The 71,857-nt window shown below is 41.3% G+C and overlaps 3 protein-coding genes, 1 long non-coding RNA gene and 2 other non-coding genes across 7 annotated transcripts; 4 read left to right on the forward strand and 2 right to left on the reverse strand.

Moving 5' to 3' along the window:
• The first annotated feature begins 1,508 nt into the window (after window positions 1-1,508).
• Window positions 1,509-10,552, forward strand: tmem106bb (transmembrane protein 106Bb). 2 transcript variants are annotated; one of them, XR_006845832.1, is made up of 9 exons: window positions 1,509-1,619; window positions 2,585-2,788; window positions 2,941-3,004; window positions 3,503-3,662; window positions 5,098-5,238; window positions 5,328-5,377; window positions 6,959-7,012; window positions 7,106-7,332; window positions 7,363-10,552. XR_006845832.1 is itself a non-coding variant. In XM_046417053.1 (8 exons), exons 2-8 carry the CDS (start codon window positions 2,593-2,595, stop codon window positions 7,242-7,244), a joined length of 804 nt encoding a protein of 267 aa, XP_046273009.1. In that variant the 5' UTR covers window positions 1,509-1,619; window positions 2,585-2,592; the 3' UTR covers window positions 7,245-10,552. The 2 variants fall into 2 exon arrangements, 1 of the variants encoding a protein (XP_046273009.1); XM_046417053.1 differs by having other exon boundaries at window positions 7,106-10,552.
• Window positions 10,553-20,374: 9,822 nt separating this feature from the next.
• scin (scinderin) lies at window positions 20,375-40,125 on the forward strand. The gene is made up of 16 exons (XM_046417656.1): window positions 20,375-20,678; window positions 26,255-26,409; window positions 26,740-26,901; window positions 27,004-27,153; window positions 27,596-27,688; window positions 31,289-31,421; window positions 31,527-31,615; window positions 31,885-32,100; window positions 32,858-32,979; window positions 33,358-33,448; window positions 34,913-35,083; window positions 35,187-35,364; window positions 36,937-37,058; window positions 38,410-38,487; window positions 38,567-38,627; window positions 39,479-40,125. The coding sequence occupies exons 1-16, from the start codon at window positions 20,486-20,488 to the stop codon at window positions 39,640-39,642; spliced, it is 2,178 nt and encodes a 725-aa protein (XP_046273612.1). The 5' UTR covers window positions 20,375-20,485; the 3' UTR covers window positions 39,643-40,125.
• LOC124074589 lies at window positions 25,235-25,877 on the reverse strand. The gene is made up of 2 exons (XR_006845877.1): window positions 25,583-25,877; window positions 25,235-25,486 (listed from the first exon to the last, which is right to left on the reverse strand). It is a non-coding gene; the product is annotated as an uncharacterized LOC124074589 (long non-coding RNA).
• trnan-guu lies at window positions 30,661-30,734 on the reverse strand. Its single transcript has one exon. It is a non-coding gene; the product is annotated as a tRNA-Asn (tRNA).
• A 2,311-nt stretch (window positions 40,126-42,436) lies between the features above and the next one.
• On the forward strand, window positions 42,437-42,509 carry trnav-aac. The gene has a single exon. It is a non-coding gene; the product is annotated as a tRNA-Val (tRNA).
• Window positions 42,510-43,596: 1,087 nt separating this feature from the next.
• arl4ab (ADP-ribosylation factor-like 4ab) lies at window positions 43,597-48,120 on the forward strand. Its single transcript, XM_046418080.1, has 2 exons — window positions 43,597-43,751; window positions 44,943-48,120. Exon 2 carries the CDS (start codon window positions 45,029-45,031, stop codon window positions 45,632-45,634), a length of 606 nt encoding a protein of 201 aa, XP_046274036.1. The 5' UTR covers window positions 43,597-43,751; window positions 44,943-45,028; the 3' UTR covers window positions 45,635-48,120.
• Window positions 48,121-71,857: the final 23,737 nt, after the last annotated feature.

Consider the following 71,857-nt stretch of genomic DNA (forward strand, 5'->3'; position numbering starts at 1 on the left):
GTAGAGAAGTTGGATCGACACTGCCACCAAGTGGATGACCTCTGAAGCTGCAATAACCTTTAAATTGAAGACTTATCTCTGTAAAGTCTGTTCCACGATTAGATAAATCTAATTACATTGCAATAAGGACAAAATATGTAGCACATGTTAAACCTTGCAAATGAGTGTGCAATAATACTAAAAATTAATGATAAGACTTCATGATGTCAGAACATCAACCCAGTTTTAGTTTCTTTCAGAGTAGATTTGAAAATGGCCTTGCTTCACTGTACCTTTCAGAAACGCTGGCCTTTCACAACCCTAACAGAGTGTTGAGATCATTGAATCAGCTCCTGCTTGAAGTCCCGAGAACCAGATACAAGCACCGGGGTGATCGGGCCTTCTCTGTCGCCGGCCCCAGACTGCGGAACACATTGCCCCCCGACATGCGACCTGGATCTCTTTAAACCCAGGCTCAAAACTTATTTATTCAGACTAGCTTTTAACACCTAGCAATGATAAGTATTGCTATGCATTTTATTATATCTTATGAAATTTCATTGTCTGTTAGCTGCTTTATTGTTTTATTTGATTTTATTGGAAAGCATTTTGATCACTTTTGTGTTGTAAAGGGCTCTATAAATAAATGTTGATTGATTGTTGACTGGCTTTAAGAAGGTTGAACAGCAATACATGAAAGCAGAACGAGGTAGCGGAAAAAAACTGTGATTGGCTAATGTTATTTAAGACTCATTTATGGTGACATGATTGTACCCTGTAGGGAAAATTCAGAAAAATAGAAAATGTTAATTTAATCAGTGTAAACCACAAAACAAGGTCATATGTGTTGTAAAACATGCCAGGCTACATAGGTACAGTAACTGTAGCAGAGTAGTACAGTATCTCGTTCTCTCATAGCCCAGTTAACAACGTCAAGGTTTTGGTAGGTTAACTCTCATTTAAAATATAGTTGTGTGCGTTTTCTTTCTTTTTCTTTCAGTTCTAATGTTGTAAAGGTGTTTTACCTGTTTTTTCCAACTAGAAAAGAGCTTAGCATGCAGGCTAACTAAGTAATCAGTTTCTATAAATTGCGACTGCTGTACAGTATTTCTTTTTAGTCTTTACAGAAGATTTCCACCACAAACCTGTTAAGAGTTGTGTTCACAAATAGGAACAAAACGTGAAAAAAATAGAAATCTCTATGTCTTTGTGTCTATTATAGTTATTTTTTTAATCCCTGTCTTATTATTATTACTGTACGTTAGCCTTTTAGCACATCCTCCCATTTCACTGCACATTGGCCTGTGGTAAAGTACATATTCAAAGATTTGTTTGGAATGGTCAGCCTATGATTTAATAGAACCTTTACCGCACCTGACTTAAATATCTTCAAGGTTTGATATTAAAAAAACTCTAGATTAAGAAATAGCTTAAAAGGCAAGCGAATTTATTATTCATCTCCAAACTGTTCCCTAATGTCATGCTTACTGAACTGAAATTAAGAGTATTTCTAAATTTGAGGCCGCCCTTTCCTGTGGCTTTGAATGTGTCATATCCGCGCATGTCTGTTTTCCCGAAATAAACAAAACTGCCTGACCCAGCAGCCGAAGTAGGGCTGTGAAAGAAATAGTCACATTAAGGTAATGTAATTATCTCTTATCCTTTTGCATTCACGTTATGTATCATTAGAGCATTTCGAACATTAAATTCTAATGGTTAGGCTGTGTTTGATATTTAATAAACTAGGTAAGTATTGGCACTGCGTAGCATATATTCGTTCTGGACAGTTTGTTAGCTGTCAGCTAGTAAGCTAGCAGGCTAACTGTCTATCTGGTGGGGTTTTGGTTAAAGGACGCATTTTGACAACTTTTTTGTTCATTTCGGTTTATTGTATGATGCTATGATGTTACCTAACCAGCATCTTTGCCAGTGTATTATTAATGTTAACTGCCTTCGTGGCTTGTGAGGCCCCGAGCTCCAAGTTGCAGTTTACAAGCCAAGCTAAACTAAACCAGTGTTAGCGGTATTAACGTCGGCGTTGACTTGATAAATACTGCACTGAAGTTAGTGGATCGGCCTCCCTTAATTTCAGCTCGTCTCGGGGAATTCCTGTGTATTATTGCACATCGTGCTGTGGAACTTTGTTGGGAAACCAGAGCCTGTCAGTAGGAAGACATGTCTGGCAGAAGCTGGCTGTGTGTCTCATATGATCTCTGCCCACAAGTCAGCTGTGAAACATCAGACTTTACCAGGTTGACCGTTTTAGTAGAAACTGTGCAAGCAAAGCCAAGAGAAGCTCAGGAAACTGGCATTAAAACTGCATCTAATGGTTGTTGTCATTATCACTTAATGTGCCTCTTCTTTTGTCGATTAATTGTTTGCTCTATTAAACATAAGAAGATAATGGAAAGCCATTTCATAATATCCAAGAAGACGAGGTGATTATTAACCATCTTATTTGTCTGACCAAAATTTCAACATACTATAATCTAAGTAAAAAAAAAAGAAAAAAAAAGAAGGAAGTTGTCACAATTTGAGGACCGGAACTAGAGGACTATGCACATACAGACAGCTGACAGTGACAGACTGTTCTTGTGTTCTCCAGGTGTGACTATGGGGAAGTCTTTTTCCCATCTCACGAAGCTGACAGGCCAGGATGAGGGACAGGACAGCCTCACCTCTCCTTTGGAGGACAGTCAGACTGAGGATGGGAAGGGTGGAGATGTTTCCCAGTTCCCTTATGTGGAGTTCACCGGACGAGACAGTGTGACATGTCCCACATGTCAGGGCACTGGGAGAATCCCCAGAGGTAACACCAGTCAGAGTGGGGGTAGTGTAACTGTTAGACAAGCTGTCTGTCTTCCACAGCCACATGATTTTTGCAATATCCAAACCAGCAGGGTAATAGAAAATAGGCTTCAGCTGACAGTGATTCATCATTGAGTATTGCCTTTGTTTCAGGACAAGAAAATCAACTGGTGGCATTGATCCCATACAGTGACCAAAGACTGCGACCCAGGAGGACGTAAGTACTTTTGTCTTTGTTTGTAGTTTGGAAGCACTTTGGACCAAGGTCTTACCATATCTCAGTATTTCCACAGATAAACTGAATATCTTTAGGTTGTTCAAGACTTTTCTGGTGGGGTTGTTACCTTGGGGGTGGTCATGAGGGTCGTTGACTCTTCGTACTATCATGTGAGTCATTATGACAGGTTTGACTCATTAGTGAATCGTTGTCCCAAAGATATTCGGTTGCCTCCGCTTCTACCACTTCAACTACCGTGACCCGGATGACTGAGAACCTACATCATCATATTTGCTCAGATGTGGGAATTTGGATTAAAAGTGTGTATTACCCAATCAGATGCAAATACAATTTCCTGGTAGATCTGATAGTCCGTGCCTGGATGCTTCAATAACGTCTGCAAGACGTCAGCAGTGAGAAGAGCTTTTCTGTGGCATTGTGTGTTATTGTTATAAAAGTGAAGATACAAATGTGAAATTAAAACTGTTTCCTCTTCAGGAAGTTATATGTATCAGCATCAGTGGTGGTCTGCCTCCTGCTGTCCAGCCTGGCTGTCTTCTTCCTGTTCCCTCGCACCATTGATGTCTCCTATGTCGGGGTGAAGTCTGTTTTTGTCAGCTATGATCAAGAAAAGCGCAGTGTCTATCTCAACATCACGGTGAGCTTTGGTTCTCCAACCTGAAACTATTGGAACCTAGGGTATGATTTAAATGCTTTTTTTGTCTCTGTCAAAGCAAAAACAAAACAACACCACACAAAACAAGAGATGGTCTTGTTTAGGAAAAAGAGTAAGCTGAATTTGTCATGCAACTCTGACTTTTGTGATTCATGTGAGAATGAGATGAATACAGTAACAAAAATCCCTCTGGAATGTCCGTTATTAAAAAAAATCCTCCCAGCTTAAGGGCATGATCAAAGTTGTCTTTGCTGCCCCCTTGTGGATAAATTGTTATGTTCAGACAGGCACAGAGAAACAGATTAAATTTACTTTTGATATTTATTTCCAGTGATTTCATTCACCATAGATGGACAAAAGTGGCCCAAATCTGACTTACTATTTACTATTTTACTATTTATTTTAATTTATTAATTACTTTGCTCATATGTGACTCAGATCTGTTTTTCATGACAGTGTGAACAGCACAAATCACATGGAATTTTAACAGTTGTGATTTAGGCCACTTTAATTTGTGGTGACGTTGTGACGGCTGTGTGGCTGGTCACATTGGGATTTATGTTATTTTTCTCCCACTGAGCATGCTCACATTACTGTTGTATCATTATTCATCAACTGTCAGCAGTAGTGGACAAAGAGAAATGTGGAGGACCATAGCAGCGACAACTGTGAGATTGAATAAGTCAAATTTAATAATTATATGGTGTGATGTTTTAATCAAAGTCATTTTTTTTCCTTAGCCCTCAGCATCAAAGCATGACTCAGCATGACTGTCACCACGCTGCTGTTACCACAGCAAATAAGTCAAGAAATGAATGCTGACTGATTTTGATGACAGAATGTCAAACCAGTGATGTTTTATGTTGTTCAGCAGCATGTGTGTTGTAAATATGGGGTCATGGTACAGATCTGTTCACACTTACGTGAGATATGAGTCACAAAGTTGAGTGTGAACCATCAAGGCAAAAAGATCCAATCTGAGAAAAAAAATAAGAACTGAATCACTTTCATCCACAGTGCAAACATTCTAGTTTCTTTGTTTTTGTATAAATATTGCTATATTTCCTGTACATATTTACCCAGCAAACTTTAAAGCCACAGTTAAAGGGAAGCTGTTTGTATTTTTTGTAGTGCGACAAATAATATGCTGGCAGGTTATAGTTATCAGAGGGATTTCAATCAATCCTCAAGATTTGATTGCATCACTGAAAAATATGTGTGGCCTAGCAAATACAGCTCTGATATTGGAGCTGTACACTACACCCACAAACACTCACTCATGGTATAACATATTGAACCCTGTGCTTTTGTGGTGTTATGGGATAGAGAAACATGTGTCCACTGCAAGAAGTATGCAACTTAACTCATACATATATCTATATAAATATATATTAACTCTCCCTATGCTGTTCTTCAGAACACTCTTAATATCACCAACAACAACTACTACTCAGTGGAGGTGGCCAACATCACAGCTCAGGTGCAGTTTGCCAAGACGGTGATTGGTAAATCTCGCATCAGTAACATCACTGCCATCAGCCCTCTGGACATGAAACAGGTAGAGCTCAGAGTCTGTTTGCCGTTTAACCATTCCTCTGTGTGGGTACAACTCTGACTATATGTCATCGTCTCCATTGTTGTTTTCAGATTGATTATATGGTCCCCACCACCCTCGCAGATGAGATGAACTACATGTAGTAAGTACTGCGTTTGTTAAAGAAGAATCACTTTATTGACAGTATATATATTTTTACACACACTGAATTTGTCTTCTGCATTTGACCCATCCTTAGTTGAACACACACATGCAACACCCGGCAAATTACATGCAGTGAAACACACACAGGAGCAGTGGGCAGCATCAAGCGCCCGGGGAGCATATTGGGGGGTTAAGTGCCTTGCTCAAGGGCACATCAGCCGGCTAATGGAGGGGGGGAGCATTTGTTGCATTAATCACTCCACCACACGGAAATTTTTCCTGCCCGTCCGGTGGGGGAATCGAGTCGGTGACCCTCCGATCACAAGCCGCTTCTCCAACCTCTAGGCCACGGCTGCCCCGAGCTAAACTCGAGTGTGGGCCATTGGCTATGTTTACGTGATTTAATCCAGCCATACACATCTGTCAAAGATTTCATCAAGTTGAGCTGCTTAGACCACCACTTACTGTTTTCACCTCACCAGAGGCTGTCAGACTGTGTCAGGTCAAGCCTCCGCTGTTACAATCTAAACTGTTTCATCATTCGTTCTTCATTGAAAAGGCAGCAGTGTATGTTGACACTGCTACAAAAATGGTTATTTTATCCCACACAGATGACCAGACCAGAACTTCATGTGACCCTCAGGTCACTTTGGCTGCCCTGAAAGACACAATGCCATTATTTTACATGACTTTGAAGATACCAACACTACCTTGAACTGACTTGAAATATAATTAAACCTTTAACATCTGCTGACCAATTTTCTTTTGATCAACTAATCAGTTACTCAACTAATCATTACACTCCCCACACTTTGCAAACAATCTACAGTTCCCAAATCCCACTCACACCATAGTAACAAATCTAAAGGGTCCTTGTCAAAAATGCTTGTTACAGCCGATTTGTAAACAAGGAAACAAAGGAAAAATCAAAAATGGCCAGTGGATATTGTTATCAGTGCATTCATTAAAAGAATTTCATGTGATTATAACCTGTTGTGTGAGTGTAACTAATCATGACTGCTTGCCAGTTAAGCTTGCATTGGTTGCACTGGTGCGCCTTTTTTTTCTTTTTCGTTTGAGTTAGGCAACTCGCCAACTAAATTTTAAAACACACACAACTTAGAGCAGCGAACAGAACCCCAGCCAATGAGAGGCAAAGACCCGCCCGAGCTCTGTCTCTTATTGGTTTAGACCACAATATGATCCTACCATCGCTGGGGAACACAGAGAGATGATGCACTTGCGAAATAAATTGATGTTTTCACCCGAGCAGCGTCAGGTGCACCAGTGCGATGTAGAAAAAATATTAGTCGCACTCTTAAAAATTTTGGTCGCACTCTGGAGCCCTTCTATCCATTATTCAGCACCAGAGCAGAAGGGCAGATTGTGACCATGTTTCGCATTCGGTCAGATACTGAATTGGTAACACTAATCTTGGGTGTTCACCTTGAAACTATTGATTTGTCAGAGACAGGTTTTAGAATTTATAGGTTCTTTGCATCAATGTCCATATTTGAAGTATTGTAGTCCTCTAAGTGGTAGTTTGTCCATATTTACTCTCACTTGTTTTATTTTCCAGTGACTACTGCACTCTACAAACCATCAAGGTCCACAACATCGTGGTCATGATGCAGTAAGTCGTGTTGACCCTCTGTCGGTTATTCTAATCTGAATGTAAACGTGTGTGTTTATGGCCTCACCTGGTCTCTTTCTCCACCCTCTGCAGAGTCACCGTCACCACGACCTACTTTGGTCATGCGGAGCAGGTGTCTCAGGAGATGTACCAGTATGTGGACTGCGGAGGGAACACCACCTCTACCAGAGGGATGAGCAAGGCATTCAGCGTCCCGCATCCTGCTGAGTAACCACACCACACTGTCCTCCTCCCCAGCCCTGACACAGGCCATGGAAGTTAGCCTTTCCCTTCTCCTCCACCTGCAGTCTCTAACAAAATACTGTTGTCACGATATCTTGATGTTTATTTCAATATCAATTCTTGAAAAAAAAAAAAATTCACTCACTAGGGAAATTTTGGTGTATCTTATGGAAGCACTCAAAAAAAAAAAACTGAAGAAATGGAGATGGTATCTTGTAATTATGACTTCATGTCCTAATTTTCAGATGTTACACATATCATCATAAGGTCATATGTACATTTCATAATTATAACCCCGATTCCAAAACGTTTTCACGCTGTGTAAAACAGTATGTGATATTTTGCTAACCCTTTTTCCACGTATACTATAGTGGAAAACTGTGCAAAGAGAATATATTTGATAAGAAGGTAGGATAGGCCTTTATTAGTGTTGATGTAATGTATTCAATGTTTTATCTCATCAAAGTGTAGTTGAAGTGTAGTTATGGTAACCTGCACAAATCAAACATTTAATGAGTGGAAAAACTAATAGTGTTCCACAATATTATTTTACTGCAATATAGATAACATTGTGCATGTAGTGATTTAAGCACACACCTAACCCGAAGAGGCTTTAACTCCCACCACTCCAGTACAACACCAGATGCTTGGCTCGTCGGGCTTTTTATACCCAATGATAAGCACAAACGTTTAAGCTCTCATTTCAAAGTGCCAGTGCGTTGTTTATCCTCTTGATTTCAGTTAGCAGCAGCAAAAGCTGTTTGTTGCTCACATCCTGAACTTGTAGCTGCTCCGACTACATCGCACAGGCGCAACAAAAGACTGAGAAAGTTGTGCACTGTTCAAAAAAAAAAAAATGCCTGTTTGGAGCATTCCAAAGGTTCACTGATAATACAGGTGATAATATCATGACTGTGTATGAAAGGGGTATCCTTTATTTTATTGTGAAATACATTACCTTGTATTTACAAGAAAACTCATCATGTATTTAGGAGATGGTTTTTGTGTGATTTAGATAAAATGATCTTGCGATTATAAAACAGGTTTTGCGTAATAATGCGGTACAGGTCTTGTAATCATGTGGTTGTAGTGTTTTATGCTGTTCGCTTGGTCAGCTGCAGTTCTGACTTTTCAGTTCATTTCTTATCTCGCCGTAACACACTGCTACAGCGTCACTGAATTGTGTGGTTTTGTCGAGACAGCTAATGATGTTTTGCTTTTCCTCAAATTTATTTCTCTTCTGAATTCTCAATTTTGAAGTTGTGCCCCACAGATAATGAAAGTGTCACTGATATAATTTAGTATGGGATTTGATTTGTTTTTTCCAACAATATTGAAGTGGCATCATAATTTCAGTTCTTGTGAGAACACTATAATTAACATATTCTGTATTTCTTTGTGTTATGAACCATAGCTTATGATTTGCACTCTGTGCTCCTAAACACAGGGAAGGAACAACAAACTTGATAGAGGTATTTGACTACCTACCGAATAATAATGCACTTTATGAGTCTACTTAAAATGTACACTTGATGAGCAGTCCCGAGTTGTTTGAAGCCAATTCCTCCACCACAGTGTGTGAGGCTCTATGACAAATTGATCAACAGGAAGTGCTGTCATTACATGCTTAAAGTATTCAGATACTGCTGTGTATGATTCTGAGATAAGCTCATGCTGTTCATAGTGTTTCTCTGTCTGCACTGTTGACTATGAATTGTACAGTCTGCTGTATTACCTGCTGAAGGCATACCTGGTAGGTTGCAGTTTAAACCTCTGTGTTACTGTGCTGTAACTGATTAGTTTTTCCATATATTGTTTGTTTTTTGATGACTTTGTAGACTGACTCTTCAATGGAATCCTCACAGTTATTGGATTTGCTTATGGGAAAGTCCAACTTTGATGAACTTGAACATATGCTTTTGCACAGTTTCATAATATATAGAATAATATAAATAATGTAGAAATGGAGAGCTATATATTTTCATACAACCCTAGTGAGTTAAAGACTGCTCCACAAAACGGGCATGTTTGTGGGACAAGTGTGAACTCCATTCCATATCGCAACCAAGTTATTCGAGGTACAGGAGTTGTTGTGACCAAGTCCCCAGTGGCCAAACCATGTAATTACAGTGTTCCTTAAAGCATGCTAGCCCTAAAAGAAATTTTCTCTTTAGCTTACATTATGAAGGAACTGGCTGTTCAACAGTGGGTTATTATTATTATTTTTATTCTTATTGTAACTGTCACAGCCCCAACAAAATTGCTAATTTTCATTTCTTAATTTCTTAATATCAAAATTTGATGGATTCGATTTCCCACTTGATAATAACTCCTTGGATTACGGTAGGCCCTCACACTGACGGGTGACCAGGCGCTAATTAGTCTGTCAGTGTTTGATGTTTGTGCTTAGTTTTTCTGTTATCCAAATTTTCAAAATTAATTTTCTGAAACATTTCATCCCTTCCCCTTTAAAATATTATGAATATCTGTGCACTAGGTTTTCAATATTTTCTAATGCTGCATTACATACTACATAAACAAATTTCAATGTTTACTTCCAACCAGCCGTAGATTAATCATGAAGGTTTTTTTTTCCCTGTTATTTTTGTTTTTTATTAGTTGTAACAGTTTTTTGGTTTTTTTTGCTTATTGTTGTCAGTTGTGTAGTAAAAATTTCCAAATTTCTCTTTTTTTTGAAGGGGTCATTAAATTCTTCCCACCCTGTCCTGCTGACAAGTGTTGTATTTTGAGGTATCTTGTGATTTAATAGCAATAATGTTGGTTTGCATGTTATACATACTAATCACGACCTCGTTCTGGTACCAGTGCTGGTCTGCTAGAAATGCCATTCCACTTTTCTACCTTAAAAATACTAATAGGACTAGGAATATTTTGTCTAACATTACACCAAATTTATTTTCTTGATGAAACTCCAAAAACTTGTATTTTGAAATTCATCGAGTTGCATATCAAACATATTTTTAATTTGAAAAACATCTGGCATATGCAGAATTGTGTATGATGTATGTCAACATCCTGTAAATACTTACAGATTGTGTTTGTAATATCTTCATATAAACTTTGATAAGCTACAGCTGAAACATTTGTACTGAGTGAAATTTGAAGAAAAGAACATGATTTGTTTAATTATCACAATTCTGACACCCTTGTTATTAGTTTAAGTTAACATTTTACATTTGAAAAGCTATTTTAGACTCCTATCTCTGTCATTTTAAACATGTAATTATTCATTGTGACTGTTGTGGGAGCATGAAATAAATAAAGTTTTTGAACATGGTTATCTGTGGTTTGAGTTATACATATATAGCTTCAAAAAAATGGAATGACACAGAATGAAACTTCAGCACCACCTTTTGCATTTGATGAGTCGGTTAATATCCGACTCATATCGGTTAATTCAGTTTAATTTATTTATATAGCACCTTATACAATCAAAATTGTCTCTAGGTGCTTTACAGAGACCCAGAGCCTGAACCCCCGAGCAAGCAGACAGTGGCAAGGAAAAACTCCCTTTTAACAGGAAGAAACCTTTAGCAGGGCCCCGCTCACAAGGGAGAACCATCCTGCTGATAGTCGGCTGGGTGAAGGAGAAAAAGAGGTAGACAGGATAGAGAGGATGAAAGACAGAGAGAGAGAGAAACATACATGCAATTAACATTATGCATTACAAAGGACAAACATGGCAGGTTGTTATAATTGGAATTCTGAAGACTATGTATTGTATGTATTTGTTTTTTAGCTGATATGTTGTTTAAGTTAGTTATAATATCACTACATAGAATGTTGTATGCGATGTAAGTGAGTCAGTCCAAAGCCAGCATTCCTACGTTATGAAGAGATGAGTAACACCCTTGTCAATGTATGAGCAGGCCAAAAAAATAATACTGAGTACAATATTCAATATATTTCTACCAGTGCAGAAATGTATTCACTGTTTCACCATGGAAGACAGTAGTACAGTGTGCAGTAAAGCTCACAGGGAAGGCATTTGTTGTGCTTTATGATAGCATTACATTCATTTGAGTGTTGTCATTCAGAATTATGAATGCATGAGCACACTATAAATGCCACCATAACACACTACGCATGTGGAATGTTGCCGCCCCCCGCCCTCAAATGTTTTAATGGAGTGAAGCCTCAAAGCAAGTCTGAGCTCAGTTTGTGTGAAAATGATGGGTGAACGAATGAATATCACAATGCAGTAATATGCACAATGATTTACATCCAGTGATTGAAGCTCTCTTTTTAAAGCGCCTGTTTGTTGTTCTTTGACTGCTGCTTGTTCGTATTCCAATGTTGCAGCTGCTTCGCCTACATCCAGCATCTGGCTCTGACTGAGCGCTTCTCCTGCAGGGACATTCTTACTGTCACACCCTGCTCTGTCTGTTGTCACCGTGAACATCTCTCAGGTCATCGTCACAGGAAGTGAGCAAGTCTTAACACGGCAAATATGAGCTGAGATCCTACAACATACCATCAGACCATGAGCCAGCCACCCCCTCATGCCCGACCCCACAAACACTCCACTGCATGAATGAGCAAAACCCTTTTCCCCATATTGCTGTGACACCACATGTGTTGTTTTTCCTTGACCCACTGAACTAAATGCTGCTTTAATGTTACACAGATGTCCCTTTACTCCAGGGTCTTAAACTACCTAGCTAATCCAGAAATTCAAGTTTTCTAACAGCTGGTTGGAGGGCGAGAAGTTTGACTTATGGCTGAGGCTTGACCCGGCAACCGTGAGGCGTTTTCCTCTGTTTGTCGAACAGAGAAGCATAGCCTCAATGCTAAGTGCAAGCCACCAAGCGGTCATAGATATATGACCACAGATGGTCTTCCTCAGGTTAGTGAGCAAACACCTGTTTTTACTTAGTATGAAATAACAAATCACCTTATTTGTAGATAACCTGCCACATATGAACAGGAAAACTATAATTCTCTTATCTTCCGCAATATTGCAATAATTAGGCACATTCTGAGTCAGAAAGACGCAGAAAAATTAGTCCATTTATTAGGTTGCCCCAATAAACCTATAAAGACTCTCCAGCTAATCCAGAACATTGAAGCAAGATTACTGACAAGAACCAGCATGAGAGATCATATTTCTCCTGTTCTGGCTTCTCTACATTGGCTACCTGTTAAATTCAGGAAAGACTTTAAAATTCTCCTCCTCACATACATGTTCCAGTTTCGGTCCGGGAGGCGGACACCCTCTCTATATTTAAGAGGAGACTAAAAACTTTCCTCTTTGATAAAGCTTATAGTTAGGGCTGGCCTAGGCCGGCCCCTAGTTATGCTGCTATAGGCTTAGACTGCCAGGGGATCTTCCCTGGAGTCCTTGTGCTTTCTCGTCTCGCAGGTTCCCATGGATCGTGGTTGGACCTCCTGCTGCGGTCCTGCTCGAAACTTACTGCGATTACTACTGTTTAGTCATAATCTATTTTAATTCTATTAGACAAGACAAGACAACTTTATTTGTATAGCCCATTTTTACAAGCAGTTTGTCTCAAAGGACTTAACATAACATCAGCAACATCCTCTGCCCTTCGACCCTCACATCGACTAAGGAAAAACTCCCAGAAAAACCTTTAACAGGAAAAAATGGAAGAAACCTCAGGGTGAGCAACAGAGGAGGGATCCCTCACCCAGGACGGGCAGACGTGCAATGGATGTTGTACAGGCAATAATGGTAGCTGCAGCTGCTACCATTATTATTGCTATTAATACTGCTATCATAATCACCATAATACCTTCTGTATACTTCATTGTCATTATCATTATCTACAGTTCCAATACTTCTGGTATTATTACTGCTTCTATGCATCTCTGCTTGTGTGCTCCCTCTCTTATGCCCCACCCCCTCTCCCTCTCTCTCCCTCTCTCTCCCTCTCTCTCTCTCTCTCTCTCTCAACCCAACTGGTCAAGGCAGATGGCCGCCCATCTTGAGCCGGGGTCTGCTCCGAGGTTTCTGCCTTCTAAAAGGCAGTTTTTCCTCTCCACTGTCGCCAAGTGCTTGCTCAAGGGGGAATGTTGGGTTCTGTATTACAGTTTAATTTAAGAGTTTGGTTTAGACCTGCTCTGATTGGAAAGTGTCATGAGATAACTTTTGGTGTGAATTGGCACTTATAAATGAGCTGAATTAAAACTGAATTGTATTATCTTTGTTGCTTGTGTCTTTCTGAAAAATCTCTATTATCAGATCAGATGACTGACTCAGGCTGATCAGAAGCTAATGCTCCACTGTTTCATCACTTCTTCACTTGTATATTACATTTTATCAGTCATGAAATAAAAGTAGCTTGTCTTCTTTGAGTGTATAATTTTGGTCTCCACTTTCCTGTCTCTCCTCATCAGGACACAGCAGTGAGCATCACACACACCGTTAGATTAAAACAGGAACAGTAAACTCTTCGTCTCAGCTCATCTCAACAACACCAAAAAAAACTTCAGTGGAGGAAACGAAGACGAAAAGATAGCGTGAGAGAATGCGTGTGTGGTGAAAGATGTGTGTCGAGTACGTGAGTCTCATGTTCAGCTGCTGAGTCTTGGTAGCCCTGCAAACCATTGTGGACAAGTGCTCATGCTTATAGGAACATCTGTTAATCAAGCGCTTGCCAAAGAGAAGAAAGGCAAATCAGAAAAATATGTAACTGAACCGACTGTGCTCTGACCTGTAAAGCATCATCTCAGTAAACATCAGAAGGCTCATAACACAACAAACGCTACGAACCAGTGTGGAGCCATTATAGTTTTCATTCTAATAGCAAGGTTGCTTGTATACCAACGGGCTCAGAGGAAATCATGAAAGCCAAAAAATAATTGAATAAAAGCGTGAGTTTACAAAACAAATATCCACACATAACATTTAGAAACCATTAAGTCCAGACCACTGTGTGGTCTGAATCATCAATTTTTTATTTAATATTAATGGACTAAGTTATGGCTTGAGACAGTGCTTAGCAGATTGGATCAGTTTAACTGAAACAAACACATTCTCAGTTCTGATAACTCTTTGTCTGATAAATGCTGTAGCATAGCAGATTAAGTATCACAGTGACAGATATATAATTGCAGTTTTTTTGTTTTGTTTTTTGTTTTATTTTGGTTTCATGACAACCTCCAGGGAGATGCTACAGCCCCTATGTTAAAGTCTCTAAAGCTGCTGCATCTGGTGATTATTTTTATTATCAACCCATTTACCATTTATTTTCACAATTAATAATAATCAATAATTAAAAATAATTAATCATTGCTTCTTTTGTCCAACCAAAAGTCCAAAACCCCAAGGTTCTCTATTTACTATTAGAAATGCCAAATAAATGCAGCAACTCTTTGCATTTAAGACGCTGTTCGCTTTAAAAAAAAACAAAAAAAAAAACACTTGAGCAGTAAGTGAATTAACAGCCAGCAACTAATTTTCTTTCAGTCTCCATTAAGCGACTCATTGTTCATTCTCATTATTCATCCAGCACAATATCACCAACTTTGAGCCACTTTTAGCTTATTATTTTGGCTTTACAACCAGCAAACTCTGCTCTAGTGAACGTTGATATTTCAACATCAATGTTGCTGCACCCAAGTGGACAAAAACATCATGCAGCTTTAATCATAAATGTCTTCTCTTGTATCCAAATCACATCACTGCTTGTTTAGAAATGATCTTTACGTATATATTATAAAACACTAAACAATCCATTTATGGTTTTAATGGTTTTGAGTTACGTATGTATTTCGAGAAATAATTCTTTTCATTTACTTCTTTCTTTTTTTTCCTAACATCACCAAAAAATCCTGCCTGTGTCTATATATATATATATATATGCTAAAGAGCTCTATTCATGCATGTGTATTTGAGGATGCTGGTGTGTGTGTGTATGTTGGCAGCATCTGGACACACCCAATATGTGCTTAAGGGCTAGAAAAAGCAGAAGTGGAAAGATTACCACTACACACTGTCAGGGTCAGACAGACAACAGGACCCACAGAGCAGACCAGAGACTGACAGGTGTAGAGAGGCGGTTTATTAACAGTCCGGATTCGGTACACAAAAAGGCAGTCAGCGGGGCAAAAGTACAAAATCACGAGGCAAAAACGGGTCGAGGAAACAAACAGGGTAGGTGCACGAGGAAACAATACAGAAAACGCCAGAGAGTTACTTACAGGGAAGAAGACAATCTAACAAAGACACACTGGGAGAGACTGGCTTAAATACACATGAGGGGAGGAGCAAACGAGACACAGGTGAAAACAATAAGTAATCATAGGGAGTAAAGAAACCAAGAATGAACACGAAAAGGAAGTGAGGGCAACCAAAATAAAACAGGAAGTCTGTCCACAAACTAAAAGCCTGACAGTACCCCCCCCTCAACGGCCGGCTCCAGAAGGCCCAGGATCATGCGGGTGGTCACGTTCAAACTCCCGTATGAGGTCTGGGTCCAAGATGTTCCGGGAGGAGACCCAAGACCTCTCCTCTGGTCCGTAACCCTCCCAGTCCACGAGGTACTGACGACCCCTCCCCCGGGGGCGAAAAGCCAACAGCTTCCGAACCGTGTAGACTGGGCCCCCATCGACGATCCGGGCGGGAGGAGGGGGTCTGGTAGGTGGGACCAACGGGCTGGTCCTGACAGGCTGGACCTCACTAACATGAAATGTGGGGTTCACACGAAGAGACCTGGGAAGTTTGAGTCTCACAGACACAGGGTTAATAACTTCTGACACAGGGAATGGTCCAACAAAACGAGGGGCCAACTTACGGGACTCCACCTTAAGAGGTAGGTGTTTAGTGGATAACCACACCCGTTGTCCGGCTTGATAAGCTGGTGCACATCTCCTCCTCCTGTCCGCAAACTTTTTGTGGCTCTGGGAAGCCCGGAGGAGGTTCAGACGAGCCTGAGCCCAAATCCGACGGCAACGGCGGACCAAGGCAAGAGCAGAAGGAACAGAGACCTCCCTCTCCAGTGCAGGAAACAGAGGCGGCTGGTACCCAAAAACACACTGGAACGGAGACATGCCCACGGAAGTGCTGGGGAGTGTATTGTGAGCATATTCCACCCACATGACGTACTTGCTCCAAGATGTGGGATTCTGGGAAGCCAGGCAGCGGAGCCCTTTCTCCAGCTCCTGGTTTAACCGCTCCGTCTGCCCATTGGTTTGAGGATGGTGGCCTGAGGTCAGACTAACTGTGGCACCCAGGAGTTGGCAGAACGCCCTCCAGAACTGAGCCACAAACTGCGGGCCCCGGTCAGACAGGACATTCCTGGGAAATCCAAAAACTCGACAGACATGAGACATTAGCACCTCTGCCGTTTCTTTGGCAGAAGGAATGCTAGGTAATGGTATGAACCGGACCATCTTGGAAAAACGGTCTACCACTGTGAGTACAATAGTGTTACCCTCAGAGGGTGGTAGGCCGGTCACAAAGTCCAGGGAAATGTCCGACCAGGGCCGCTGAGGCACAGGGAGGGGCTGGAGAAGTCCAGCACTGGGGGCGTTCTTGCTTTTGTTCTGCTCACAGGTTGTGCAGGCTGCCACATAGTCGCGTACATCATTCCTCATACCAGGCCACCAAAACCTCTCTCGCACCCGGGTCAGAGTTCTGCGGAAACCAGGATGACAAGATATCAGAGATGTATGAGCCCAAGTAATCACAGGGCCCCGCAGTTCGGGGGTGACAAATAATTTGTTGGGTGGTACCTCCGGAGGAACCTGAATCCCTTGATTGGCCCTGTTGACCCGCTCCTCAATCTCCCAGGTGATGCTACCTACAACCAACGTCTCAGGGATTATTGTCTCCGTTTCCTTGGGAACGCTTTCACCCTTAAATAGTCTAGACAGGGCATCGGGTTTAATGTTCTTAGAGCCAGGGCGATATGAAATAGAGAAATTAAATCGGGAGAAGAAAAGGGCCCACCTGGCTTGTCGAGGGTTAAGTCTTTTGGCTGTCCTGATGTACTCAATGTTCTTGTGGTCCGTCCAGACCAGGAAAGGATGCTCGGCCCCCTCCAGCCAATGCCTCCACTCCTCCAAAGCCAGCTTAATGGCCAGCAGTTCACGGTCTCCGACATCATAGTTCCTCTCCGAAGGCGAAAACCTGCGGGACAAAAAGGCACAAGGGTGGAGCTTGTCGTCCTGTTCGGACCGCTGAGAGAGCACCGCCCCTGCACCCAAATCAGAGGCGTCCACCTCCACCACGAACTGCCGTTTAGGGTCAGGAAGAATCAACACAGGGGCGACGATAAAGCTGCTCTTGAGTCTTTGAAAGGCTGACTCTGCCTGGAGGGACCAGCGAAACTGCACCTTGGAGGAGGTTAAAGCATGCAGCGGGGAAGCAACCAGACTGAAGTTCCGAATAAACTTTCTATAAAAGTTTGCAAACCCCAAAAACCGTTGGACCTCTCTTCTGGATGTGGGTGTGGGCCAATCTTGTACTGCCTGTACCTTCATGGGATCCATGCTGACCCTCCCCTCAGACACCACAAACCCCAAAAAAGACACAGTAGGCACATGAAATTCACATTTCTCAGCTTTGACAAACAGTTGATTACATAATAGCTGTTGCAGCACCTGCCGGACATGATTCTCGTGAGTCTCCATATCAGGAGAGAAGATCAGGATGTCATCTAAATAGACAAAAACAAACTTATTCAAATACTCACGAAGAACATCATTCACCAGTGCCTGAAACACAGCAGGGGCATTGGTGAGTCCAAAAGGCATTACCAGATACTCATAATGTCCTGTGGGAGTGTTAAAAGCAGTCTTCCACTCATCCCCCTCCCTGATGCGGACCAGGTGGTAAGCATTGCGTAGATCCAATTTAGTAAATACCTTGGCTCCCTGAAGGAGTTCAAATCCAGAGGAAATGAGTGGAAGGGGATACCTGTTCTTTACGGTAATGTCGTTGAGTCCACGATAGTCAATGCAGGGTCGGAGGGTCTTGTCCTTCTTCCCCACAAAGAAAAACCCTGCTCCAGCAGGAGATGAAGAAGGCCGGATAATCCCGGCCTTAAGAGCAGCTCCGATGTACTCCTCCATGGCTTTATGCTCTGGTCCCGACAGTGAGTACAAGCGGCCACGGGGGGGCGAGGTACCAGGAAGTAAGTCTATGGAACAATCATAAGGTCGGTGAGGGGGAAGTGTAGTGGCTTTAGTTTTGTTAAATACCTGCTTAAGGTCCAGGTAGCAGGATGGAACTGAGGACAAATCAGGAAACTCCTCTTCGTCCACCTCCTCGGGTGAGGTGAAAACCCCCTCCAGACTGGAAATGGGAGGACCTGCAAAACACTGCGTCTTACAGTTACCTCCCCATGACAGAACCTTGCCAGAGACCCAGTCAATGTGGGGGTTGTGCAGAGTTAGCCAAGGAAAACCTAGCACAAGTGGATGTTGCGGTGCCTCAAAAAGGTGGAAAGTTATCTGTTCTGTGTGAGAGTCGGGAAAAATCAGTGTCACAGGAGAAGTGCAGTGGGTAACCAGATACATCACATGGCCATCTAGGGCAGTGGCAGGCACGGGGGTGTCTAGAGGGACAAACGAGAGGTTAAGTTTCCTAGCCAAGTCTACATCGATGAGACTAGCATCAGCACCAGAGTCAATGAGAACAGTAAGGGGGAGAGACAGAGATTCAGAGGAGAGTGTGACGTGAGAGAACTGTCGGCAAGATCTGTTCTTACTAGGGGAGGCACATACCAGCACAGATGTTGGACGGGAGGAAGTGCTGCGGCGAATGGGACAATTCTCCAGGAAGTGACCCATCTGAGCGCAGTAGATGCATCGACCCTCGTTGCGTCTTCGTAGGCGTTCTTCAGGAGTAAGCCGAGTGCGTCCAATCTGCATAGGTTCCTCCGTGTCAGTTCTGGTGTTGGTCGTGAGCTCTGGAGCCGGAATGCGTCCGGGTGAGGACCTCCAAGAAGGGTAGTTCCTGGACCGGTCACGCTCCCGTAATCTCTTGTCGATCTTAGAAGCTAGGGACACTAGCGCATCAAGCTCAGAAGGCAGGTCAAGAGGAGTCAGAAAGTCTTTAACCTGCTCTGAAAGCCCATTAAAAAAGGCATCCACCAAAGCTGGTTGGTTCCATCCACTCTCTGCTGCTAATGTTCTGAAGGAAATGGCATAGTCCATAACACTCCGCCTGCCTTGGCGCATGGAAACCAAGGCCTTGGCGGCCTCTCGACCCGGAGCAACAGTCTGAAAAATCAGTGTAAGAGTCTTTAAAAATAGTGGCAGGGAAGTACAGATGGCCGAACGGCGGTTCCATTCCGCTGTAGCCCAGGCCTTGGCTCGACCCGACATGAAAGAAATCATGTAGGCTATCTTGCTGCGATCAGAGGGAAAAGCTGCTGCATGAAACTCAAAATGTAGCTCGCACTGGGTAATAAACGGCCTGCAGTCACCAGACTCACCAGAAAACCTCTCAGGTCTAGACAGCTGTAAATGAGTCATTTCAGGAGATGCAGCCGCATGCTCGCTGGAGGGTGTTGTAGATTCTCCTAGATGCTGGTCGACCTTCAGCTGGCTTAGCTGGGCAGATAACATGGTAAATGCCGCCTCCTGGCGCTTGCTTGACTCGGTTACTTCCTGTCTCAAAGAAGCCATTTGTTCTTCATGCATACGAAGCCACTGGCCCTGATTTCTCAGTGCTTCGCAGACAGCCTCTGAATCTGCGGGGTCCATGGTTTGGTTAGATTGTACTGTCAGGGTCAGACAGACAACAGGACCCACAGAGCAGACCAGAGACTGACAGGTGTAGAGAGGCGGTTTATTAACAGTCCGGATTCGGTACACAAAAAGGCAGTCAGCGGGGCAAAAGTACAAAATCACGAGGCAAAAACGGGTCGAGGAAACAAACAGGGTAGGTGCACGAGGAAACAATACAGAAAACGCCAGAGAGTTACTTACAGGGAAGAAGACAATCTAACAAAGACACACTGGGAGAGACTGGCTTAAATACACATGAGGGGAGGAGCAAACGAGACACAGGTGAAAACAATAAGTAATCATAGGGAGTAAAGAAACCAAGAATGAACACGAAAAGGAAGTGAGGGCAACCAAAATAAAACAGGAAGTCTGTCCACAAACTAAAAGCCTGACACACACACACACACTCAGTCAGTCAGTCAGTGCTCAGGAACACAGCAGCAGTGTATTCCTGCTCTCAGACACCTCACCATACACTCACCTCGCCTGACAGCAGCAGCAGCAGCAGACATGGTGCTTCACCATAAAGAGTTCGCCAATGCTGGCAAAGCAGCGGGCTTACAGATTTGGAGGATCGAGAATCTGGAGCTGGTCCCTGTGCCAGAGAGCTTTCACGGGAGCTTTTACACTGGAGATGCTTACGTGATTCTTTTCACTGTCAAACAGAAGGAAAGCTTTTTCTACCACTTACACTACTGGCTGGGTAAGTGAGTAAAGCCCTGGAACTTCTTAAACTGGGGCTTTCTTTTGTTTTCTCTCTCACACTCACTCGAAATACAGGAATAGGTATGAATTGGATGTAGTAACATTCAGAATCATCAGGAAAGCTGTGCAGAAAGTCCTCCAGTGTAAGAGACATACATATTATCATATCAGATTCTAAAGAAACACTCAGGGCCTTCCTCAGACCCCTTCCTCAGGTGCATTCTCGGGAAGTCAATTAAGATTGATTGAGATAGTGTAACTAAGAAGAGATGATTTTCATGCTAAAGTCAAACTGCACCATTTGTCACCATAATTGGTGTCGAGGTTTAAATAGCAACAGCATTTTTACCTGGAGAGATTCAGTCAGCGCAGAAGCTTTTAGTGTCAATTTTTCCAGTTTGACTACTCACAGCCAATGATGTTTGGTATGCAGCAAGACGGTGACATAACAAAGTCACTTCACTTGTTTCACCTCTGCATCGACATCACAATGTTCCCATGAGCAGATGCAAAATGTGTGTTTCAGTTTTTTTTTTTTTTAAAAAAAAAAAAAAGTTGATTAACTGTGGGTTTGCAAATGATCAGATACACTCTGCATGTATCTGATGACATTTCCTGCATTTTTTCATATCACAATATATATTGCAGAAAGAAAAGATATCACAATGTCAGTTTTTTTTCATCCACAGGCATCATTTCCATCACTGATGCCTAAACTTAACTTAAGTGTTAAGCGCATGTTAGAAAAGTGTTGTGGCAGGACCGCCTTGTGTGGCAGATGCGAAAGGGAAATGGTGCACTTGTACTTTAAAAAACTACTTTAACGACTGAAATCGACACCAATGTCTCTGTTTGGTCTTATATCATGCCATCTTGAATCACACAACAAACAGATCTTAATCACATCAAATACTGGAATATGCTAAATCTGTCATGTGTGTGACCTCAATCCCTGTTGGGATTTTCTGGCTTTGTAAACTGTATTGCGTTATGCAGCAGTTCCAGTCGATCTCCTATTGTTGTCTAGGCTGCTAGGTCTAAAGGCTAGCACTTTAGGCTCTTACATCTCCCATCTGTTGGAAAAAAAATGAACATCATGAGAATGAAACACCAGGAAAACTGCCCCTTTTCCATGTGAATAAACCCATTCTGTCAGCCTACAGTTCAGTTCTTCAGTTTAATCCAGGAATATGGACACATCTCAAAACCTTGACACATAAAGCTGAAAGCTGTCTATCATTAATACATACCAGTAGAGGAAATTGAGCAAATATAATTTTTGTCTAAAATTTATTTGAACCAAACTTTTAACTTCAAGTCTCATTACTGCTATGCGAGCCCAGAAATATATCTGTATATGCACTGTGTGTATTTTGGCTCTTCAGAAATGCTTAAATTCTCATTAAAAGTGGCCAAAGCACAGAAACATAAATGAGTTGCCATTCCTCATTAACAATCTTTAGATAGTATGTGAGCTGCCACTTGTTCTACATGCCATGAAGACTGTGAAGGGAAAGCCACAGCCCATTCATTAAAGCAGTGTGCCAAGGTGGTTTTTGCCTGTGACACTAACGGTAAAGTAAGCCTGCAAGCTCTTCTTTGTTTCATTTCATGACATGTCCTTGGTCTTTTTTATATATACCTGTAGTTATGAAGTAGCACTCAGGCTGGTATGTGCTCTCTCTGTAGTCTTCTAATAGTGAAAGATGAGAGAGATCTGAGAGAGGTTTTCTCTCTAATTGTTGTTAGTGTTGGACAGACTGGAGAGGTAATGTGCTTCTGGTGAAGAGGAAGTGATTAATTTTGAATGACTTGTGTGCATGCTGTAATCTGTGTGTGGCCCCAGAGCAGAGTGCACGAGAAAAGTAGCATTATGAGAACAATTCTGCTAAGGAAATGAGAAGTGGTTGCACAGCCAGTAAAATGCCAAAGGGACTCATTGGGGAAATGATTGAGATTTTTTTTGCAGCATGTGTCAGCACAAACATTTTTACCAAAGCTTTCTTCTGCTTACGAGACAACACAAGTGTTGTGTTTAGCGTTTCATCTGTAAGCACAATCATTTCCTGTTGAGGGAAAAAAAATACATCATTTGAGTGAAAATTGTCATATCATATGAACGCAAATATGGCTGCGTTCTTCTCATCGTTTTTGCAGACAATATTTAGCATTGAGTTAAGAGTTAACCAAGGAAATATCTATGAATATATAGAAAAATGGGTCAAAAATGTTACATTTTGTTATTGAACAAAAGAAAGCTTTTTGAACATTCTAGCAAGTTACATAGGCCTGTTATGTGGGAACTGGTTATCTGGCTCTCCATATTAATAAAACAAAATAATTACTAAAAGAGAAATGCATAAAAATAGCAGTATTTGTAGATGCAGTGTATATGTAAATACTGTGCTTCTTTACTTTAGTAACATGCGTTACTTTACATTATTATGCATTATTATTCACTGCTTCTTGTGTGAATGCCTAATTAATACATGAAAGGGACCTAGATGAAAATATTAGTGTTAAGTGTTATCTCTGGATTTTGGCAGCGGGAACAGAACAAAGATTCTGCTGAAAGATAATTTAGAGACCACATAAAACTGAAATTATGAAAGAAAGGACGACTGTTGTTGGCATATAAAGTGTATCCTCAGTTATCAGTTACCAGTGATAAGAATGGATAACCCTGGGTGGGGGAACAGACTGGACTTGAGTGCTTGGCGGCGGGTTGAGGTGTAAATACCAAGTCCATTAGCAGGTTTCTGCCCTGGTGCCATGAGAGCACTGAATGCCCATAAGGGACTTGCAGTAAAACAACTAATGGAAGAATGCAACAGCTATTTGGAAGACGTGTATGCACTTCCTGTCCTGCCCTCCCTCTGCTATCTATCTTGCTCCATGAAAGATCAGATGAGTTTCTTTAAAGACTCACCATTCAAAGAAAAACTTATGATATAATAGAATATTTGACTGATTGATTGATTTGATTGATTGTATATTTTGCGCTGTTGACTAAACTTCTTTCCTGTCTTGAATTGAGGAGTTGCTGGCATTCATTTACTTGTTGTGTCTTAACATAAGAAAACATTCGGATGTGAGTTAATATGACAAAAAAATGATTAAAGCTCTCTCCTCGCCATGCCTCCAAACGTTTTTCTATATGAATTCAAGTATAATCAATGTAGTACCCTAATCCATGCATATTGTGCATCAATATTTACCAAAGATTGATGCAAATGTAGTTTCTACTTTATTTAGCAACATGAACCACATGAACCAACATGAACCAGGAACATGCCCAACCACTTCCTGTGGAAACTGTGCTAATTTTTTTTCTTCTCTATGCATAGATAATTCTACTGATGAGCCAACACATACATATTGTACAGGCAAACTGTTGTGATCTGGGAGTGTACTTCCTTCCTGCAGTTCTGAAACTTGTTTTATTTTTAGAATAGAAAGTCAATATGACTAAGATGTTTACTTCCTATCATCATTAATTATTAACCATCATACATACAAATGGACATCTTGCACACTCCCTTTGTGCGTGATGAAACTTCAAATAAATGATGTGAATTTCACACAAATCACAGATTTTACTAATTAAATTAGAGAAGCTTGGATGGTGAAAGGCTGATGCTAAACTGCATTGCTGGCATTAAAAGTTGAATAACATCAATAATGTATTGGGAAAGGTGGAGTAAGGTTTTTTGGGGGGGAAGCTGATGCTAAACTGAACTGATTTACTTTCATTTGTATAAGGAGCAGCTGTGGGAGTATGAAAAGCTGAAAAGGTGGAGAAAATTGTCATTGTGGTGAATAAAATTTAAAAGATAGAATAAAACTCATAACATATGAAAGATGTGGACCATTTTAAGGTTTGAATGGTGTTTCAGGCTTAAAGTATGAATTTGGATAAAATCTGAAGGACATAAATAGCAGGTGGGAAGAGGGAAAGGGTGCAAAATATAATGTAAACTTAACTGCATTGCTTCAATAATATCTGAGAGCTAAATGGCATTGCTGGCTTTAGAGGGAGTAGTTTTAGCCTTGCATGTGTGCATACTTTCTATCAGTTGATCATGAAGCATTCGCTCCTCCATGTCACCAAACCGAACTCACATGCTGGAGGTAAGTCCTGTGGAAGCGCTAGAAACCCCTAGGTTTCTGTGCTAACTGGTGAAATCTGTGGCGTTCCTCAACCACATTAGCTTTGTGAACAAAGCGCTTTTTCAGTCCTCCCACAACACTTATTAACCAAGCTGGGAAGGAAATAACTGGTTTGTCTGAGAAAGACACAAACAGTGTAAGTAAAGGGACGAACAGCATCCTAGTTACCAAAATGTGCTGTGTTGGACTTATTAAAAAAAATGCAGTAACTGGAGAGCTGGAGAAACGTACACTCTCCATTACTTCATCTTTTATCCTTCTTTTTCCACATTAACACTACTGTGTCATTTAGTGCCCTCTATCTGTTTCTCACTGCCATAACTGTTTTATGGTTTTAGTTTTTAGTTTCAAAGAGGACTCCAAAAAGCAGACGAAAGACTCAGGTGAACGGTTAAATAAGATCTTTAGTAAATATATAAAGAAAACTGTACAAAACACACAATGGCTATAATGCAGAGGAACAGGGAACAAAACAGTTAGAATCCAGGCAGCAGGTGAGTGCAAGAGTCTTAATCCAGATCCAAATTCTTAATCCAATCCAGAACGCAAAGACAAACTCCAAAGGCTGGGGGATTTCAAGTCCAATCCAAGACAGAGCTGAGTAGGGTGGACTGGAGCATGGAGGTGAACCTGAACCTGAACAAACAAATGAGTGAAATCAAAATCATGAGCCTGACAAAACACAACAGTATCATTTGGTGAGAGTGGACAGGTAGAGCTGGTCTTAAATACCCACAGGATGTACTGAGTAATTGGAGGCAGATGAGGAACAGGTGTGCAGCTAGGTGGCTGATTGGACACAGGAACGACTCCACCCAACTCCGCCCCGGATTGGAGAAGCAACAGGGAAACCAGACGAATCACGAAAACAAACAGAACAGGAAACAAAGACACAAAATCCACCACAAGATGGTAACCCTAACCCAAACCCTAACTCTATGCTAGCCCTATTCAACATACTGCCTGAACTGATTATCAGTAATGATGATGATGTGATGATGTTTTGTTTACGCTCATTTAAAGATAGAGAGGGAGGGAGTGAGGGAGGGAGCGATGCAGGCACCGGAAGATACCACCCTTCACATTATGTATCTTTCATGTGTGTTGCATGTGAGACAGGTTCTACAGCTATAAGCAGTGAAACTGTTGTAAAAGGTGTTACGGTGACGCATGCAGGCTGTGTATAAGCAAGAGCTTCCACGAAACACACCCACAAAGTGCAACCCAGCTTTTTTTTTTGTACAAAGTTTAAGGTTTCCATGGAAACTTAAAATTAACTCAATTACTTGAGAACATGTACATGCAGTGAATGGACATAGTGACTCAAAGAACATGGCTGCCATCACATCCTTAATTTTCCAGTGTCATTTGAGGTTCATTTGAGCCTTTGCTTGTTCTTTAAAGGAAATGAGTGCAGCCAGGACGAGAGCACCGCTGCAGCCATCTTTACTGTGCAGCTGGATGACTACCTGGGTGGAAAGCCGGTCCAGTACAGAGAACTGCAGGGGGTCGAGTCAACAGCCTTCACCAGCTACTTCAAGGGAGGAATTACTTACAAAGTACGAATCAAGTTCTTTACTGGTCTCAAAATTAAAATTAAAATACAGTTCAATAAAACTAATGAACACTTCACAAGCAGCCCATAGAGGCTGTAATGATCGTTACACAAGTGTGTACACAGCATGCATGGGAATAGGTGGTAAAATTAGAATTGTTTTTTTGTACTACAGTTTGAATCCTGACACGAATCACTGCTGTGTTTTCCATAAATCCTCTTGCAGCATTATACTTGACCACAGGGAACAGTGACTCATGGGACAGAAGAAGAAGCTGAAGTCTAAAGTAAACAGAAGAATGTAAGAAAGTTGACAGTGTTCTCTGTCCGACAGACAGGAGGTGTGGCCTCGGGTTTCCACCATGTGGTCACCAATGACCTTTCAGCACAGAGACTGCTCCACATCAAGGGCCGGCGGGTTGTCAGGGCCACCCAGGTCCCTTTCAGCTGGTCCAGCTTCAACAGCGGAGACTGCTTCATCGTTGACCTTGGAGATGTAAGAACACATTTTTATGTGTGCAGAGGGTGGGTTAATGAAAGCAGAGTATCATATGTTGGCAGTCATTCCGTGTGTGTCTCTGTTTTAACCAATGCCTAGATGATCTATCAGTGGTGTGGGAGCAAGTGTAACAAGTTTGAGAGACTGAAGGCAGCACAAGTGGCCAGAGGTATCCGTGACAACGAGAGAAATGCTCGCGCTGAACTGGTGGTTGTAGAGGAAGGAAGTGAACCATGCAGGTTAACTGACGTGAGTCTGAACTCATTCTATCATGAATTATTTGCAGTTCTGTATCACAGTTGTTGTTTCATATGATATGTCAGAATCAGATTCTGATAATTGTTTTTGTTTTTCTATATTTTCAGTGTGAATATTAACACTCATCAATAACACATCACGTCACACAAATATATGCTAAAATTCACTACAATTGAAATGGTTGGAAGTTATGTCTGTATGAACCAATGAACTAATCGACTTTGCCATTTTAAGTTGCTTGCAAGAAATAAATGGCTATCTCTAATTAGTAATAACAGAAATTAATTCCTGATAAAAACAAACACTTTGCTTTTTTCCGTGAGTGAGATGTTTAGACTGATATGCAAACTGTATGTAACTGTGGTTTATTTTGTTGTTGCCTGAATTACTGTGTGTACTGTACTATGTGCTGTATCATATTTCACACTGACAGGTTCTTGGAGTGAAGCCGGACTTATCAGAGGGACATGATGATGATGATATGGAAGCAGACATTTCAAATAGGAAAATGGCCAAGCTATATATGGTACAGACTGCACACAAAACAACACTGATTCCATTCAACGTTTGTCTGAGTAAAAATGAAAGTGAAACAGACACAACATAATTATACTCTCCAGGGATGATTTATTGATTCACGGTATCACATCAAATGAGACAGAGGTATCTCGTGCATTTTCTTGCACAGGGTGCAGTTCTGTGTATATGGACAGCTAAGTTAGCTTGATGTTATTGGTGATGATTTGACACAAGTCACATTTCTTGTTAGCTGAGCTGCTAACAGAACAATGATTCCACTCGGAAGTCATATTTGTACCAGTGTCTTTTCAAGAGTCTTTATTGTCATTATGCAAGCATAACGAAATTTTGTGCTGATTCTTGGCTTAAAAACACACTTAAATAGTCAGCAGAAAATTAAAATTGCGCGCTTAAGAAAAAATATAAAAATATAAAATACAAAATGAGTTCGATAAAAAAGTGCACTTAGTGCCAGTCTATGGTATGCTGTATGTGTATATGCAGATAGACGGGGGAGGGTGTATGTGTGAGGTCCTGTAGGGGGGGTGGGACGTGAGTGTTTCACTGCAGGGGGGTTATTGCTTTTACAGCTCTGGGGAAGAAACTGTCCCTGAGTCTGTTGGTGCTGGTTTTAATGTTCCTGTACCGCTTTCCTGATGGAAGCGGTACAAACAGTTCGTTTCCCGGGTGGGTGGGGTCTGTGGCAATGCGTCTTGCCTTCTTCTGGACTCGGGCAGTGTAAACTGAGTCCAGATCTGGTAGACTGCAGCCCCTGTGCTGTTCTCACCACCCGGGCTAAGTCCTTCCTGTCCTGTGCTGTGCAACTGCCATACCACACAGTCACACTGAGACACAGGATGCTTTCGATTGTGGTTCTGTAAAAGTTCACAAGCAGCTGAGTAGACAGTCCAGTCCGCTTCAACTTCCTGAGAAAGAAGAGCCGTTGTTGGGCCTTTTTCACCAGGTGTGAGGTGTTCACTGACCAGGAGAGGTCAGAGGAAATGTGGATGCCCAGGAACTTAATGCTGTCCACCTGCTCAACCGCCTCCCCAAGTATACAGACGGGAGCGTGATCAGTCTTCCTGGACCTCCTGTAGTCCATTATGACCTCCTTGGTTTTGCTGATGTTCAGGATGAGGTTGTTCCTGGAACACCACTGTGTCAAGTTCTGGACCTCGTCTCTGTAGTGGGTCTCATCATTGTTAGATATGAGACCCACCACAGTGGTGTCGTCCGCAGACTTAACGACCATGTTTGTGTGGTGGATAGCAGAGCAGTCGTGTGTGTACAGTGTGAATAAGGCAGGGCTGAGTACACAACCCTGCGGCGTGCCAGTGTTGAGGATCAGTGGGGCTGATGTAGACTCCCCTATCCTCACCACCTGGGGCCTGTTGGTGAGGAAGTCCCTGATCCAGGAGCAGAGTGAGTCTGACAAACCCAGGTTGTGGAGTTTCAGGGCCAACATGTCCGGGGGGACAGTGTTAAAAGCCGAGCTGAAGTCCATAAATAGCATCCTAACATAGGTGTTAGGATGCTGCAGGTGAGTCCGGGCCGTGTGAAGTGCTAGCGAGACAGCATCCTCTGTGGAACGGTTCTCCCTGTAGGCGAACTGCAGACTGTCCAGGCCAACGGGGATGGCATCCTTGATGTATCTCAGGAGGATCCTCTCGAAGCACTTCATAATAACCGGGGTCAGAGCGACAGGTCGGTAGTCGTTGAGGCAGGTGATGGTTGATTTCTTGGGCACAGGCACAATGATGGAGGACTTCAGGCACACAGGGACCGTGGACAGCTGTATGGACAGGTTGAAGATGTCCAGGAAGACTTCTGCCAGTTGGTCAGCACATGACTTCAGTGTGCGTCCTGACACCTTATCTGGACCTGCAGCCTTGTTGACATTGATCCTCCTCAAAGCGGAGGTCACTTGGTGCAGCTGCAGGACGAGAGGCTGCTGCTGCACATCTGGCTGAGGAAGGTGTGCAGTTAGAGAGTCAAAGCGTGTGAAGAAGCTGTTTAAGGTGTCAGGTAGGGTCGAGTCATGGCTGACCTGCTGGTCATTCCGCTTATAGTCTGTGATGGTCCTGATGCCTTTCCACATGTTACGTGGATCGTTGTCATTGAAGTGCTCCTCAATGCACTGCTTGCACCTGTGTTTAGCCAGCTGGATGCCCTTTTTCAGTTCTTTCCGGGCCCTGCTGTAAGCCAGCCTCTCTCCTGACCTATAGGCTGCATCCTGGGCTTTTAGCAGGGGCCACACTGTGCCGTCCACCCATGACTTTTGATTAGGAAAAACCGTGATTGTCTTTGTGGGTAGGACAGCATCAGTACAGAAGTGAACATAGGACAACACAGTTGACGTGTATTCCTCCAGGTCTGCTTTGAACACTCCCCAGTCTGTGTGCTCAAAGCAGTCCTGTAGGGCTGAGGAAGCCTTCTCAGTCCAAACCCGGATGGTTCAGGTGGTGGGTTTGGTCCTGCAAATCAGAGGTCTGTAGGCAGGGATCAGCTCCACGGAGATGTGATCTGACATGCCCAAGTGAGGAGCTGCTACAGCCTTGTATGCCCCTGGAATGTTACAGTAGACCTGATCCAGTATGTTGCAGTCTCTGGTCGGAAAGGTGATGGATTTGTGGAATTTGGGGAAAACAGCCTTTAATTCCACATGGTTAAAGTCCCCAGCCACGATCACAGCCGCCTCTGGATTAGCGTCCATTTGGCTGCTAATCAGGCAGTATAGCTCCTCTAGCGCTAGCTTAGCGTTAGCCCTCGGTGGTATGTAGGTCGCTATGATCATGACCGAGCTGAGTTCTCTAAACAGTTTAAACGGTCTGCACTTCACTGCCAGATATTCCAAGTAGGGGGAGCAGAAAGTTCCTATTATGTTCGTTGCTGTACAACACGAGTTGTGAATGTACAGCGCCAAACCTCCACCTTTGGACTTGCCTGAAGCTGCAGTCCTGTCGTCATGGAAAAACTTATCGTCCCTGGGTGGGCTCGAACCACCAACCTTTCGGTTAACAGCCGAACGCGCTAACCGATTGCGCCACAGAGACTTGTCACAGAACCGCCTGCCAACCTTTTTTCTGTGGAGCAGTTAATTCTCTGGATGTTGAAGCACAGTTAATCAACTACAATAGCTTCCTCCATATTGTACTTTGCGGTTCTCTGTTCCCTCAAATTTCAGCACCGTCAAGATGATCAGTGGTTCAGACTTAGGGGTCCACATCTGCAAAAACTGAACTTGATGCAAAACAAATTGCACACAGATCCCTCTGTGAATGAATCCACAATTGTGGCAATTCCTTTGGAAATTATTCAGCAGCTAAATACGGCATTATAATTCAGTGAAGTCAGTGAAGAAAGGCAGATTACCTGTACAATTATTTGTGCATGACTTGCACAACATGCCTGGACCACTCCTTTTTCATCTATTCTACTCTGTTGATAACTAGTACAAAAATTGGCCAAGTGACAAGCTTTTTAAATTGCTTGGCACTTAAAACCAAATGTTTTACACATTTTTGGACTACGTATTTCTCGCTTGAGGCCAGTTACATATATCGCCTTTGTTACAGATGCCAGCTTAATTGTGTGCTTATGTTATCAGGTGTCTGATGCTTCAGGATCCATGAAAGTGACCATTGTGAAAGAGGAAAACCCATTCGTTCAAACTGATTTGCTCTCGGATGAGTGCTTCATCCTGGATCACGGCAAAAACAACATGATATTCGTATGGAAAGGTAATCAGACAGACATCTCTACTGAATAATATATACTAATTGTCTTTGTGATTATGTGTGGGTTTTTCATATCAACGCTGATCTCATCACATTTATCTCCAACAGGACATAAAGCCAACCCCAGTGAAAGAAAGGAGGCCATGAAAACTGCTGAGGGATTCATCAAACAGATGGGATACCATGAAAAAACACAGGTTTACTTTTGTCTTCACTTTTCTACTGTGTATTTATTCTTACACTAGGACTACAGTTCAAATCTTTTGAGGGGGGAAGCTTTTAAACTGTCATCAAATACTGTATATATACTCGGCTCTATGGTCTCAATGTATTTTTGCGTTAGTATATATTTCAAAGAATGAAAAAATATGTTTTAATATGACTTCATTTTATTTTTTTAAGTGAGCAAAAAATATGTGAGTCAATGGAAGCAATAGTGATAGCGTTGCTGCTGATGGTCCTGCAGATCCAGGTGCTGCCAGAGGGAGGAGAGACTCCCATGTTCAAGCAGTTCTTCCTGGGCTGGAAGGACAAAGACCAGAGTGAGGGATTCGGGAAGGTGTTTGTCACTGAGAGTATTGCCAGAATCCAGCAGGTGAAGTTTGATGCCTCCAAGCTCCATGAGTCCAGCCACATGGCAGCCCAGTACAACATGGTGGATGATGGTAGTGGAGACACACAGGTGACTGAATAAACAAGTAGTCTGCATATGAAAGCATTCCAATACCGTGTTGTGGGCAAAGTCACATTTAATGACATATTAATGTCTTAGGTTACCTAGGTTTGACTCCATTTCTGCATACGACACTGTAGCTTTATGTCACAAAGTAAGTGAAATAATGTAAACACATTTATTGTGTGGAATATAATCAAAGCAAAATATGGACTGATCATATACAACATACCCAGCCAGAATTTTGGTGGTGGTATCAACAGGGGAAATCTGACACTCAGATATAAATCCAAACCTTCAAACCATTCTTTGCTTTAAATATAAACTCGGGTTTATACATCCATGCATGGAGACCAAAGCAGGGATAAAACAACAGTTAAAAATTGGACTTGATAAGATGGACACATCCAGTGGGATGATAGTGTTGCCAACTATTTGCTAACACAGCTTATGTAGCACTTATTTTTCCTGAGCTAGAACTTCATCCATAATCATTATTACTTGTATGCTATGACTTTATGTGATGAAACAGTATGTCTTACTTAAACGTTCTATTTATTGGTACATCACTGTATTATATTATACTATATAACAGTACCAAATGGTTGGCATTTGGAAGATAAGGGAAGTAAATGTAATCCAATAAGAAAGCAGTTACACATCTTGCAGTAGTGTTGTGTTGTGTTGTGTTAGTAATGTTTTGAAAATTCTCCCTTTGACGTTGTCCTTACATATGGCCCTTAAAGTGCTGCCTCTCATCTTTTAGATCTGGAGGGTGGAAAGCTGTGGCAGAGTTCCTATTGACCCAAAGAACTACGGTCAGTTCTACGGAGGGGACTGTTACATCATCCTCTACACTTACGGGAGGAGGCAGATCATTTACACCTGGTATGATTCTAGATTCTGTTCATTTCCTGAGCTGGTTTTACACAGGCAACAAAGAGCTATGACTTCCACTGTGATAAAGCATTTAAATTGTCATCTATCAATCTATCTATTAAGTTTACTTTTGCAGGCTTAAAGAAGTATCAACTGACATTTGACATATTACCTTATAAAGTTGATGCACGGCTGATATATTAGCACATCCGGCAGCCACAGAACAACAATAGTACAGTATTTATCTGGAGTCTTGTTTGTGTCCACCTGTTGAAGCTAAGATCAATATTCACTCTCACTTTTTTAGGTTCAACTTTAAGATTTATTGTCGTGTCACCTTAATGCACCCAGTCCTAATCATTGTGTGTTTCTCCTTCCGGCCTGCAGGCAAGGGGCCAGCTGTTCTTTGGATGAGCTAACAGCCTCAGCTTTCCTGACTGTAGAACTGGATCGTTCACTAGGAGGGAATGCAGTTCAGGTACAGCCAGTATGAAGTAAACAATGAACGGCACATGCAAAGGATCCATGGAACTGCTCATAAATCTATCTTGCTGTCTAATGAAAGAATGAGGTTTGCAATGCTTTGTCACACTACACAGTAATTCACTATATGGTGATGAATCTCAATTGGGGTATAATTTCTTTAAAGATTATTCTGGTTTATCACAACTTGTAGTTAATATAACCATTCTGACTATTGTTGCTTTTCATAGTAATTACATTGTACTCACTCAAGTGAACTGCTAATCTGAGAATGTGGGAACACCACAAAAAAAGGAGTGTGACCGATCAAGTACGATGAGCAGTCAGCCAATCAGACAGTCAGCATTGTCAGTTTCTTGGGCTTCAGCTACAAATGGTTTTCTGACTAACCCCAAATCTTTCTGAAGATGAGGAAAAAATAAAATCTATACTCATCACAAAATGTAAATAATTTGTATACAAGCTCAGTCAGTTCATTTGCAGCCATGGTGTATGGATGCATGGTGTGTAATGCTTGTTCTGCTTGGCTAACAGTACAACATCCGAGAGGTAAGGCAGAAGCAAAATCCCCACTAGCAACCGTACCCTGGATTCTTCACTCAGTTCACATCAAAGCATGTATCAGTTTATGCCTTCTGAAACATTAAAAACCCAGTTAGTTATTATTTTGTTATATTTGATTTATATTTCGCTAGATTTTGTACAGAGCCTTTGCACAGAGCCAGGCTAAAATAGCAATCACACATACAATGCAATGACAATGCAAAGATGGAGAAAAAACGAAAACAACATCAAACACAAAAGACAGTAGCAAAAAATCAGAAATAATGACCTTAAAGAATATCTTCAGGGGCCCTTAATGTAGTACAAATAGGCTTCCTATTTCATATATATTGTTACTGCAATTCTGTAACAGAGATGCTTTCTGGAGAAACAGACAAGGTGTGTTTGACACCATTAAATACATCTGCATGTAATGCCAGTTTTCTTGTTTTTAAATAAATTAGACTTACCTTGATCACTTTAAAGCTTTCCCATTACCAGTATGTCCCGACAGCCCCTCCCTCCAAGAAAATGAAGGTTTACCAATAAACCCTAACCCTAACCCTAACAGTTAAAACAGTAAAATCTGACTACAACAGTCAGACCTTTTTCACTCACACAAATTTGATTCTTTTTTGAATGCTCCTTGATGGATAACATTTCAAAGACAAATGTTATAAATTATACATACATTTTAGATAAGATAAGATAAAATAGGCCTTTATTAGTCCTGCAGAGGTAAGCTAAGCTAAGTTTCTGATTTTTCGAAGTTAGAGGAGTTAAGGAAATATTCCCCACTGAATCTTGAACATTTCAAAATGATGCATAATGGATAAGTCACTTCTCTGCCTACAAATTCATATTCACAGTTTTATTTTGCTTAGACAGGAGGTTTTTCTTCTCTGTGTGTCATCAGGTCAGAGTGTGCCAGGGTAAAGAAACCCCACATCTGTTGAGTCTCTTCAAATCTAAACCTCTCATTGTATATAAGAGTGGTACATCCCGCTGTGGAAGTCAGCCCCCCCCACCTCCAACCAGACTCTTTCAGGTCCGACGGAACCTGGGCCCCATCACCAGGATAGCTGAGGTGAGGATTTTCCTCCTGAATGGACTCACAACAGGGAACGCAGTTTGATGATGCCCATTTGTTTGTGTGTATTGGAAGATGTTGAATGTCACGTATTTTTCAGGTTGATGCCAGTTCAGCCTGTCTGAACTCTAATGATGCTTTCCTGCTGAAGATGGCTGATGGGAGGGGCTATCTGTGGATTGGCAAAGGGGCCAGTGAGGAAGAACAAAAAGGAGCTGAGTACATGAGTAAAGAGTTGAACTGCAACAGCAAACTCATCATGGAAGGAAATGAATCAGGTCTTCAACTATATGTGACTTGCATAAAATCATATGCTGTTCAGTTAATTGTCCTGGTGGAGTTTGGATGATGCTAGAATTAAAATTCAAATCAAACAGTACAGCACGAGTGACAGCTGTGAAACTTGCAATGAAACTGGTACCAAAATAAACCTCTGAGGTTAGCCATTGGTTATGCATGGCTAGAAGCACAGCATACAGAAGCAGGATGTAATAACTAAACATAGAATGTGTGTCAGACAGCTGGACTAGTCCTGTCTGGTCTTAGACTGATCATTGGAGCATAACTGAGCTACTTTTTTAAGCAGGAAGGAAGTATGTAAATAATGTATAATATTGCAGTACAATATATGAGTTCTAGTGAAGGAAAACTATAAAGTAGCAAAAAATGGAAATACTCAAATAAAGTACAAGTACCTCAAAAATGTATTTAAGTACAGTGCTTAAGTAAAAGTAATTACTGTCCACAACTACATGTATGCAGACCTTAGTTTAACCCAATAAGAGGTGCTTGCACAAGTGATGGCTCATTTCAAAGATTTAGCACTGTCACTAAGGTGGCGAGTTTACGTAATTAGTCAACAAATTGACCACACGGTCAAATGATAAAGTGACTTTATGAATAGTTTCATCATGTTGAGAATGTCATGCAGCTGTATTGTATTAGGTGTAAGTTGTATTAGGTGATATTATGAATATTTCATTACCTTGTAATATATGATTAGGGTAGAACTAAGTAATGTAAGCAAATGAACACAAGTAGGTTCTTTTTTTGAAAGATTTCATCTGCTTACTTGTGGCGAGCAAATGAAACTACTTTTGAAACATGCGTTCTGAAAAAAGTCGCAGTGCAGGAAGAGAAGGGACTCATCTCAAAGGCTAGTCTGTGAAAATTGCTAAGTTGCTAAGATTTTATTAGCTTTTACTATTTTATTAACTTTTATTTCCTGTAGACACTGTGGATGCAGCACACGTTGGTCAACTTTAACAGGTTGGGTTCAAGTGCATCACAAATAAAGAATTTTACAGAGGAGAGAAAGAGGAATGAAAGGATGTTGTGCTGCATTTTCATTTTTACCTGTTAATGTTAGCTAGTTACAAAGGGAGAAAAAATCCTTTAACTCACAGTGCTGCTCAAATGTTATCAGCAGGTAGATCCAATTATCTTTCCAGTGCTGAAAAATGTATCTAAATAAACTGTATTATGCAACATCAATATTCCATTTCTTCACAAGGACCAAAAAGTGATGCAGCATGTATGCGCTCATGTAGCTATGCAAGTGCATGCTCATGACATGTAGACTACAGCTTATATACAAGCAGGGGGAGATCACTGCCAAAACCTTTGATTAGACTTTATTTTCTGTCATTTCCAACAATTCAGAAGTTTGAAGTGTTTGAAGTCTGACAAAGAGCCTCACTTTTACAACTTAAGTCTCACTCGAGCCCAGTTCTAATAAACCGTCCTGAACCTGTCTCCATGGTTATTGCTGGAAACACAAGTTTCCACGCTGCACAAGTTCACCTCTGTTTGTATTCTTCTAAAATTACTGAGTATGTTTTCTGTTGCAGCTGACTTCTGGGAAGCATTAGGGGGGAAGACAGAGTACCAGACCTCGGAAAGACTGGAGAGTCAAACCATGACTCATCCCATTCGTCTGTTTGGATGTTCCAATAAGACTGGCAGGTTCATAGTAAGCATTTAATCCACATTGTGTTCCTAACTTGTTTTATTAATATCAGATTTTTGTTTCTGTGTTTGAGCCAGCTGTACATGAGGGGGGAGCTCCTGTTAGTCACAAATTATGGGTGTTTCCACACCTGCAGTTTGCTTCACTTAGTCCAGACTGTTGGCTTCTTCGAGGCAGGACCTTCAGCATGCGCTGGGGAGGTTTGCAGCCGATTGCGAAGCGGCTGGGATCAGAATCAGCACCTCCAAATCCGAGGCCATGATTTTCACCCGGAAAAAGGTGGTCTGCGTCCTCCAGGTTGGAGGAGAGTTCCTGCCTCAAATGGAGAAGTTCTTCATCTTGGGGTCTTGTTCACAAGTGAGGGAAGATTGGATTGTGAGCTTGACAGGCGGATCGGTGCAGCAACAGCGGCAATGCAGTCATTGTATCGATCCGTTGTGGTAAAGAGGAAGCCAAAACAGTGTTGCAGAATGAAGCCAAAACAGTGTTGCAGAATTCTAAACAACTGAAAGAGCTATATTATCTCTAAGTTGCTTCCGTAACAGGTTTTATGATCAGCAGATGATATATAATCATTTAGTTTTTGGTATTATATAAATAGTGGTCGTGGTAAAGAGAGAGCTGAGCCATAAGGTGAACATCTCAATTTACCAGTCAGTCTACGTTCCTACCCTCACCTATGGTCATGAACTTTGGGTCATGACCGAAAGAACGAGATCGCGGGTACAAGCGGCTGAAATGAGCTTCCTCCGCAGGGTGGCGGGGCGCTCCCTTAGGGATAGGGGGAGGGGCTCGGAGTAGAGCTGTTGCTCCTCCACATTGAGAGGAGCCACTTGAGGTGGCTCGGGCATCTGTTTTGGATGCCCCCTAGATGCCTTCCTGGGGAGGTGTTCCAGGCATGCCCCACCGGGAGGAGGCCCCGAGGAAGACCCAGGACACACTGGAGGGACTATGTCACTGGGCTGGCCTGGGAACGCCTTGGGGTCTGCCCGGAAGAGCTGGAGGAAGTGTCTCTTTGCTTTTGCTCCACAAACCAACCACAAAGCAAGCCGAGACCTTTGGAGATCTAAGCTCACTTGTGTGATTTCATATATGCCAAAACAAACCAATCTTTGAGGGGAAACGGTCCCAGTAAGACATATCTATTTTAATTTTAAAAAATTGAAAGTCAGCCCTTCTATTATCACTCCCTAAACTAAACTATCTTTGAAACACATTTCTCCACCGCACTTCAGCTGCTTGTTATATTCCTCGTGTGATCAATGGAATCCCAGTCTCATCTATGAGATATCCAGCAGTGTGTTGAATGGGATGTGGTGGAGCAATATTCTAAGCAGTGCTGTCGTATGTGCAGATTGAGGAGGTTCCAGGAGAGTTCACACAGGACGACCTGGCTGAAGATGATGTGATGCTGCTGGATGTGTGGGATCAGGTACATAGCTGTAGCAGATGTTAGCTCATCTCTTCACAAACTAAATGGCCATTCTAATAAACGCATTCTTCTTCTGCAGGTGTTTGTCTGGATTGGAAAGGATGCCAACGAGGTGGAGAGGACCGAATCCGTCAAATCTGGTGAGCTAGTGTTGTTGTTTTTGTAGATCATTTTCTACAATTTTAGCTTGAACTGGCACTCTTTTCATTACGTCGTCTCTGTGCGTCCGCTTCTTCTGCAGTGCTTGAGTGGAACCCATCTGGAGAATTAGCTCGATCAGCTGTTTATGATGTGCCCAACCACTGATATTCACTAAAAATATCAACAGTAGTGGACTTAAACACAAATTCATTTGCATTTTCAAATTCAGTTAAAATTTGCAGTGCATTTGGTTAAAAACTACTGACTGGAAACACTTGAAGATGAGATGTGTTCACTTTTTCTAAATCTAACCAAACCACAATATTTCTTGAACTTTAATCAAATGTTTTAATAGCTTAAATCTAATAACACCTCAAATGTACACACTGTATAGAAATACCACAAAAAATGTTGCCATTGAATGTAACTTGACAATGGCATTTCCTCCAAAGCATATCTGTTGAAGCAAATGAGGAGTATATAAATGTATATTGTAGGTGAAAGGGAGACCCTGAAAACCACTGAGCCATCATGCTGACTGCACTCATTGGTTCAATATACTGCATTACAGTCATTTGTCAGATACATGGGTTTTCTAAGCCCTGGTCTGTGGGAATGTACAAGTTTAAGCTGTGTCCCTGGGTCCACAAAAAGCTCCCATAAGCAATGTTAAATCTTTATTCTCTCTCTTCCCTTCTGTGTCTTTTATTAAACATCACAACACACGTATGAAGCAGTTACCTCTAAGTGCCTCATGAGGTCGCCACCGACATGACAAACTGATTTCTGGGGAACAAAACCCAGATGCAGCTGTCATAGCTCTAACAATGACTCTTTGCCTCCTCCGCAGCCAAACAATACATAGAGACTGACCCGAGTGGTCGGGACAAGGAGACTCCTGTGGTGGTGGTGAAACAGGGCCATGAACCCCCCACCTTCACAGGCTGGTTCCTGGCCTGGGACCCCTCCCACTGGGACACTGTCACCAGGAGCATGAAGGCCATGCATATTTAGACTGAGGTTATACAGATGTATTCCTGGTTGAGGAAAAACTGAAGTCTCAAGCTCATTTATATAATCAGCGTTGTTAGGAACTGCAAGTTTATTTCCCTTCGCCTACATGAAGAGACAAGAGGTTATGGTTCAGTACAGTGTTGGTAGTACTCCCCTTTTACAGATGGAGGCATGGGCAGAGGCCTGTTTACCATATTTCTTTTGAATAGTCTTCAGTCCAGGTTGAAGTGAAAAGAATGATGAAGTACATGTTTTGCTAATCATTGTTTGATATAGTCATGCTACTTTGATTTCCTAATATTTAACATAGTTTAAATGCTGGATGTATAATTCGTTTGGGCAAGATATCAATGTTTGCTTCTTTTTTGTTTGAGACATCAGTCTCATTATTCTAAATAAATAAACTGATGGTGGTTTGTGGTTCCAGTTAGACCTTACTACCTTTTAAGTGTGACTTAATAAATAAATTCAATATCCTTTACATATGCATTTTCTGTCTCATTTTATTGGAAATTGTGCTTGTACTTTTCTTTTACCACACAGTCAACCCACATGTAGACACAACTTCACAATGACTTGGAACAAGCCTCCCCTTTTCTGTTTGTTTTGTATCTGAAATACTGTATCCATTGACTGTGGTTTGTGAACTCTTAACCCAATAAGGGGATGACAGAAAAGCCTTTGGAAGCCACTGGTCTGTCATTAATACTGTTGCTAATTTGTAATTATTCCTGTAAACTTCTCTCTAAAAATAAATTAAGAATGGCAATACTGTTCTTATGTCACTGCTGAAAAGAAGGCAAATAATCATATTACCCAATATGTTGAGCTGCCCTTTTAGAATGTTCTTTCAGTCATTTCTCAATAACACTTTATTTCCTTTCTTAGACTAACAGTACTGGAGCATGTTTGCCAGTGTAAGCTCCTGTTTGTGTGACACCTTCCTTTAACCCATGTTGTATTCAACAGCACTTAATAAATGGTTTATGATAAAGCTCCCGGTCTGGGCCCTTCTATGTGGAGTTTGCATGTTCTCCCTGTGCCTGCGTGGGTTTTCTCCAGGTACTCCGGCTTCCTCCCACAATACCAAAAACATGCACATTAGGTTAACTGGCTACTCTACATTGCTCCTAGGTGTGAGTGTGAGAGTGTGTGGTTGTCTGTCTTTGTGTGTTGGCCCTGCGATTGACTGGCGACCAGTCCAGGGTGTACCCCGCCTCTCGCCCGTAGTCAGCTGGGATAGGCTCCAGCTCCCCCGCGACCCTGACGGATAAGCGGTATAGAAAATGGATGGATGGATAAAGCTGCTTTGTTGTCTAGTGGTACTGAAGCAGATACTGAGATCTGCTGCCAGACAGCATGTTGAACAGGCTGCATCTGGGGTGGGTGTTGTGTTTTAGTATCTTTGGGTTCTATGCCGACACCTCACCTCACTGTTATCACAGAGGCTCTGTGAATGGGTAACAGTGATGCTCTGGGCAGTTTTAATCACCGTCTGCAGAGTCTTCCTGTCCTGTAAGGGCAGTTCAAGTGATTAAAACCTGTACTGAACAATGGCAAAACTCTTGATGTTTTTAAACACAAAATAAAAGCCGCTGATTCTTTCTCGTGCACTGAAGCATTATTTTGAGCTTGTAAAATAATGTTCACACATAATGTATCACACTGTAGCTCTGCATGACAAATTAAACTTTGTGAATATTGTATAAAAGATTTGTAGTTGTAAGAAAAAGTATTCATATCTTAAGACTGGTGCGTTAATTATTTCATCTGTGAGGTCACACAAGAACTCCACAACTGCTTTTGTGAAGCTCAGAAAACTGCTTTCACAGAAAACTGGAGAAACTCAGACTTCTGCATTAATTTCCTGGAGACTTACCCCAATTATAACCATAACTGCTACTTTCCTAACCCTTACCCTAACCTCAGTCTAAACCTAACCTTAACCACTGACCCAAAAATTAGCTGTTTTACAATTGGGGACACAGTTTTTGCCTCCAATTTCACCAGCCAAGTCCAATTAACTGGCCTTTAGTCTGAAATGTGTCCCTGAAAGCTGCCTTTGTCATACTATATGTTCCCCGTGACAAGTACTTATATGCACTAGTGGATCTGTAGGACAAGGGAAGTTAGAAAGACAGGCAGAAGTTGCTGCAAAAACACTGATTGCTGTAGAATTCACATTAAAGAGTTCACACCCTAAATGTTTCAATCAGGCGCCTGAATATTTTAGCAGCTCACATGCTAAGGGCTGTGCTGGCTTTACAGATGTGTATGCGTAGATAAAAATATGTTAATTTAGAAATATTTCTTTTTCTTCTATTTCATTAGGTCATAATGCGACAAAATACCCATTCTGTGTTTGGAGAACGGGTATTCTGCGGCTTCTTATTCATGCGACTGTCTGTCTGACACTTCTGTCTGGGTAACAGCCAAGTTCCTGTATTGGTGCCACATAGACATCTGTTTTAAAAATAGGTACCATACATTGGTAGTCTATGGGAAAATTCCGGTATGTACTACAGGTAATAATTTTCTGTTATACCGTGAGTGACAACTGAGCAAAACTGGACTCACAGCTGACCATTGTATCCAGGTCTAAATAGTACATGCATGACCACAAGCCACAAATGCTATTAGCTATTTTCATTATATTAAAGAGAATGTCTACATCAGATTTCTGCAAAACTGGAAAAATCAAACCAAAACGATCTAAATAGATAAATATCACTACAAGAGGTAAAATATGTATTTGTGGTTTAGGGGTGGCTACTACTACAGCTACAGGTACCTGGTTTCCGTAGTGTAGTGGTTATCACGTTCGCCTAACACGCGAAAGGTCCCCGGTTCGAGACCGGGCGGAAACATTGTTGTTATTTGCGCAGCAATGCTTTAAATATAGTTTTCATCCCTGACATCGTTTATATTTTTTATTCTGGTAGTTTTTATATTTACATAGGGCTATATTTATAGTAGTTACGTATTGGTTATTGGGCTTATACCGGGACCAGGGAAACTAATTTCGTTCCACGTCATGTTTCTACATGTGTGAAATGACAATAAAGCTCCTTGAATCCTTGAATCCTTGAAATGTTAATTTAAGACACAAAAATGAAACTGATATCCATCCTCTCTTCCCATAATCTCGTTAGACTGAGTTTTAAGCCTTGTGGTTAAACATTTTATCAAGTAAATTATGTTTTGTGTATTGACCAAAGTGAAGAAAAATATTCATAAACAATGTTAAGTCAGAATAAGAGGGTGGGCCTTCTATTACAGAAATAAATGAGAAACTGAAATCACGAAAGAATAAATTTGGCTTGTGGCCTCAATACAGTCCAGTACGTTCTGGTTGCCTGTTTGAGTGACAGAAGCAGGTGACGTGCGTACGCGTGTGATTGTGCGCATTCGTGTGTGCGCGTGACCGCGGCAGGCGTTGTTCACCGCCAATCAGACTGTGAAATGAGACTGCGTCAAGTCAGCAGTGTTGTACAAAACAGATCAGGAAAAGTCATCATCAAACTTTCGCAATAAAAGTGCTAAGTGAGTGCTGAAGTGAATTTTCTTGTCTACCACAGGAAAATGTGGACAATACTATGGACTATGCAAAATATATGAAAAATATGAACATTATTAAAAACATGAAATATATTGAAAATATGAAATTAAACTTTAGGTAACAGCTGGGGTGAATAGTTTAAGAAGAGAATAAAATAGAGAAATGATACTAGAGAAGTATTTTCAGGTATATTCCAGAGGCAGAACAAAAGTAGGAAATATCGTGTTTTGGAACTACACCTATTTGATGTCTTTAAGGAAAAAAAACACCTTTGAAACCACGACTACAACAATGGGAGAAAATCTTGTTCGTAATCTGAACAAAAATAATTACATGTAGCTACTCAATAACCCTACACGTGCTTTAATTTGAAGGTCTTACCGGAAATCGCATTGTTTACTTTTTCTTCCTTGGCGCAGTTGAGGACTAGATAGGGAGTCCTTTCGGCTGTATGTTTCAATGGGTCTGAGGACATGATCGGAGCGAGAAGCGAGGACGGCGCTCAGGGAATATGCTGTCGGGCTGTAATGGAGTGAAACTGTATGTTAAGGTAAGTTTCTCAGGGTGGTAATGTGAATGTTGCTTTTTAGTGTAGAACACGCCACGATGGCTGCCGTCAAATTACATTTAATATTAAAAGCGGCTAAATTTAACCATTCATCTGTGTTGTCACGTAGCTTAGTAAACACTACGTTTCATCAGCGTTACATGTGAAAGTGCAGGCCTGTGTCAGTCAGACTAGGTTCAATTAAGGCAATTAAACTTTTATTAATTTTTCACACTTGTTGGCATCATAGCCTCTAGCCAAGCCAGGTCTGATCTGGCATAGCGCTCCACACCAGACTCCATTTGAAAAATCTGGTAAATTAACGCGATTGACTGTCCTCCGATATAAAGCTAGCCTTAAATGTCGTATTCGTTATAAATAGATAAGCCCCCCCTACTTAACAGTGACTACTGTTAAATACGAAATTAAATTCAAATTGTACCACTGGATATCAATTAAATGTCCACTGTAACAATTCACCTGTTTACCATATCCTCAGTCTGTCTGACCCAATATGCGGTGAGCATGGCGGGAGCGGGCCAATTATTGAGGTGGCCATTCGATTCCATTTAGCACTTAAATGCTTGACTATATGTGTGCCGAATTTAGCAGAACATCTTTGTTAATGGATACAAGTGTTGAATTATGTTTTGCGATTTGTGCGTGTTTGCACATGAATACGGTTTATGAATTTACAGATTTTGAAAATAGAAATTCGCCTTGTCCTTTCAGCAAAAGTCTGTGTTGCCGAGCAACACCTTAAAAAGAAAAAAAAAACAACAAAAAACCCCATATCTCCTTATCAGTCTGCTTTGGTGTTAAAATAACCCTGCTCTGGTCTCGTCCAGCCACTGAACACCGGATAATCGGTTGAATGCCGGATTTGGTTAAAATTTAAAAGCCTTCACCCTGTTGTTTACTGATTCACGCGCTGAATAGGAATTAGCGTATGAAATCCCTGTTGGCTGCTGTGGCGCTACATGTGCAAATGAGCTGCCATCCACCCTGCTGTTTTATTTCTCATTCATCTCTCTTTGCCAGGATAATGTGGGGATGTGTAATCCAAAGAGAAAGTGGGATATATTCACTTGTTGGGTGTTTGGTCTTTTGTAAAGCAATGGAGTGCTGAGTGTTTGTGTGCTTTGACTCATTATGCATACTGTGTTGACCCCCCCCCCCCCCTCTTGCCTCCAGGCTCCTGCCGCAGTCCCTGTGGAATAAAAGCAGCCTGGTCAATATTTTGTGACCATTCCTGGCATCTTCCTGCTGTGTATACCAAGATGGGGAACGGATTGTCAGATCATCACTCCCTCTTCCCCTGCCTGCCGTCCTTCCAAGCTCTCCACATTGTCATTCTGGGACTGGACTGCGCAGGCAAGACCACTGTGCTGTACCGCCTGCGTTTCAATGAGTTTGTGAACACTGTTCCAACTAAGGGCTTTAACACGGAGAAGATCAAAGTGTCTCTCGGAGGTAGCCGACGGACCGCGTCCTTCCATTTCTGGGATGTAGGTGGTCAGGAGAAGCTGCGGCCTCTGTGGCGCTCCTACACACGCTGTGCTGATGGTATTGTGTTTGTGGTGGACTCAGTGGACGCTGAACGCATTGAGGAGGCCAAGACGGAGCTGCACAAGATCACACGGCTGGCAGAGAATCAGGGCGTGCCAGTTCTGGTGGTGGCCAACAAACAGGACCTGAGGAACTCACTCACTCTGACTGAGATGGAGAGTATGTTGGCGCTGGGTGAGCTCAGCACCGCCACTCCCTGGCACCTTCAGCCTGCCTGTGCTATAATCGGCGAGGGGCTACAGGAAGGTCTGGAGAAGCTGCACGCCATGATCATGAAGAGGAGGAAGATGCTGCGGCAACAGAAGAAGAAGAGATGACGTGCTGTCAGGGGGAATTCTAAAATGTGAGCTGGATCTAAAGCTTCATTCGAACTACTGCGAGCAGCGTACAATCTGCTGGTCCTTTGTGACAAGTCATTCGGCTGCCCGTTGAAGCCTCACCGGTTGAGTTCGATCCCTCCAGTGAAACAGTTTGTTCAGGTCAGCCAGTGTTTCGCTGCCACAGAGGACGGTGGAATCGACTTCTGCCCCGTGGATTTTGGATTCCGAAAGTCCTGTCTGCAACCAGTCATTCCACAGGAAGTCCAGTATTATGCTGTACAGCAGCAAGCTATGAAGTTTACACTGAACTCTTTAAAGTGGACAATGAGCTCTGACTTGTCTGTTTTATGTTATTTGTTCAAATATGTGCTGCCTATCTGTTGAAAAACAATCAGTCTTTATATTTGTACTCTACCAAAGCTTGTGTTGAGATCGGAGACAGGACCGTATTATAGCAAACAGATCTAAGATGCGTTTATCAGTTTTAGTGACAAGTATTTTATATCCATGTTGCACAAGAAGAGTTTGGTCCAGAAGTTTACAAGAGGTGTAATGATTCAATAAGAGCAGGACCCACAATGGCCCTTAAACATGTTAACACTATTTAAAATAATGCTGTTAATGTTAACGATGGAGGCGATTGCTTAGCAGTTTGGTGTACCCGCCTTCCTAAGAATTTGACCTACAAAATTCTGAGCGCAGCCACACTGTCAGAATTAATCTGTCTAATCTGAAGGAAAAAGGGCAAGTGTTTCAGAGTCCCTTTATACGAACATGAAGTCAACAGCAGGATGCGGGAGATTCAGTTTCCCCTCTGACAGTATTTTTAAAAAGGAGCAGAATGCAGTGCCTGAGGACAGGACATGGCTGATGGCTGGGATTGGGACCTTTGTCACAGTAATTAATGCCTTACCTCAGTTACACATGTACCACTTAAACTTGTTTTTAAAGATCATACAACAGCTAATAATTACAAGTGACAGTAAAGTCAAATTTTAGATTATTGTTTAGTGATAGACCAATAAATCCTTGTGGCCAATGATATATCAGCCTATATAAGCTAATTGCTAATATACCAATATCAGTTTATTTGTCAGCTGTTAGGTAACAAGCGCTGTCACTACATAAAAGACAAATATATGATTTAAATAATTTAAAGAAAACTTAAAATGTCTGTTTGTGTTAAAAATCACCTGATGTGCTGTTAGTGGATTGTTTTTTTTGTACTCAGCCAATGTTTTTGTACAAAACTAATGATTTTATCTCCCTCCAGTATCCATTCAGCATTATTAATTTTAGCTCTGCAGTAAATATTTAAGCTACCATTACTTAAGAAATGTTTACCAGCTTGTAGGGCTGGGTGACCTGTTTTGTTTTTTTGTTTTTTGTTTTATACTAGTGCTGGGACAGTTAGAACTTAATCAAAATTATAATTTGATCAACATTTTTCTACAAAACCTTTTCATTTCCAGAAAACGCAGAAGCGCTCGATTTTTAAACGTTCAAAAAACAAGCAGCTTTTCAGGGCCTCAATAAAATGTTAAAACTAACAAACTTATGATTTTAATCAGAGACAGTCTGATCACAGAATAAGTAAACGGGATTTCAAATCTGACCAGACGGGTCTGCGGAAACGTTTCAGTGGTTGGATGGCATTGAGATTCTTTGCTCGCCGGCGTTACACTTTGTACTTGGAATGTCAGTAATTACTTTGCTGGCCCTAACAGTGAGATAGAATTTCATAGCTATCATTAGTGAGCTCACTCGCTAATATTGGAATAAGCTGCCCCTACTGAATACATGATTTGGCTACCGTACTTGGTAGTCAACTATAATTGTCGTTTAGTCTTGTCAAGCTAATTTAATGGCATTTTCTAATATTCTTTGATTCAGTGGTTCAGCATTAAGTGTCATACAAGTAATGCATTATTAACTGTGATAAAAGGCTCCGCAGCTGGTCACCCAGCATAATCACATAGGAGCAAATGGGGAGAAAGTTCATCACAAAGCTGATTGTTTCAGCTTTAGCCCAAGACCCATCTGTTGTCTCTGTGTGGCTGGGAGAAGCTGTGACTTCAGAACCAGCACAGCTCCCTGTAGACGTGTTCTGTTGATTGACAGCAGGTAATATTCCTCGGGCGTCTGTCCCAGAGAGATGGACTGGTGTCCGAGCCAGCCTCACCTATATCTGACCACACATTCACATATTCTGCAGAGTCGGCATCTGAATGCACTTTAATGGTCCTTTAACTGACCTTCGAAAGGACACTGACAGAATTCTGGATGATTCTGAAACTGAAAGAAGTGAAGTATTGCTTCAAAAGAAGCGTTTTACATATATATATATATATATATATATATATAAAAATATGTTGGATACTATTGCCAAGTTTCGCTCTTCCGCTGTTTGGCAGAGTGTTCATATTTATGTGTTTGATCCACTTTGTTCACTTGGAATAAAGCAACAAAAGGACAGTGATGCAGTCAGTGTTTGCTTCGTTTATCTTATCAGTGTAGCTGCTGATCAGTTCAGAGCAGCAGGCAGCAGGTTTGTTCTCAGCTCATTGGTTTATGTGTAATGGACAAACTGTTCACAGCAAAAAGAGATAAAAGGCTACGTTTGGGCCTCTTTCTCTGGAAATCACAGAGGAGAAAGTTCACACTAGAGACACTAGAGACCTTGCGGGTACTGCAGCTGACGTATGCAGTCACCTTTTTCTGCCCTGTGTATCAGTTTATCCTGTCATATATATCATTATATCATTATGAAAATTCAAATGAAAGATAATGGAGTAGAAACACATACTGCTTAAAATACTAATGTTCTGCATTGAGCCTTGGTTACTGATAGTTTTGAAGAATTTGATGAAAACCACAAGATAAGGGTAAAAGTTCCAAAAACGTTGGAAATGGACCTTTGAGCTCACACATACCTTTTGCAAAAGTTGAGGTTAAATTTTCATGCTCAAAAAGTTAAGAAGAGTTGGTTGTATATGTTCATTCTTGACGCTGAGAACAGGACGTTAATGTATTACAAATATTTTAACCCAATTTTTTACATTTTTTTTTTTTTATCGTTTTTGATCCAAATTTGAGAAGTTTACAACTGACTACCTCTGCTTCCAATTGATTCTGTATGGTAATATTCAACCGTCCATCCATAGAAAATGGATGGGAGCCTATCCCAGCTGACTACAGCCAAGAGGCGGGGTTCACCCTGGACTGGTCGCCAGTCAATCGCAGGGCCAACACACAAAGACAGACAACCACACACTCTCACACTCACACCTAGGGGCAATGTAGAGTAGCCAATTAACCTAATGTGCATGTTTTTGGTATTGTGGGAGGAAGCCGGAGTACCCAGAGAAAACCCTGGATTCGAACCTGGAACCCTCTTGCTATGAGGCGACAGTGCTAACCACTGCACCACCATGCCGCCCCTGGTAATCATAATAGTCATAATCCTGGAGGATCATCACTTTCATCATCTAGTCCTTCATATGACACTATATGTTTCTTAACTCATTGAAATGTCAGGTTTTTATATGACTCTGATCTCCATGAACACTCTGATATCTTTTCAACATTTCAGCTGTAATCCTTGTCGACGTTTACATCAGTCAGTCCTCCCTGTCCTGCTGTTATTGCAGCCATGTCTGCACTCATTCACCTGTCAGGCTAGAGACTAGTGGTGTCAGGTGCCACATAATCAACCTGCTGATCTTTGCAGGTGAGCCAGGTGAGCGATGAGTTCACAGTTTTCAGCTTTGTGAAAGTGTTTGTTATTAGTATTTTGCACAGTTTACTAGCTGATAAGAGCTGTTTAAAAAAATGAAACAAAATGGTCACGCACTGAGGGAATTTTAAAATGACTGACTGTACATGATGCAGCCAAAAACATTGGGACACTTTGTGAAACATGCTGTAAATAAAACCGAATGTGACAATTTTGAAACTCTTTTTGACATATACAGTTTAAAACAGTACAAAGACAATATTTCATATTTTACCTCATCGGCAGCTTCCATGGCTGGATTTTTAGTGTTTTGACTTGTTATCAAATATCAACTTATGTTCATGTTTTCTTACCTCTGGAGCAGAAACATTCTATTTATAGATAATCCACACCATTCGTAGATGCTTATGTCTTGCTTAGTGTAAAAGCCAGGCCACATTAAACTGCCAACATTTTGAATGGAGTTTGTTTGGTAGGTTTGTCTCTCAGTGACAGACAGTGTAAACAGTAGCTTTGACGTGTGTTACTGTTGGAGTGGACTGTTAGTTTTGGTATCTGTGCTCAGTGTGCTTTGAGAGGAGTTGGGGCAGTTGTGGCACAGGCTGGGTCTGCTCAGTTCAGACTCAAGTCAGGGGCTTGGGGTGAGAAGGGGTGGGGGAGCGGAGCAGCTCTCCTGTTTGGGGTTTCTGGTGGGTCTGGAGGTTCAACCATGTGAGACAGACACACACTGCCTTCTGGTCAACCAGATGGGAATAATGGAGGTGAACCTGGCACATATTTTAACTATTTCACAAATAATGTGAAACAGTTAAAAAAACAGCTGGATTCCTGACAAAAAGGATTTCAAATGGGGAGACATTTATACCAATTTTTAAGCAGCTCGTGGCTATTGGAGCTGTATGTAAATATAAAACCAGAGTAACGGAGAAAGAACCCTTTTTTAAGTCAACATATGCATTTATTTTTCATCATTTTGCTTAGATATACCAATGACAGTAAAATGAAATAGTATAAACCCTCATTAGGGACTGACTGTGAACACAGTGCACTTCCTGCATCTGCAGCATCCTTCCTCCACAGCAATATGGCTGCATGCCCAGTGGCCCTGTATATTTTCCATTACACAAAGCTCACACGGGGCTGGGTGGCATGCCAGGTTAAGCCTTTCCCTCTTCCCATGGCCCTTCACTAGAGGATGACCAGTGCGCTTTAGCACAGTGACAGAGGGGCTTCAGGGGTCACTTGTTCCCAAACATCCATATCAGTCCGCCTGACTTCCTGGAACTGCACAGTTCAGGCTGGGACTCCTCGCTTTGATCGTGGCCTCTAATTAACAGTGGATTAGTGTGAGAGCAGGGGCACCAGCCGACACACGAGATACTGTTCATCTTAACATACCCAGGTTAGACAGGTATGTTTGAATTTAACCATCTGGGGCACTGTTTGAGCATGTCACTCTCTTTTTTACTCTTTACATGGTCATCCGTGGGTCTCACAGATCCACAGTAACATTCTCCACATAATCCAGTCTTTTGTATCATCATTTCAGCCTATGGTGTTTTTTTGTGTGTGTGTTTTAGTTACTGTAACAAAATAGAGAAAAGAAAGAAAAACAGTGAATGAACACTAATGGTTTAATACTGGAATGTAACATGATTAAAAAAAGTTACCATGGCAACAATAATTAGTTAGCTTGCTGATAAACCTGAGAGTGAATCAGTTACGGGAATGGACGAATCAGATAGATAGATAGATACTTTATTGATCCCGAGGGAAATTCAAGAATCAGTTACAGGAATGAATGAAAACAGGGCAGAAATTATGCAATACAAACAATAGAAAGCATCAAAACAGACAGTTATCTTTAAATAAAAGCAAGTCACAATAGCTTTAATCCAAAATGTTCAGTGCTTAAGACAGCCATACAGACTGCACAAGCCCTGTCCAAGGGCCTGCCAGTCTGCTGGATGCGGTTTGATCTCCAGCATTAGAGCATAGAGCAGAATATAAACTGAAGCATGTGGAGCAGCTCTGGACTTCCTTTCATTTTTACAGCAGGTTTTTACAATAACATTCCCAGCTCTTGACAGTCAGGCATAACATGGCTACAGTATCAGCTACAGCTAACATGTATACCAGTGTGCTTGTGTATTTCAGACCCAGTCAGACCTGGCATTAACATGTGTCCTGAGTGATCCAAACGCAAGCGGACAGCTCAGGTTCAGGTGTGAATGTACCTGAGAGGCATTCAGGTCCGATCGCTCACCCTACGTTCAGATGTGGTCTGGGACGTTTGAGTGAAGGACTGCCTACTCAACTGATGTCCTCTGCACAACAAGAACAACAGACAGAATTAATTAGTCTGATTTGAGTTTGGTTCAATGTAACGCAAATGATGTGTTTTGGCTCCCCCGTACCTGTTAAAGTAACAACCATTTCACCTATGAACTGGCAAACATAATATGCCCAGACTACCGGAGACATCACATAATTTTGTTTGTCAGAAGAAACTCATTAAATTTTGTGAAATGGATACAGCAAATTCTTAATCACTTGTGGCTTCTGGTAAATGCAGGATCAAATGCTTTACATTAAGTTGTTTCTTTCCTCGCCAAAGGGGTCTGTCTGTCACAACATCACTGCACCAGCCCTTGTGCTCCATGTCTGAAGTGCTTCTTACTTGCCAACAATGCAGCTGTTTAAACACACTTTTTCAGCTGATTTTACCATTTAATCTAAATTTACAATGTAATGTAATGTAATGCAAAGCCAGGTGTGAACTGCTGGACTTTAGCTGTCCACTTGTGATTGGGCCACTCAGGACAGATGTTAATGTCAGGTCTAAACAGGTTCTCCGTCAGATTCAGTCTTTGATCCCTTGCTTTCTTACAGCTGAGGAAATGGACTTTGAAACCACAACCATACATCTAAAGAGTGTGTGCTCAGCAGGAGGGGTGTGAGTGTGAGTGGGGTTTGTTCAGGCTGATTGATGACTGTGTGAACTGCTAATCTGATATTCGTTCAGTGCAAGCTGTGAAGGGTGTAAACGGCATAGTCGTCAGAGCGGAGGACAGGATATGGTGATAAGGGAAGAGGAACCACTCCCTGCCTGCCACGGTTTCCTGAGAAGAGCCTGGCAGTCTGCCACAGCAACGCCGCCCCAACCCTGACCCACCTAAACCCTCAGACACTGAGTCTAGAGAAGGCAGGTTACATTTCTGCAAAGTAGACACTTTCTTCAGTTACTGCCATTGAAGTCAAAGATATCCACCAATGTACAGACTGCAGTGATATTTTCTGACTACTTCTAACTCATAACTACCAAGAGGATGTTTTCTTTGTTTGTTAGTTTTGTAAATTCCAGCTGGGGGGATATCTTCAACATTTTTTGTAATTTTACAAAAGTAACAACCAGTCTGTTTAGTGATTGGCCAGGTGTGTCCAGATCAGAAATATTTTCCCCATATAGTACCAGATTAAAAGGTTTCTTCCCAAAATGTTCCTGGGAATGGTTTGTGACCGTGGAAAATTATGTCTGAGGACAGACCACTGTCTGTATGTAAAGTTGGATGACCTTAATCACCTCATACATTTCTCCTAAATTTCTGATCTGTAGAATCCTCACTGTTTAAATCATGCTGCTTTTTTGATTTCAACATTCCGAGTATGTTTACAGCTTCATATGCTGAACAGCTGTGTCGTTATGTTATGGTGAACACTCCAAACATCCTGAGAGCAGGGAGCAGTCTGCTCTGGGACTTGTTGCATAATCCTGACCTTTGTAAGCCCTTCCACTGTTGCTTTCTATTATCTCTGTTTAAACAGAACCAGGCATTATCTCTTTTTGAAGTGAATCAAAGGTGCGCCGAAGCTTTAAAGAAAGCTCTAACTGCCCTGCTTGTTTGTTGTACCTGTTCCAATCTTTGGTCTGTTTCTAACCCCAGCAGAAGGAGAACTGAAATTATGCGCCTTGAAGTCTGAGTAAAACTGGTTTCCCACTAAGGCATTTAGTGGCAACGGGGAGGTGACCACATACTGTTCAGGATTTATATTTCTGGTCAGAGGTTCATGAAATTGACAGCCATGGGAGTAGAGTTGTGGCAGCCCTTCCAGTCAGGAGGCTTGGCAACGTCACCTTGTTCTGTTCTGTAATAAAAAAAGAACCACATGTGCGATTGTGTCAGCGACCTCAGAATTCTAGCTGGTTTTCCTCAGTGAAACTCGCACTGAGATTGTATCTGTAATTAAACATTATTAAGGTCTGTTTGATGCTTCATTGATGAGATAAGCAGCTGCCTGGAAAATTGCTGCAGAAAAGCATGTGAAGGTAAAATCTACTTCAAGTGTTATCACAGTTTCATGACATGATGTTTGGAATTGCTTTCTAAAAAATGAGTTTGTGTATGTGAGAGCAGTGTGTTCAGACCGCAAATGAGATAAACGCAGTATACGCTGCACAGTCTAGTCTTTGTGCGGTATCTGTTTTCTGACCAATACAATATCTTACATACAGTTTACTGGCACAGAGTCCAGTCTCACAGGAAATATCTAATTCATTTAAAACTTAATGACATATTTTGTCACTGTAGAGTGAATTCAGTCGTGGAAGTCTGAAACCTTTTATGAATGCAATTGTAAAGTTAATTGTAGCAATTGGTAAAAGTCTTCCATGCCTGCTTTGTTTGGCATAAATAAGCAGAAACACATGTTTGGAATGGAAAAAGAAAATACTAATAGTAAGTCATTCTGATTCTGAAGATTTTGAAAAAATCCATGCTTATGAGATTGCAGATAAAAGTAAGTCGAAATTTTGACTCACATTTTTTAATTTAAAACTCCTCAGTTTGACTTTTTAAATTTTATCTCAAAACCGTGACTTAAAATGTTCAAAATTCGTGATATTTTGAAGCATTTTTGGTCATAAAAAAAATCCCTGAGACACAAATACAGTCACATAAAACATAAACTCCATGATCTTTGGTTGAAGTGTGGTTGTATATCATAAATAGTTCCGAAATTAAATAAATAAATATAATAAATATTTGTGCCTGACAAAAACAAGATTAATTAAACAAAATTAACAAATAAACCAAAGTAAAACTGAGGCAAAACTCAACTTCCAGCAGAAAAAATGGTTGCGGCTAACCCAATTTCAGTATTAGAGAAGTTTATTAATCAGAGATCTGGGTCCTGCTCAAGGTTTCTTCCTGTTAAAAGGGAGTTTTTCCTTGCCACTGTCTGCTTGCTCGAGGGTTCAGACTCTGGGTCTCTGTAAAGCACCTGGAGACAATTTTGATTGTATAAGGTGCTGTTGAACAATAGTGAGTAAGTGAAAGCTCCCTGAAACTAATCAGATGTTCATTTTTCCTCTTTCTCTCTCTTTTTTACAAAGCAATCACTGGCAGCTTTCTCAAATGAACAAATACTCTCAGAGTTGAATGTCCGTCGTACACGCGGCTCAACCGACTGTTTGCAATGGCTGTTTTTTTTTCACCATCTTGCATTATTATCAACTATAATAACCTGGTTATGGTCAAATTATGTTATTAACTAGAAATGACTCTGGCCATTCAAATGAAGGCAAAATCCATGAACGTTACAAAGTATTTAAGCATAATGTTATTATAAATTATTAACTCTAAATGACTTCCAGATTGGAAAAAGGTCATTTGTGTCAAGTACTGTTGCATATAATAAGCACTTAAATGCATCTGTAAATGTGAATATGCTGTATATTCAGTGGGTCATACTGACTTTCACAACAAGGACAGCTATTGCCCAGCCAGATCAAAAATAACAGATACTGTACTGTATAGCAGACATACGCTAATGTTAAGCCTCTGAGCAGAGTTGGTTGAGCCTGGTTTTGCTTTCCTGCTGACCCTGTGTAAGATTTTCTACAGCTCTACCCATTACAGTGGATAGAAATGCTTTGCATGATGTTCAACCTTTCTGCTGAAAGTCACACTCCTGTGATGGTGGAAGATGCCCCCTAAGCCAGTGGAAAGAGAGCGAAGGGCTGGGTCAGGAAACTCAGTTCCTTCCACCCACTGAGAAAACAAACCCTACCTTAGACAAAACAGAAGAGCACCGGCCCTGCTCTGACTGTGCTCCGCGCTGTTCCAAAGCAGATGTGAGACCCTGAGCACATCTGAAAGTTTGAATTTTATTGCATATATTATTGAATAACATCAACATAAACATGGAATATAAGGTAAGAAGATATGGGCTCAACTATGCTCTCAACAATGTACTGTATGTATATATTCAAGGATTCAAGGATTCAAGGAGCTTTACTGTCATTTCACACACGTAGAACATGAGTGGAATGAAATTAGTTTCCCCGGTCTCGGTATAAGCCCAATTACCTAACAAAATAAATATAAATATTAACAACGCTATATAATATAAAAAAAGCAGTAGAAGATATAAACATCAGTATAAACAGTAGTGCAAATATATATACATACACATGTACACATGCACCAAACACAGAAATGAATATTAGCACATTTCATGAAAAAGGTTACAAAGCAAAGCTGTATTAACTGTTTTGTGGCATCTACTGGCAACATGACATGCAATTTTGTGTGATTACTTGATACTTTCATTTGCCTCTTTGTACTGCAACCCTGGCACAACAATTTCCTGCGGGATCAATAAAGTTCTTATCTCATCTCATCTCATCTTATCTTAACATTGACTTAGAGTTGTAAAGGCTGTTCAACACATCTAGCAGACACAAGACATTCATTTAGAGATAGAATGATGTAATAAAATCACAAGCCGGAAAACCAAATCGTAAAGACAAAAGGCACGCCGTGTGCTGAGATCACCAAACTACACCTTATTGTATCTGCAATTATGATTTATTTTTACTGCACCAACCTGCTGCTCCTGCTTTCCCCTGTTCTCGGCTTAGCCTGCCCACCTCACGATTATGATTAACCCATAGAGTTACACTGAAACTCAAATCATTTTCTTTCTTTCTATCATTTACGGTTAGATGATTTTTCACAGTTTGCGTCACAGTAGGAATAACAATCCAATTTTTAAATGAGAAACTTTTCTTACTTTTTACTTTTCTTATTTACCTTTTACTTTTATTTACTTTCGCTAACAAAGACACAATATAACCCTGCTTTATTTCTTATTGGACAAATTCTCTTTGTACTCTCCTGCAGCCTCATTAAGTCAGCTCAAATGCTCGATTCAATTATTCAGCCACCATGATGCACAAACACACTGCACATTCTTTGCTCTTTCAGCTGTTCTGCTCTGTGCAGGTTGCTTCACCTCAGCCATTGTTTTGTTAAAACACACTGCCACTGAAGTAGAGTCTCATTGGAAGTAACCCGATAAAATTCCATCTGTCATTTGTTCATGCATCTGTATTTCCTCCAAGCTGTTACATAACTTGGCCCATGCTCTGTAGAGATGCTGGAACTTGTTTCTGTCTTTGTCCACCACACAGATCCTCCTCCACCAACCTACATAATCTTTATTTATTGCTCCCCATTCCTCTGTCTGAATATTTCATCAGAAAGTGACAGGTTGAAGAGGGCACTCTGCTTTACATGCCTCCTCAACCAATAGTTCAGCATTTGCCACTGACTGTAGATGCTGCCTCTCACCAAAGTCTGCCCAGCAACAGAGAAGCCTGGCACAATAATCGAGACAGATGGGCTTTTTATTTCACTCTGTGGCTGACACACTTCCATACTCACTGCTTGTCTCTAGATGTAGAGTGGAAATTATTCATATACTGTATAAAGGATGAATGGCTATATGCAGCTTTTGGCCTGGTTTGGTCAGAGCTCTACAACAGGGTGGGTGGGGTTGTGGGGCTGAGGGAGGGGGCAGGGTTAACAGGGATTTTTCATTAGCACCTCTGACATGCTGAGAGGGCTAAGAGCTAAAATCTCTGAAATTATCTCAATTGTTTAAACAGACTGATGTGTCGATCCTTTCTCCTTTGAAGGGTGTGACAAATAAAACACACCTGGGACAGCTTACTCACTTGCTAACGTTTGTTTCATCTGATTGGCTGTGAGCTGTGTCCCCTCTGAGATCCTGTGAACAAAGCGTGCTGTCTATTAAAAGGCTCAAGTTGCAGGTGAGACAGCCCCTACTTATATTTAGTGATGAGCAAACCTTTCAAACAGTCAGTTTCTTTAATGTTCAAAGAGTAACATGCAACCTGGATCAGAAAACTGTTGGGAACCAAACTGAAGACATTTGTGAATCAGCTGTGTTTACTGACAGCAGTTTTACAAAGTGCTCCTGAGCCTTTGCAGTAATATCTGTTTACCCATGGAATGTTCCAAACAGGTGTTTTACGAGCATTCCACAACTTTCCCAGTCTTTTGTTGCCCCAACCTGTTTGAAATGTGTTGCCGGCGTCAAATTCACAATAAGCAAGTAGTATATATACATACAGCATATAGAAGTTAATGTGGTAAAACGTAAAATACACTGACTTTTTACTGTGGTCAATTGAGAATATGTCAAAAAGGGAGAGCAAATTATCACATTCTGCACAACGCTGCTGCAACAATAGCAGACAGTGACAAAGAATCAATCAACAAAGAGCCTAATTCGATGTGACAAATATACACCCTATAGTATTTTTTTATTCCACGTATTGTTTGTGGTCAAAACATCTTGTTCAGAAACAACTTGCTTGAATCCCATGTAACTTAAGCTTCACTGCTGTTGGCTTGATCCAACATGTAATGCAGGTTTCTTATCCCAATTATCAGTTTAGAAGGTTTCGACCTTGTGGTTTGACTTCACTCACTTTTATTGTTATAACAGTGTACTCTTGATATCTTTTTCATTTATCTGTTCAAGTCAGACACATTTGGTAATTACTGTAAAGCTAAAGCGTGTTGCTGCAGCTGCCAGCAGAAACACTTGAAACACAGTGTCCTCATCTAGTCAAAATATTATTCCTCCCAGATTTCTTATTCTCCAGAATCTGGTCTGTCAGTGCCAAGAACACTTGGATAGACTGCTGGCCTATCTTACTGCAGCACAGCTGTCTCCTGTTGGAGCCGATTCAACCATTTATACCACTATTACCACACAGAACATCTCACACTGTAGGTAATCTGTCTGCAGCAGACGCACTCTCACATTTCCAGCTCCCTCAATCTGCACTCCTGATCATTATGAGTTGAGCTTTCCTCCTTGTCTTTAGCCAGGTTTCCACTATTCTGGACAGCTTGGCTCGGCAGCTTGGTGCATTTTTGGTACCTGGTACTCGATTTTGTTTTCATCTGCAGATAGTAGCCCATTAATGTACGTGAGGTTCTTAGCTGTTCATTATTGCCATGCTGTGTGAAAGTGCCATCACATCTTTAACACACGAACACAGTAACAATGGAGGATATTGAAGGGATGGCATTCTTGATTCTTAGCGTGTGGCTGTTTCTCACAGCAGGGTGACAAACTTTTGTTTCAGAAAAGGCTGAAGGCAGCAAGATAAAACACTGCCGGGAAAACAAAACAGAAAAACCAGGAGAGTTAAGCTACATCCCTCAGTACTTAGTATCTAGGTAGCTTGGGCACTGCCAAGCAACTTTAACTAATGCCCTGAAACATCACTTGCACAGTGGCGGGCCGTGCATTTGGTACCTGTGCCTTCAGTGGGGACATACCTGACTTAGTCCACCTCTTAATACAACCACTATCATGTCGTAATTATATAAAAAAAATCAATACTATCCAAAAACGCAATGTGACAAGGCGTGGCATCAGAGAGAGAGTAATTTCTCCTGTTGAGGATAATTACCATCATTAATACAGCAAGAAACCTCTACACTACAACCGCAGCTGTGCCATATACATCATCTGGAGCAGTTCAGAACGTGCTAGTCGCACTTGGCTGTGACTTTTCCTCTGACCGACCAATCAGAGGATGGAAGAATGCTGACGCATCACAGCGGTGATTCTGAAATCTGATTGGTTAAAGAAACAGTCAATGGCTAATATAGTCTAAATTGCGAGGGCCAGCACTACTGATTCTGAAGGCCCTGGGCTGATTAGACTGACATCCAGGCACATAGAGGCTGATATCTGATTGGACAAAAATCAAACATCCACATACATGTACTGGAGATATGATACGTCAATGCTACGAAATGAAGAAAATAAACTGTTGGGAATAAATTAATACAATTTCATGGAACAATTATTAGAATTTAGGTTGTAAATGTAGGTCAGTGCTTCTGATAGTGTTTAGTCCAGCAGAGAAGGCCTTGCTGGCCCTGACGGCCCACCACTGCACTTACAGTATATACTGTGTAGCTGATATGTATATCTAATATTTGCATAGGACAATAGGATTTTTGAAGAGGTTTGGCACAGAGGATTGTTGATAGCATTAGCTAGCAAGTTTTTCAGGCATCCCTTACTTTCAACTTACCATTCTTCATGCATATGAGATGCATGAAGAATGCTTTACTATGCTTACTATGAGCTATGAGCTGCTGAAGGACTTCATCTTGACTTGGAGTTGGCTTTTCTTCTCCTTGATCCTCACGTAACTTGATGGGTACAAGACTTTATATGTTTTTTTAATGTAAAAAGTTTTCATGATAGCTAACTTGTTGTTACTGATGTCATGACTTTGCTCCGCATTTGAAGACCCTAATGACATCATCAGAAGGAAGCTGTGGAAACTATCCCCAGAATAGGGAAACCTGGGTCCATTCCTGGAGCCAGACCTGGGACTGCAACTTGCCAGTGAGCACCTTTCAGTTGAGTGTATTGCATGCCAGGTGACAGGCAAAGGCCTGCGCATGCTGACACCAGGAGCAGACTGATCCTAGGGACATGGAACGTCTTGTCTCTGGTGGGGAAGGAACCTGAGCTGGTTCAAGAGGTGAAGCGAAACCAGCTAGACATCCTTGGGCTCACCTCTACACACAGCGTGCACTGGGGATGCATCTGACTGAGAACCCATGGACACGCCGTGGTAGTGACCTGTCAGTACTATGCTATGTAATTTGCTTCAGACAGCACGTCTCCTCTGTGTGCCGGAAGCTGAATACTGAACAGTTTTGTTGCAATGCTGTTGTAAAAACCAACAAATATAGATTGAATTCAATTCATTTTGACCTTCAGACCTCACAACACTTTAGAGTAGTAAGTCACAGGTCAGGGTTTTTCAATACCTGCACGATCCATATAATAATATAATAATCAGCACAAGTAGTAAATCACACCCTCTCATACTCATATCTAATATTGCTTAAGTAATATGTTGGTGCAAACCACTTCAGTCACTGTGAATCCACAGCCCCCACAGGAAGACCTTCTCCCCTGGTGTCACTGTCTTTCTCTGTGCTGCAGGACCAACACACTGTTAATGACCTCAGTGTAAGAACAATGGCTGGGAGGGATCTGTTTTCCTTTGGAAACAATGGAGGACACGAGGAGGATAGCTTCTAGTTCCTGTTTAAACTAAAATACAACTTCTTTAATGAAGAAGTTTAGTTATTCTTCCCTGATCAACAATCTCGTGCACCCCGTAGAGTCAAAGTCAAGGTACATCTGCTATTTTATTCACATGAACCTTGAATTTGCTTCTGCTTCATGTGTATGTGCTTGTATGTGTTGTTTATGAGCCAATGCTGAGTGATGCTACATCTCCATCATGTGCTGTTTTCAAGGAGCGTATTAAATTTTCTCACACATCTCTCTAATCCATTGCAGGTTATTGATTTCTTCTCTGATTTCCAATTATTTGAAGAGATAAATGTTCTCACAAAGAGCCACATGTGCTCGTCAACCGAGCTGATCTTCATAACAACCTTACAAACTCAAGACATATAGCCTTTTACTTGTTTCTGAATTTGCCAGTGTGCTTTCTAGCCATATTTACAGAAAAATAGAACAGATGCTGAAACAATCGCTAAGGGTAGTGTCTGTACTATCTGTATTGTGGGTGTGCCCTGTGTGAAAAGCCCACTTGGTGAACAATGGCGCCCAAAGAAAGAGGGCAGCACTTATTGATTAGTGGTGCTTCCACCTCCAGTGTGTCCCCACTGTTAGATATCTCTTACTATGTAAAAGCTCAAGCTGATGGAAACACCAGAATTGATAATAACTTAAACACATTACACAATTTCATGATAAATCAACAGTAAAAGTTGGGGGGAAAAAGGAGCTTGAGGTGAGAATTGCTTGAGAACTTGAAAGTTACCAGCATCTGGTTGTTCATTTCTTCATTCATGCACTCATTCATTCATTTAGAGGATCCCAGGGTCCTTTGGTAAACTGCTGAGGCTTAAGTCCTGGGTTTAACTGGGCTCTCCTTGTCAAGCCTTTACAGCAAGAAACAGATAGTAGCACACTGTAGGCAGTGATAAGGCCACAGCCGCCTTCCTCTGAAGTATGTGTGTGTGTGTTCTTCCATCCTTCTATTTGTTGAACCCAGCCCCTACAAGGTGATTTTCATGTCTGTAAGGGGATACTATGAAATAGGTTTAAGATTAAAGAGGAACCAAAACCCTAAACCACTTTTTGTCTGCTGAAAATCAATTTAAATAGATTTTTTTGTAGAGTTACTTATCAATTAAGGTTCAAATTTTGACATTTTAGAGCAAAGTATTTGAATTTATTGCATGTATGTTTCTCTCTCTCTCTCTTTCATCCTCTCTGTCCTGTCTACCTCTTCTTCCTTATGAGCCGGGTCCCGCTCAAGGTTTCTTCCTGTTGAAAGGGAGTTTTTCCTTGCCACAGGTCTGTAAAAGGTGCTACATAAATATACATAGTGACTTCCCTCTACACACACACACACACACACAAGGAGCAGTTTGAGCTGATTTCATATTGTGACTGGCTTGTTTCATTGTACAGTTAGCATAGACATTTTAGTGTTAAGTTTTGGTAGCTCTGTGTTTATTGTATTTAGTAGGTCAGTTAGCGATTTGTAGGCGATTTGTTTGATTGTAGGCTAGCTTTAGCTTGTAGTTTAATAAGTTGGTCTACATAGAAGAATAAAATTCCTGACTGTGCTAAACACCCAGTGCTCCAGACAAGGAAATTCATCAGGACAAAGTTTCATGCTGCTTATCAGGGTTTTATGGAACATTAATGCTGGGTCAAAGTAAGTAATGACTGGGCACAAGACTGATTAAATGATGAGGTAAGATATATAACAAAGACTGTAGGCCCAGTCTTAGGGCCGTGCCTGTAAGTCTTTTTCCACATCTAGTGTGGATCTAATGTGAATAATGTTACAAGACTACTTTCCACTTTGGGCTCCCTTGGTGGCTATGGCCACAAACAGTAGGATTTGTCTCTGACAGAAATCCTTTTCCTGGCCATAGCTGTGTTCCCTTACCCAGTGACCACCAGTGTACAGTATGCTGTAAGTCATGCCTGCACTCACCTAACCATCTGGATGTTTGCAGTTAAGACTCCCCACAACTAAATTCAAGCCATTCATCTCTCCTGTTGACGGTTGCTCTCAAAGACGCATCCCCTCTGTGTGACCCAGCTGTCCCGTATCCAGCTGTCCCGTATCCAGCTGTCCTGTATCCAGCTCTCTGGGAGACCAAGCTCCCAACAACACACCCCTCTACACGATTCAGCTGCATGCAAGTTTGTTCTGTAATCCTCTCTCCAGTTTAGGAATCCAGGTTCCTCCTCTTCCTTAATTATCAGTTATTCCATAATGAGGAACATTAAATCAAAAACAGCTGTAACATTTTGCATTCCCGGTGCCAAAATTTAGCATGTAGCTCAACAGATCCCATCTTTTCTGAGCAAACATTCTCACAGCAAAAATGTTGTTATCCATGTTCGCACAAACAATACTGCAAAACTAATGCTTTTGTATCCTCCCACCTCTATTACTGGAATGCCTTGTTTACTTGCCTAAAACACTGAGCTATGGAGCAGCCCCAAACTGCTCAAAATCCAGTCACTTGACTACTGACTACAAAACAGAGCAATGCTCACACCTCACGCCAACTTCAGCTTCACTGCATTGGCTTCTAGTCTCTTTTGATCAGATCCAAGGCTACGAATTAGAACACACTGCTCACACTGTACTGTCCAAACAGGCTCCTCAGGTGTGCCAGCCTAGGTTTTCAATCTTTTCCAGAGTACACATGAAAAAACAAGAAAAGGTATTCTTGTTTCTGCAATACTCGTCCCTTTGGATCTGGAATAGCCTTCCACTGAGCATAAAATCCTGTTTTGAAATCTTAAAATTTAAAACTTGTTTTTACAGAATGGTTTTACCAGTTGACAGATCATATTTCTGTGGTTATGAGCTGTTGGTTTTTATATCTTTCCTTGAGTTATTAATTTTTATGTGTGTGTATAAATGCATGTATTTATGTGTACGTTTATGCATGTTTCATTATTTGCCTCTTTCAACTATCCCTATTGTTGTTGATGTTTCATGTTTTTGTCACCTTAGAAAGCACTTTGGGCTTATTGCTTTTGCTCATGATTATTTTCATAATTCACTTTCAAGCCTACTGGTTCAAACAACACAGTTTATCTGTGAATTATTGAGTAAAGAGAAGACAAGAGAAGAAAAGGCATCAAATGTAGAATTAAAGGTAAGATTTTAGTGAAGACCAACAGTGAAATTCTACTAGGAATGTTGAGACAATACAACAGAAAAGAAAGAAATCTTTTTTTTCCTCTTTTAAAGAGTATTGTCTAGAGCAGCTCTGCGTGGAAGTGTCATGGAATTGCTGTGAATATAGTGGTGTGAATATTTAAATGGACTGACCTCTCTGACAAGCAACCAAATGGTGCACAACTGGCAACATCTGGTAAGATTTTGCATTTGCTCTTTGAGCTGCCTACACCTTACAGTAAAAGCAGTCAGAGCTGCACTCTCAGAAAAGTCAATCTCCTTGTTCATCAGCAAGTGGCTCTTAAACTTCTTCTGGCATGCCCTTCAAAGGCTTAACGAATAGGCACTGACCAAACATTTTTTTATCAGTAATAAACAGTGAGAGGGAAAAAAACTAAAAAAAAAAACCAAAAACAAACAAACAAAAAAAAAATCAAGTTGAATTTTCCTGAAAAACATGAGTATGAAAGCATCACCAAACAAACACCAAACATCAATAAACTGCTTGTTTATTTGCTCTGGTAAAAAAAAGTGGTAATTACTCAGTTTAGTTTCACTGCATACTCTTTCCTGAGTCATCCACACCCAGAGGCTCTGTGCCCCCTCGGGGGCGCTCAGTTTGAGAGCCACAGGCTCTGGACTATGGTAGCAGAGCCTCATTGTTCCACACCAATGGATAAAATATTGGAAAATATAGGAAAATAGGGGTAACACAGTATACCAGTATTGAACTGATGTATTTAAAAATGAATCAGTATTATCACATATGATAATACTGTGTAAATAACCCAGCACAGATTTTGGGCCTTGAAGAGCTTTTGTTTATCAGTTGCTTATTCACTATTCATTAAGTGTAATTGTTTTTTTCCTTCTCCCACAAGAATGGGAGCAGAAGTATGTACACAACAGGCATTACAGAAAGTGCTCATAAGGACACAGCAGCAGGGTGTGCGGCTTGGTGTGGAGATCATCACCACCTAAGGCAGTGCTGCTGTGAGGATGAGGATGAGGATGTTCCAATTAAGGCCATCATGAAGAGATAAAAAAGATCAAATTAAACTGTAAATTGAAATATTTATAGTGGCCATTAGTCTAACCCAGACCTTTACTATTGAATTCAGGTGCAGTCTATGTGTTAGTAGTAGAAGTAGTAGTAGGTATTGGACTATAGGCCCCTTACTTCCAGTGAAGGGAAATCTTAAGCATACCAAGACATTTTGGACAATGCTATGCTTTGTAACAACAGTTTGCTGAAGACTCTTTTCTATTCCAGCATGACTGTGTTCCAGTGCACAAAGCAAAGTCCATAAAGACATGGTTGGATGAGTTTGGTGTGGAAGAACTTGACTGGCCCACACAGAGCCCTGACTTCAAAGCCCATCACACAGGTTTGGGATGAACTGGAACAGAGACTGTGAGCCAGACCTTTTTGTCCAACATCAGTGTCTGATCTCACAAATGTTCTACTGCATGAATGAGCAAAAATTCCCACAGAAACAAAATTGTGGAAAGCCTTCCCAAACGAGTGGAAGCTGTTATAGCTGCAAATCTGTTTATGTATTTAGAATGTAATGTCATTAAAGTCCCTTTTTCTAAAAAAAAATACTTTTGTCTATATAGTGTATCAATCATTTTATAATAGTTTCAATAGTTCCAGATTAGTCTCTCAATGTATCTGATGCAATGGATGAACGTATGTACGGTCAAATGGTGTTTGTGTGACGCTTTACTATGAGCAGCTTATGAAGATTTGGCCTGATTGCTAGTTATATATAAAGCTGTATTTCCTACAAACTCAGTCCTAATCACTTAAGCATTTAGCAGATGGTGGCTCGTATTGACAGAGTGAGTGTGACGACAAAGATTATGACTTAGCTCATGGAAATCTTGTTCATTTACTGGATTCACCTTTGGGTGACAACTTCACTTCTTACCACAAAGTGGATAATACCATAATTGTCATGTTTATCATTATTAATGAACCCTGCCTGTTTCTCTGATTTGCGTTTGTAATGAAACATCTCTCCTGACTGGTTATTCGTGAGGTGATGCGTGATGAAACAGCCCCAAGACATTTTTTTTTTTGCCACAGCAGAAGATTACATCCTGTGTTTACTTGGTATTACAGCATTAAGAGCCCAACTTGACGAGGGCAAAATCCTCTTACAAGTTATTCAAAGAATGCATACAAAAGCTCCAAAATAATCAGCTGAAAATACCGCCCCAACACATTTTCACAGATGCATAAACAGAGTTATTTTTACTCTCTGGCTCCTGGCACTCTGTCCCGGGAGGTGAATGCACTGAGAGTGTAATCCCAGATGAAATGAGAGCCACCATGGCAGTTGAACCCTCTGGCCTGCTGCAAACGTCTCCTCGTGTCTTTTTGCTCACATCTGCTCTCCACTGCTCCTCCCTGAGACACATTCAGCTGTAATTAACTTCATACTCCATAAATTTACTCTTAGTATGACTAGCCGGACTTGATATTGAATGACAACATCTGAGTCAGCTCCATTTTATTCACGAGGAATGTAAGATATAGTTGAAAGTTCACAGAAATATAATTAGGTGGACCATGGCTTAAAAATATTTTGTTACATAGACTGATTACAAAGATAAACTTCCATGTTCAAGAAATCAAAAGGGGAAAATACCGTAAAAGTTAGTGAATACATTAACTATCAAATCCATTTTAGACACACAGTTAGACAAACAGTCGGACATTTTGAGAAATATCTTCATTTGCTTTGGGACGGAATTCGTCGAGAAGTTTGATACCGTTTTGATGATAATTATTTATTTATTTGTTTGTTGTTTTTAACCTTAACTGGTTTGCTGAGGTACTAAGTTAACGTAAAAAAAAAAACCAGCTATTAAAGTTAGTGAACAAAAAAAACGCTCCGAGGGAAGGAAATACTCTACGAACTAAGGCTATGACTCTAAAGAACACATGTACAATCAGATTATAAGCCAACTCCACAGTGCAAACTAACTATTCAAACAAAGCTACAACAAAAATCCGCCCTAAATAGAGGAAAACTAAGACCTAGACTAGAACTAACCTGCGCTTCAAAACGTACAACAAAAAATTACTTTTTGCAGAGGTGGCAACAAAGTGTTTATCGAAACAAGAAGCTATGGCTAAGGCAGTGAGCAAGGAAGGGTGGCGTGATCCCTCAGAGGACGAAACACTGGGATGAGACAAGGGAAACGCACACTACTTAAACACATGGGGTAATGGGGAACAGGGGGACACAATCGGGTAATTGGGGAGACAATCAAACTGGAGACACATGAGGTAGGGCAAGTGACCTGAAATGAGAGGAGAGTTACTTAATAAAACAGGAAATGACGAGACATAAACCCAAAACAAGACAAGACCTCATTGCGGTGTGACAGCCTGCTACTTTGGTCCATATGGAAATAATTCTTAGATTTATGAATTGCAACAGAATTTTGCATTCATGATTCAGACTATCTCAATAATTTAAGGAGTTGTGCCATTCTACCATCATAACACAGCTAATAAATACTGCAGTCCTTTGCCCTAACCTCATTCAAACACACCATGTCAGTTATATAAAGACTGAATATCAATGACATGTCTTGAAATAACTGAACTGACCAAAGGATTCTTTCTAAAGAACTCTATGTAACTCCTTATTAATCTGCTTAATCAAAAGGTTTAAAGTCTAATTGCTGTGGAGTGTGAGCCTCCACAACTGGCCTGAGAGGATAGACATTGGAACATAATGGCCTGGCTGTGCACCAAAAATAAACGAGTTTGAATGAAAGGAAAGAGGTTGTCGAAAAAGTCAGGAAACTAATCAGTCTGGGCGGAAACACAACATTGCAATGTTATCCTTGTTCTTTACAAAGAGACACAGGGATAACATTACATGGTGTTCGCAGTAGTATGAGTATATTTTATTGTACTCCTTACAGTTTCTACAGTCCCAAATGCCAAATGTGCTTTATCTAACATGTTGATACTGCTGGAGAGTCACAGTTATTTCATGTTGGTAGAGACCAACAGAGACATATAGGAGATATACAGAATATATATAGGAGATATACAGTATATTTCACCGAATCACTAAAGACCACAGGTACATTTTATTTCAAATCACAACAACAGTTGTCTCATGACACTTTCCAGTTAGAGCAGGTCTAGACCAAACTCTTTCATTTGTTCAGATACATGTACATGACTCTGGAACCTTGGATGACATCTGAAAATTTCATGGTTATCACCCTGTTAGAGATGTTGCTATGGGTGATTCCCTCTTCCAAGATAGTCAGTCCATCTGCAGCCCTTCTGCTAGTTTGGTGCGTCGGGGCTCTCAGCTGTGATGGTGTCAGATGTCATCATAATAAATCATAAATGGACTGTAGCAATTTTCAGACCTCTAAGTGGTCTTAAAGAGACGGTTCAGTGTCTCGTTCAAGAACATTAGGGGCCAGGGAATAAACCACTGGCCTTCCGATTGGTGGGCTACCTGCTGTTCCTCCTGAGCCGTTCCAAAAGTCATTCAGAAATGATCCTACGGGGGCAATGATTATCCAAAGAGAATTCCCTGGATTTCATGTTTACTTTATGTTTCTTTACCAGCCCTGTTATGTGTACACCACTCAGTAATGTGTGTCTCAATAATGCATTACCACCTGTACAGCTTGGATGAGGTCTAGACACAACACAACTAGAGACAGCCTCTGGGGGTATTTGTTATACAACTGTCTAATGTCAAGCACAGCCAACTACCACTGCCTAGAGGCTGACGGGAGCGAGTGTGTGTTGGAGTGTCTGTGCGCTGGAGATTGTTCGTGTGAGCATGTCGATGTAGATACTGTTACAGCACATGGTAAGGTGAGGTGAGGAGAACACTGAATTCTGTGGGGGAAAAAACTGCTGTCAAAACAAATAATTCTTTTGGGCTGTGTCAGCTGACACCCGCTGTCTCTGCAGGATCCACCCAGTCTGTGATGATGGCAGGGGGCAGGACTTACTCAGGCAGTGTTTGCTCCCCGTGAAGGTCATGCAGGAGACACCACTGTGGTAGAAATCAGGTCATAGCCCCCAATCACAGCCTGTGGGAGAGCATGTGGTTAGTGGAACACAGCAGGCAGTAGAAGATGAGGCTGGCCTCTCTCTGATCTGTGAAAACAAGCTCAAATGTAAACCTTCAGCTCCTGTACTGATGAAACCAGTATTGGACTGAAGAGTTATCCTGGCAAAGAGATATCTAGGCAAAGAGTTATCTAGGCAAAGAATTACTGTAATTTAGTGATGTTCTAGCAAGCAAATTTTGCAATGGAATGTGAACATGTGTGAACAGAAAGAATTAATGAAAAACGCATCCAAAAACAGAAAACACCATTCACTGACTTATTTATCCCTTCAAAAGCTGCCTCACTAGTTATATGAATCCTTCAGTATTTTTGTGTTTTGTATTTGTTTGCACTAATTGATGATCAAAGGGGGAAAAGGAAGAACGTGTGTGTGTGTGTATATATATATATATATATAGAGAGAGAGAGAGAGATACATGTTGACCTGTTGACCCTTCAAGCATCAAACACTGTTTGTCTGTAATTCAAGAACACTAAGTGAGCCTGCTGGTGTTGGTGGATAACTTAAGTTTATTATTATAGCCTGTGTGGCAAATCTGGCATGGACAGTAAAGGATTTGGAATATCCCTTTAATTAATCAGCAGCTTGTTGACAGGTGACTTGCAGCAGAAAACTGACAGCAGCACTGAAACATATCCATCAAGACACATTTATGTTATTAATAGCAGTGACACAAATGTACTCACCACTGCAAAATAAACTGAAGGATATTGACTAAGGGTTCAGGGTTAGGCATGATTTTGACATGTGGCTCTTCTCATGAAGAGTTAATGCATATCATGACTTGTGGTTCATTTTTAAACACTGCCATGGGCTTCAAAAGTTAAGTTCTTAACACACACTCAATACACTGGGCCTCATACAAACAGGTTCATTCTGAAGTGGCAAATATGAATGATTGAAAAGATTTTCATATTTTAAATCTTAGCTAGAGACAAATGCACATGTGGTTCAGACATGTCATGCAAGTCATGTACAAACAAGGTACTTTTCTCAAAACAGGTGAAAACCTGTTTGACTGTGGAATAATAATGCTGCTGTAAATGAACTTGCAGTTTAACTTAAAAGGTCTGGTCTGTAGGACTTAGGACCAGAAATGGAATGTAATATGGCAAACATGGAATATCCATCCATCCATCCATTTTCTATACCGTTTATCCATCAGGGTCGCAGGGGAGCAGGAGCCTATCCCAGCTGACTACGGGCGAGAGGCGGGGTTCACCCTGGACTGGTCGCCAGTCAATTGCAGGGCTGACACACAAAGACACACACCCACACACTCTCACACTCACACCTAGGGGCAATTTAGAGTAGCCAATTAACCTAATGTGCATGTTTTTGGTATTGTGGGAGGAAGGAAGCCGGAGTACCCGGAGAAAACCCACGCAGGCACAGGGAGAACATGCAAACTCCACATAGAAGGGCCCAGACCGGGATTCGAACCTGGAACCCTCTTGCTAAGGAAAGGAAAGTGAAGGAAAGTGACATATCTTGTCATTGGAGGGAACTCACTCCAACGAAATTTGTTCTCTGCATTTAACCCACCCAAGTGACGTGTACACACACAGCAAACCCGGGGCAGTGGGCGACCGCGTGCAGGGGAGCAGTGGGGGTTAGGTACCTTGCTCAAGGGTACCTCAGCCATGGACACCGGGACGGGGGAATCGAACCAGCGATCCACCGGTTACGGGTCCGACACCCTAACCGCTGATCCACGACTGCCCACTTGCTATGAGGCGACAGTGCTAACCACTGCACCACCGTGCCGCCCGAACATGGAATATATTATTCATAATTATGTTTTCATGTACAATCACACGGAACTAAGAACTGTTGTGTTTTTGGGACCCAAGCTCAATTTGCATGTTACATCCTCATTGTAAGGATGCAACAACATAAGCTGTGCTACCATTTCATCCTCTGAAGTCGTCTGCCTTGTTTTGATTTTTCTGTTTACATCCTTGGGGTAGGACTCAAGATTTGGAAATCCCTATCTGGTCATATCAGGATCATCATGATCTGATCTGCCACGGCATGGAACCACATTAAAGTCTGGCCAGGTGACGATTGATGGTTTGGTATCTCTGCTTACTCACAATGTCATTGGCAAAATAACTTTTCCAGCGCGGGTTAATGGTGAAGAGGCTGTGCTCTGCAGTGGAGTGTTGTCTTGGTATCTAGTTTAGCTTGGATGTTTTGCAGGTTAGCTCTGGTTTGTGCAATGTTTTGTTTTGTTTTATGTTTGTTTTTTACAGCTAGTGCCACCGGTTGATAAAGGATGTCGCAGTCAGCATGGAATTTTTGTACATCTTTGGTACAGTAAATCTTAATGTCATCTAGCTTTTCACTCAGACTGGTAATCTCAGATTTGATGAAAATGTAACACATGCAATGCATGAAGTGCCAACCCACATGGCTGCTGGCTTGCTGCTTGGTGTTCTGTACCAGACGTCCACCACTGGTACCTGTGAGCCAACATACCCTCCATTGAGGTTAATTCAATTCAATTCAATTCAGTTTACTTATATAGCGCCAATTCACAACAAAAGTTATCTCATGACACTTTCCAATTAGAGCAGGTCTAGATCAAACTCTTTAATTAAAGGTTACCATCTACAAAACTCAATCTCCAACAGATACATGGTATTCTACCCACTGTCTGGGTCACTTAACTACCGGTAGCCTATGCACACCTCCAGAGTGAGGAAACAGAGAGGAAATGTCACTGCAGACCCATCACAC

Source organism: Scatophagus argus, chromosome 17 (genome assembly GCF_020382885.2).
Source record: "Scatophagus argus isolate fScaArg1 chromosome 17, fScaArg1.pri, whole genome shotgun sequence".
NCBI lineage: Eukaryota > Metazoa > Chordata > Actinopteri > Scatophagidae > Scatophagus > Scatophagus argus.

Excerpts from the sequence above, each read along its gene's own strand:
- scin (XM_046417656.1), top strand. The coding sequence starts at position 20,486 with ATGGTGCTTCACCATAAAGAGTTCGCCAATGCTGGCAAAGCAGCGGGC. Across the intron at positions 31,616-31,884 it reads GATACCATGAAAAAACACAG|ATCCAGGTGCTGCCAGAGGG; the intron begins GTTTACTTTTGT and ends ATGGTCCTGCAG. Across the intron at positions 32,980-33,357 it reads AGGCAGATCATTTACACCTG|GCAAGGGGCCAGCTGTTCTT; the intron begins GTATGATTCTAG and ends TCCGGCCTGCAG.
- arl4ab (XM_046418080.1), top strand. The coding sequence starts at position 45,029 with ATGGGGAACGGATTGTCAGATCATCACTCCCTCTTCCCCTGCCTGCCG.
- tmem106bb (XM_046417053.1), top strand. The coding sequence starts at position 2,593 with ATGGGGAAGTCTTTTTCCCATCTCACGAAGCTGACAGGCCAGGATGAG. Across the intron at positions 5,239-5,327 it reads GCCCTCTGGACATGAAACAG|ATTGATTATATGGTCCCCAC; the intron begins GTAGAGCTCAGA and ends TGTTGTTTTCAG. Across the intron at positions 5,378-6,958 it reads GATGAGATGAACTACATGTA|TGACTACTGCACTCTACAAA; the intron begins GTAAGTACTGCG and ends TTTATTTTCCAG.